At 39.3% G+C, this 72089-nt stretch overlaps 1 protein-coding gene across 1 annotated transcript; it reads right to left on the bottom strand.

The window, feature by feature from the left end:
• Positions 1–18153: 18153 nt before the first annotated feature.
• On the bottom strand, positions 18154–32776 carry PCDH18 (protocadherin 18). Its single transcript, XM_038565225.1, has 4 exons — positions 30314–32776; positions 29328–29416; positions 29070–29233; positions 18154–20129 (listed from the first exon to the last, which is right to left on the bottom strand). Exons 1-4 carry the CDS (start codon positions 32774–32776, stop codon positions 19462–19464), a joined length of 3384 nt encoding a protein of 1127 aa, XP_038421153.1. The 3' UTR covers positions 18154–19461.
• Between the last annotated feature and the right edge of the window lie 39313 nt (positions 32777–72089).

Raw genomic sequence — 72089 nt, 5'->3', positions numbered from 1 at the left:
GTGATCCTGGAGTCCCAGGATCCAGACCCATGTCGGGCTCCCTGCATGGAGCCTGCTTCCCCCTCTGCCTGTGTCTCTGCCCCTCTCTCTCTCTCTCTCTCTCTCTCTCATGAATAAATAAATGGAATCTTTAAAAGAAAAAAAAAGAAAGAAATTTAGTTGCAGAATATGGGGGGGGGAGTGTGGTAACTGGGGTAGTGTCTCTGTTCCAGAGGATTTAAGATGAAATACACAAGAGAATATATTAATAATATAGGATTTGACATGTGGAGAGCCAAAATATGGAGTCTATAAATACCAGAGGGAAAAAAGTGGCAATATTCCTGGGAAGAGAATGTTGTAGAAAAGTGGTGGTGACCCACCAATTTTCATTTATTCATTCTTAATACAAAGGGAATATAGATTATGGTTGCAGACAGAGATAGATTTGCACACAAAAAGTTAAAGTATGTCTATTCTATTGATTGCATTATTTCTGTAAAGTTTACAACTAATGTGTTTAAAAAAGGGAGACTAGGGGATCCCTGGGTGGCTCAGTGGTTTAGCCCTGCCTTTGGCCCAGGGTGCGATCCTGGAGTACTGGGATCAAGTCCCACGTCGGGCTCCCAGCATGGAGCATGCTTCTCCCTCCTCCTGTGTCTCTGCCTCTCTCTCTCTCTCTCTCTCTCTAATAAGTAAATAAATAAATATTAAATAAATAAATTAATTAATCAATTAATTAATAAGGGAGACTAGGAATTTTAAAATAGTGGCTTAGTGACAGAAGTCTCTCCTTTTTTTTTTTTTCTTATCACCTCAAACTTAACAGAGGTGCTAAGAGAAGTCATGATGTCATCAAGAGGGTGGAGTAGGAGACCCTGGCCTCCTTCCCCCCACAAAGAACAATTAGACAACAATCCACAACTGCACACAGCTCTGGGAGAGCTCAGGAGTCTATTTAAGAAGTTTCAGGGACACAGCAGAGCAAAAATCCCAAAAGGAGCTGCATCAAAAGGGTGGAAAGAACAGTTTCACTATGGCGGCAATGCCAACCCCAGGCCAGCACCGCTTAGAAGCAAGAGGGACCTCCTGGCACAAGAGACTTCTCCCAACCAGGAAAGTGAGAACGTGGTGAACAGCCAGCTTTCCCAGTTTTTCAGGGCACTGCACTAAAGCCTGGCTCACTTCTTCCTCACCCAGAGACTAGCAAAGCTGTGGAGAGATAGCTAGGAGTGAGGAAGATTGGGGGGGGGAACAGTAGTGGGAGCCATGGTGGGTCCCTCTGGCCCACTCAGCAGGAGATCCCAGCAGCCCACCCTGCTGAGGACCTGAATAGCTTTGGCCAATGTGCAGACCTCCCTCTTCCCTACCTTTCATCACCATCGCAGACTGCTCCACAGAGGACCCGGGCAGCTTCCACCACTCCTGAAACCAATGGCTGCCACAGCCACTCCAGATCTCTGCAGATTTCACCAATCAGATTTTTGCTCCAGAACTTTTCTTTTGCTTGCAGACACCACCTGCCTCTGTCCCTTCCTGTTCCCTCTGCCACCCTCACACTGGGGCCTGGAATCAGTACCAGTAGCTAGGCCAAGCTTCTGTGACTGTGCATGCAAGATGCCAACTCAGGCCCTTCCACTGACCCCCATGGCCTTGTGTATGCCACTGGCTAGCACTTGGGGTTGTGTGACTGCATGTCTGTGGCCCAGGGCCACCAAAGCTGCTATGGGCCTGGATCTGGCCCTACCTCTTATCCCTGGCCTCTGCAGCCATGTGCACACCCATGGCTAGTACCCACTGCTCTACCAGTACATGTCAACCACCCAGACCCACACAGCTGCTTGACAGCTGGAGATGGGCCCAACTCCCATCACTAGCCTGCATCAACGCATGTGCCAGCAACCAGCCCCTGCAGCTACATGCTTGCATGCTGCTTGCCCTGACTCCCATCACCAGCCACTACTCTCCTATCTGCACCTGCAGCTAGCTCCTGGAGTCATGCAAGTTGGTACTTATAGTGAAGGCTCCCACCGCTGCTCTCACACCCCCAGTTGCCCCCCTCCCTATTGTTGGCCCCATCCCTTGCTACTGCACCTGAGCCTGCAGCTGGCCTTGCCACCATCACACAGGCACCTTCAGCCAGTCCCTATGGTCAAATGTGTGCAGACCATCAGCTCCAGCCACTACCACTGCCTGTTCTGCCCCCACTGAGTACATCAACAGCCCTTGCAGCCAAGTTCATGAAGCTCATGTGTCCCCCAAACAAAGTCAATGCAAAGGAATTTTCCTCAAGATAGATTATAATAAAACTGTAAAAAATCAAAGATAAAGTGAAAATCTTGAAAACAGCAAGGAAAAAGTATCTAGTCACTTGTAAGGGAATCCCTATAAGGCTGGCAGTGATTTTCTCAGCAGAAATCTTGCTCATCAGGAGAGTCTATGGATATATTCAAAGTACTGAAAGAAAAGCCTGCCAACCATGAACACTCTCTCTGGCAAAGTAGTCCTTCAGAAATGAAGAAATAAAGACTTTCCCAGAGAAACAAAAACTCAGGACATTCATCACCATTAGACCTCCCTTATAAGAAATGCTGAAAAGAGATTTTCAAGCTGAAATGAAAGGAGGATAATTGGTAACATGAAAATAAATACATGCAAATACATGGTAGAGATAAGCATATAATGAAATTCAGAATACTCCAATACTATGTGCTAAGCACTTAACTCTAATATAAAGGATAAAGGACAAATGTATTAAATATAGCTCTAGATACAATAATATTAATGGATACACAATATAAAAGTATGCAAATTATGATATCAAAAGCTTAAAATGTGGGGGGGCGGATAAAAGGGTATAGCTTTTATATGTAATAGATTTAAGTTGCTATCAGCTTAAATAGTATTTCTATAAGATGTTTCCTGTAAGCCCTATGGTAATCACACAAACACACAAAATCTACAGTAGACACACAAAAGAAAAAGAGAAGGAAATTTAAGCACATCACTGTGGAAAATCATAAAGTCACAAAGAGAGATAGTCATAGAGGAAAGAAAAGAGCAAGGAACTATAAAATAGCTGGAAAACAATAAAGAAGATGACATTAGTAAACCCTTACCTATCAATAATTACTTTAATTGGCAGTCTAATGTACAGAATACTGATTATTGATAATCATACTATAGTGTATACCTGAATGTTCTGGAGAGAGAATATTAAGTGTTCTCACCTCAAAAAAGAAATGGTAATTATAAAATGGAATGGAAGTGTTCATTAGTGTTATGGTGGTAATAGTTTTGCCATATTTACTTGCAGCAAATCAACGCCTTGTACACCTTAAAATATATGCTGTTATATGTCAATTATATCTCAATAAATGCTTAAAAAGAGTAATAAGGAAGAAAAATAAAACTCATTTTTTGATAAAACAGACATATTTATCTCAAACCATAAATTATGAAGAGAGAATGACCATTTTGGCAAAGTCAGAAAGGCAGATAGAAACATACTAAGATCCTATAGTTGATTGAATAGTGGACCTCAAAACAATATGTTGGCTCAGAACCTGTGTATGTGACCTTATTTGGAAGTCTTTGAAGATATGATTAAATTAAGGATCTCAAGATTAAATCCAACTCCAATGACAGGAGTCCTTTGAAACCAAGGGAAAAAGACCAGAGGGAGAAGGTCATGAAGGCTAAGACTGGAGTCATGCTACTTGAGCCAAATGCCAGGACCCACCAGAGCTGAAAGAAGCAAAGAAGAATTCTCCTCAAGAGACATAAGAGAAATCATGGCTCTGCTGACATCTTGATTTCAGACTTCTGGTGCACAGTGCTCACAGATAATATATTTCAGTTGTTTTAAATCAACAAGTTTGTTGTAATTTGTTAGAGCAGGCTTAGGAAACTAATATAGATTCACTCAGTTGTAGAATTCAGAAAAAGAACCGAAGCACATTATACAAATAATTGCCTACTCTGTGAACAATTGACCAATCAAACAGCAGTTTAAAAACTTGGTTCAACAGCTAAACCTTAGCGGAACTACTTTGGGAATAAAGCCTTAGGATTCATACAATACAGGCCTGAAAGAAGAGTTACAAACACAAGCTATATTTGCAAAGAAGCATTCTCAAACTTAGTGAAGTGGTCACTTTAATTAAAAAAAAAAAAAAAAGTATAGTTAAGAAAGCTCAGGGACTTATGGTAAGAATTCAGAATAAAATAAAATATGAACAGGCAAAGCACAGGAAGAAAACCTAGGAACATAGAAGCATACATATACAAAACCATCAAGAAAATAAGCCCTTGGGATGCCTGGGTGGCTCAGTGGTTGAGCATTTGCCTTTGGCTCTGGTCATGACCCCGGGGTCCTGGGATTGATTCCCACACCAGGTTCCCCACAGGGAGCCGGCTTCTCCCTGGGCCTGTGTCTCTGTCTCTCTCTGTGTGTCTCTCGTGAATAAATAAATAAAATCTTAAAAAAAAATAATCCCCACTGGATTTAGCAATTAATGAATCATTCACTGCTGAAAACAATAACTGACATTGAAGATAGGATTGGAACAAAAAAATGTAGATGAATGATAAATGGCAATTATTATTTTTAAATGACAATTAAAAAATAGAGAACAATGAATGATAGGAAAGAAAGAAAAATGGTATTTCATTTTGCAAATCTGGTGTCCCAAAGAAATACAAAATAATAAATTACTAGACAAGAAAACAGTAAAATTATACTAAGATAAAATAAAGCAAAATCTTCCAAAATTAAAAAAAATCAGCTTTCCAAAAATAAAAGATGTGAATATATAAAGATAGACAACTATCATGAAAGAAACTGATACAGAACAATCATTAATATAAACACTGAAATATAGTTTAGTATATCTTACTACACTTTGAACAAATAGGAAAAAATAAATCTTCTGGAATCCAAGCACAAAAGATCTAGTCATATAAAAGAGGAACAAAATTATTCTGGGCTCCTGATTCCTTGTTGTATCATCCAACACTGGAAACAGGAAAGCAATGTGTACAAAGCCTTGAAAGTAGGAATATATAATTTAAATGTTCAATGTCAATTTATTTAAGCATTGAAGATACTATGGCAAAAGAACTAACAATGGGCATTAAATTAATATACCTAAATGGCCAGGATAAAAACAATTGTGGAGAACATGATTATACATAAAATAAAAATATTACGTGCTCTGAAAATGTAAGGATGATATGGCTAAGCTGATAGTAGAAGGAAAACAATGGAAATTATGGTGAACAGGATGACTCTTTGATCTCTCATAAATATAAGTTAAATGAAACCATTTAATGGTATAAATAAGGTTACATGTGTATTTTAATGCATAAAAATCAACAAAATAGGGAAACACAGAGAACAAAAAGAGAAAAGGAAATAGAAACACCAAATATGGGCAAACTTCCTACTTTGCCAATAGTGGGAAGTTAATAGGCATTGTCTAAAAAGGAGGTTAAATTAAAAAAAATTAAGAAAAAAATTAAATTAATATCAAAATCACAAAAGGAAATAAAAAAATAGGATAATCTAACATAGAATTTGAAGAGCCACAGCAAACACATATGTCAAACCACTAACTGTAAATAGACTACACTTCTTTATTAAAAGAATAACATTTTCAGGCAGCCCAGGTGGCTCAGTGGTTTAGCATCACCTTCAGCTCAGGGCCTGATCCTGGAGAACCTGGATCGAGTCCCACATCGAGCTTCCTGCATGGAGTCTGCTTCTCCCTCTGCCTGTGTCTCTGCCTCTCTCTCTCTCTCTCTCTCTCTCTCATGAATAAAAAAATAAAATCTTAAAAATATGTATTTAAAAAAAGAATAACATTTTCATGTTGGACTACAAAGCATAATTTTTTTAAGATTTTATTTATTTATTTATTCATGAGAGACACAGAGAGAGAGAGAGGGAGGCAGAGAACAGGTAGAGGGAGAAGCAGGCTTCCCACAAGGAACCTGATGTGGGACTTGATCCCAGATCCCTAGATCATGCCCTGAGCCTAAGGAAGATGCTCAACCGCTGAGACACCCAGGTGTCCCCAAAGCACAATATTTTATAGTGAACATTCTTAACACAAAGATATTTATATTGACCAAAAATTAATAAATGGTATATTAGTCAATTATCTATGCACCAAAACCAAAACAAAACAAGACAAAAACCATAATCAACAACAAAAACATAACCTCAGCATAATGGAGAAAAGTTTAGAGAGAAAAACAAGAAATAGATAGAAACACAACGTAACAAATCTTAAGAGTCACTTCTCAGTATTAGAAACATTATTATATCTATGTGTAAAAATGTCTGTGCATGTGTACATATTGGCAAAAGATAAGAATACATATTCTTTTCAAATTCCCAAATAATACTCAGAAGTTTATCATTTATTGGCCCCCTTACTAAATTCCAAAGAGTAAAGTTAACATAACCACATGCAATAAAACAGAAGTTAATGACAAAAAGGGAGGAATGATCTCTCTACCAGAAAATATAAAATTTTTCTTACTCATGACTTATATAAAATGGAAATCAAATTAAAATTGGAAATGATTCAGAAAATTATATCACTTAAGATTTACATTTCTCAACCCATGAAAAATACAGCTAAAATAGTGTACAAAGGAAACATAATATATAATATCAAAAGCAGCATGCAATCAGTTTTGAATATTTGAAAAAAGATAAAACAACTGTGGGGAAAGAAGTGGCAAACAAAAAAAAAATACAAAAAATAATTAAGTTTAAGCAGTTAAATATTAGAACCAATAAGTAAAGCCTGTTGCTCTTCTTCATGAATAAAATTGGTCATATGCATAAAAAGGGCAGTTTTCTAACTTTATCAATGACAATTTAAAAAATAACAAAAATCATAGAAATTAGAAGAATTCTAAATAACTAATCTTTTCAAATATTTTCAAATTACTTCAACAACATGAATGAAATGAATACTTTTCTTGGAAAATATAACCTACCAAAACTAACCTGAGAAAGTGGCCCTGGAAGACTACATACGTGATTCACCATTCAAGAAAATAAAGTTGCCAAATACCCATTACCCAGATGGTTTCACAAGGTAATTCTTCCAAAACTTCAAGTAATAAATAACTGCAATTAAACTTCAATTGCTCAGAGCACAAAAAAAGAATGGAAGAAAGGAGGAAAAGAAGGAAGGAAGGAAGGAAGGAAGGAAGGAAGGAAGGAAGGAAGGAAGGAAGGAAGGAGTAGCAAGAAGAACGAAATAACATAAGAAAGAAAGAACGAAATACGATAGAAAGAACGAAAGAAATAAAGAAAGAAAGAAAGAAAGAAAGAAGAAGAAGACTCCTCACCTGACAGCACCGCAGAACCTCACTCCCATCCATCCCTCACGCACCTCACGAAGCCTCCCTCCCTACCTTCCCTGCCCTCCCTCACTCCATAAAGCCCACCTCACTCCCTCCATCCCGCCTCCCATCCATCCAGCCTTCCGTCCTTCCAGTCCCTCCCTCCATCCGACTCCCATGCCATGGCAAAGAAAGAAAGAAGAAAGCAGCAATAAGCAATAAATGAAGACAGAAAGAAAGAAAGAAAGAAAGAAAGAAAAAGGAAATTTCCTCTTTTAGAATATGTGCATCACATTGGTACCAAAATCCTATTAAAGATACACACAAGCAAACCACAGAACTTTCGAACATATTAAAATAAAAACATTTAAAAAATAAGTTAGCAAAATTCAGCTTTATTTAATAAATAGTAAAGCAAGTGCAGGTTTATTCCTGGAATGTTCATGTGGTTAAATATTAGGATAACTATAAATCAACGTATTTAGTAAGTCAAAAGAGAAAATCACATAAATCTCATTAAAGGTAAAAACCTTTAGTAAAATCCAACATCTATTATTGATTTTAAAAATCATAATATGGGAGCCCCTGGGGGGCTCAGTGATTGAGCATCTGCCTTTGGCTCAGGACATGATCCTGGGGTCTGGGATCGAGTCCCACATCAGGCTCCCCACGAGGAGCCTGCTTCTCCCTCTGCCTATGTCTCTGCTTCTCTTTGTGTCTCTCATAAATAAATAAATAAAACCTAAGAAAAAAATCATAATATGGGATAATTTCTACATGATGATGTTTATATGTATATGCAAAAATAGTATACATGTGCTAATACAGGAAACAACAGCATTTTCTTTGAAATCAATAATAAAGCAACAGAATTCATTATCAATACTCTGGTTATAAATTTTTCTGGAGGTATTAGCCAATGATATTGGAAAATACATTGAGGAATGAATTTAGAAACAAAATTGGAGAGAAGAATTTCAAATTATCAGTACTTGAGAATAATATATTTTTTTCCTTGGAAAATCTAAAAGGATCAATAGGAAGACTCTTCTATGTAGTAATTGTCTTACACTATTAGAAATAATAAGACAAAGCAGTTATAGGGCTCGATATAAAATTGGTGTAAGGAATAAACGGGTTGCTCATGGACAATAGCCAGGTATGAGTAAAATTTCAAAAAATAACATATGAAACTTAACAAAAAACATATAAAATCTTGTTTGAAGAAAACTATTTATGCCACTGAGAAACATAAACAAGGGCTTTAGCAGAAGGAAAGACACATTCTTGGAGAAGAATATGTGACTCCATAAGAACGTAAGTCCTCCCTCAAATTAATCTATAATTTAATATTATCCTAGTAAAAATACCAACAGCATATTTTTGGAAACTAGACAAATTGATTCCAAAGCTAAATCAGGAATAAAATTGTCAGAAATGTTCTAAAAATAGAGAGGCAGAAAGAGAGAGATTATGTTTCTCTAGCTCTATCATTTTAAAGTTATAATAATTAAAACAGCATGATACAGAATAGAAAGGCAATTCATGTACTGCTAAACCCTACAAGCATCGATATTCTTATGTTATTGTTATTAGCTTTTCAAAATCCGAAACTAATCAATTGCTCACCATCATGTGTTTCATTTTTTATGAGTTTTTAGTCAAAAGATTGTTTGAATGAAAAATACAGCTGAGAGCCTGAGAGAAAAAAATATACTATACAAATTGAAGAACACTTATCAGCAGTAGCTTTTTGCCTGAACTGGAATCAAATACAATGAGGAAAGTGCAAAGAGTCAAGGAGAGATGGGATTTAATCAATTTTTCTTTTCATAGAAGGGGCGATATTCAGGATACGACGCCCTGAACAGTGGTTCACTTTCTGAAGGCATGTCAGCAGGAAAAGAAAATTGAAAAGCACTCAGGATAGAAACTGATGTAAGAAAAGTTGCTCTATCATGGACTCAACTGGATTATTCTGAGTTATATTCAGAATCACCACCCCCCAAAAAATCTGTGCAATTAGTGAATTTGGATACTGTCATTGAAATCCAGAGAATCCAGTATCAGTGGAGATTTTTCATGCTAAGGACAGGAACTATCCCTTCACATTAAAAGAAATTACATAGTTGAGAGATTCTTTCTATGGAAGGCCAGATATTCCGTGAATCTGTTGGAGTATATGTTCCTTCATCTGGGACATTAGTTGACTACAGGGCATGTCTGCGTTTATCGGACTGCGTGCATTCTACTAAAAATGAAGGCTCTGGAAGGGATGATGCTTTTGTTCTGGGTTGCCTGTGGTTTATTTGCTCATTTCTTGTCATAAAAGAGCTAATGCTGTAAATCACAGACCTTCAACCAATGACTTACTCAGTAGGGGAGGAAGGAGTCTGCAAATACTTTTCAGTGGTGAGTGGCATCGTCATTAACGTCATGTGTATCCCCTGACACTCTGTGGGCTGGATGCTTCATGCATGGTGTAAGCTCTAAACTGACAGGCTGGGTCTACCGCTCATTCTGGCAGCTTCTCTGGCTGTCTCATTGTTATAATTTTGGAGCAACAATCTTGTTGCTTGCTGCTCAAAGTCTTCATGTGATGGTTCTGGATAAGTCTCAGGTTTCTCTTGTATTACAGCTGACGGGAAAGGTTCCAAACGTACTTTCAGACAAGTTGGTAAGAACTCTACCTGTTAAACACATCATCATACGCACGCACAATATACTTTGGGGGAAAATACACTTACTTTTTCTCAATAGTTGCTACCCCGTGGATGCACATAGATTTCTATTGGTGTGACAATCTGGGTTTCTGTCAAAACAGAACAAAATCATAGTTTTGTTTTTGTTTTTGTTTTCCTAAATATGGGAAGGGTCCTTAAGTGAAGTTTCATCTTTGGTGTTCGTGTTGGTCGCTTTGGCACCGCTCTCCTTGTCACAGTCGAGGGTACAGGGATTAAGATGATTAGATCTAAGTGGATCCTCTGTACCCTAAGAAGTCTGAAGTCACAACAAGTAGGTAGGTCATGTTCTCATTCATGTGGGGAATATAAATAATAGTGAAAGGGAATACAAGGGAAGGGAGAAGAAATGTGTGGGAAATATCAGAAAGGGAGACAGAACGTAAAGACTGCTAACTCTGGGAAACGAACTAGGGGTGGTGGAAGGGGAGGAGGGCGGGGGGTGGGAGTGAATGGGTGACGGGCACTGGGGGTTATTCTCTATGTTAGTAAATTGAACACCAATAAAAAATAAATTTAAAAAAAATAAAAAAAAAAGTCAAAAAAAAAAAAAAGTAGGTAGGTCATGGAGGTGAGTCACTGCCAATGTCGCTGGGGACTTTCTCCAAACTGACTTGTTGAATTAGGAAAGATTTGACTGGCTTCGGTGAGAAGTTTCCATATTCTTAATTTTTGCTTCATAGCCGTATTTCTTTATTGTGAGTTTTTTTCAATTTTATTGTGGCGCAATTTGAAAACAAGAAAATACACAGGTATTAAATGCGCGTTTAGAGGAGTTTTGACGAATGTGATCTACTACCCCTATTCAGAAGAGAAAGCATTTCCTCTACCATAAAGATTTGCCTCACTTTGCTTTGCAGGCAGTCTCCACCGGCTCCACTCCCCACCTCCATCATCAGGGTAGTCTTTGGATATCTAACAGAATTTGAGAATGAGTCCATATTTATTTGGAAGAAAGGTTGATTCTGTTAATAACTATATCCACTAACCCTTCCCCATTACACTCCCTGCCTTGTCCCACCCCCAAGCCATTAAGGGCGATTGGGTGGCTCAGGCAATTAAGTGTCAGATTCTTAATAGTTTTGGTTTAGGTCATGAAATCATGGATTGTGAGATGGAGCTCCGGTCTGGGTTCCCTCTCAGTGGAGAGTCGGCTTGGGGATTTTCTCTCTCCCTCTCCTTCTGTCTCTCCCCCACTCTCCCCTCACACTCACACTCTCACACTCTCTCCCTCCCTAAAAATAATTAAACAAACAAACAAATCTTATAAAAAAGGGTTACTGTGGAAGATTGAAATGCTATTTTATTTTATTATTTTATTTTTTTACTTATTCCTAGATTATCTTTAACAGGCCAAAAACTGTACTTGTCTCTGGAGACACAAAAATAAGTGAAAAATAAAAATCTATGGGATGCCTGGGTGGCTCAGTGGTTGAGCATCTGCCTTTGGCTCAGGGTGTGATCTCAGGGTCCTGGCATCGAGTCCCACGTGCGGGTCCCTCCGGGGAACCTGCTTCTCCCTCTGCCTGTGTCTCTGCCTCTCTCCATGTGTCTCTTATGAATAAATACACACAAATAAAATCAATCAATCAATCAATCAATAAATAAATAAATAAATAAATTCCTTCTGTCAAGGTGTCCAGATTCTGGTGCAGGAATTGAAGGAAGAAACGGGAAATTACCAATAAAAATTACACAAATAACAAGGAGTGACATTCTGAGAGTGTAGGAATTCCTAAAGGTTGGTTGGTAGAGACTGTGCTGCTCACCACAAAACAGCAGGCGGCATTTAGTAGCCTCTCTGTGTAGCCATACGACTGTTTCTAGCCAATGAGTTATCAGGGGAAGTGACATATGACACTAATGGTCCCTAATGATCTCTTCGTTGTTATTACTCCATGGCTGGAAATCCATGTCTGGCTGGAAAGGCGATCCTTCCAAGGATCTCCTTATTTCAGGGTAACCCTGGAATGATGGGCTAATGCTGGTTGGGTCTCTATGAGACTGATCCTCAAACGAACTTCATTGAAGACTTTGATAAGAAGAAAGAAATTTCTGCTATGCTTGAAAAGTTGTTCTTTTTGAGTTTATTTTTGTGACTGTCAGCATTCCCCAACCAAAAGTAACAATACAAACTGTCGTTTCGCTTTTTCATATAAAATAATTTTTCCTTTCACTTCATCTGGTAAAATCACCAACAGGGGAAGAAACTTATTTAAATCTCCATATCTGCACCTGAGCTGCTGGAAAAATGACATAAGAAATGCACCGTTCCTGTTTTTAAATTCTTCTGTGTTTTCCTCATCTAATTTAGAGTTTGTTATTTGCTTCAGTTGAGGTGAATAGTGTTATTATTATCAACATTATAGTACAAGTGTGACAACCCAACCGCTCCCTTGTCATGTGACTTATTTCAAGTTATTCGGCTGGAAGGAAGTAGTGCTGGAACATCAACTCTGAGATTTTTGACTGCACCACCTAATCTAGAAAAAAAAAATGCTCAAGGAAAAGGGCAAAATATCCCCCAAAAGCTAATTTAAGTGGTTCTGAGAAAAGTGAAAAATAAATAGCCATATATAGTCATACCCAGTGTCAGTTTTTCTTGATTTCCAGTTCCTGCTACTGGCAGAAAACATTGGATTTGATTTGACTTTCTACTATTCAAGTTCTCTGAGGCTTAATACTTCAGCGTGTTTGGGTCATAATGCAGATCTTTATGGTCACATCGCAATATTTCCTCAGTCCTTCTCCCTGGGTAGTATTTGGGTTCAGAAGAAACATAGAATCAACCATGCATTCCACAGATATTTCTTGAGCATCTGTAATGGGCCAGGTAGTGTTTTAGGTGCCAGACATGTACAGGTAAACAAAGTAGGGCCTCTGGTCGTTTCATCCTCCTCCTCTTGCTCATTACACTGAGTAGGACGTATCTGACTTTGCTCTTCATCCCCACCCCCTCTCTTTAAGACTTGGTTATTTTAGAGCAATTTTATATGGACAGCAAAAATGTGAGAAGAGGGATCCCTGGGTGGTGTAGCGGTTTGGCGCCTGCCTTTGGCCCAGGGCGCGATCCTGGAGACCTGGGATCGAATCCCACATCGGGCTCCCAGTGCATGGGTGCATGGAGCCTGCTTCTCCCTCTGCCTGTGTCTCTGCCTCTCTCTCTCTCTCTCTCTCTCTCTCTCTCTGTGACTATCATAAATAAATAAATTGAAAAAAAATTTTTTTGAAAATGTGAGATTTCCTGTATACCCCCTGAACCCATACATGCAAAACCTCCCCCAGTAGCAACCTTCCTACAAGAGTAGTACATTTGTAACAGTTGATGAACCCACTTTGGCACATCATAATTACCCCAAATCCATTGTTTGCATTACTGTCCACCCTCTGTGCTTTACTTTCTAGGTAAAAATTCTAAAATTTTTACCTAAAAATTTACCTAAAAATTACCCTAAAAATTCTCTGTGCTCTGCTTCATCCCTCTTCCCATCCCTGCGTGATCCCTGACAACCATGGTACTTTTTATTTTCTCCATTATTTTGTCTTTTCCAGGATGTCTTACAGTTGGACTCATACAGTGAGAAGCCTTTCCAGATTGGGCCCTTTCGTGCAGTAATATGAATAAATTTAAGATTCCTCATGGCTTCCCATGGCATGGTAGGTCATTTCTTTTTAGCACTAAACACGATTCCATTATCTAGATGGGACCCGTTCTACATTTTATTCATTCGCTGACTGAAAGACATCTTAGTTGCTTCCAAGTATTGACAACTATGAATAAAGCTATCATGAACATCTTTGTGCACGACTTTGCGTGGACGTGTTTTTAAAGCCCTTGGCTAAATAAATACTCAGAAGCATGACTGCTGGATCATATGATACACTTCTGTTTACGTTTTCAAAGAAATCGCTAAGCTGTCTTCCAAAGTGGCTCTACCATTTTTGCATTCTCATCAGCAGTGTGTGAAGAGTTTCTGTATCTCCACGCCCTTACCAGCTTCTGGTATTGTCCGTGTTCTGGATTTTGGCCATTCTAAAGGTGAGCAGCAGTTGTTGTCGCCTTTTCTTGTCTTTTTTTATTTATCAATGTATTTCAAACACCTCAAACAGCCTCTGATACACAGTAAGGGCACAATGAACACTTGCCGAATAGAGAATGATTGATATGCTGGCCCTCTACTCGGTTGCCATCCAAGGAGAAAGTGAGGAGAAAGGGAGAAAATGCAGTGAAGAACAGTCAGTTGTAGCTGTTGGTCCTTTGTAGACTTTCCCTGCAATGACACTTTGGTTGTGGTCAGGTGATCTTCTTGTGTATTCACCACCCGACACCCAGCAATTATCAAAATTCTCTAGAGGAAGTTCATGCAACCCACACGGACAGCCTCCAGGCATGAGTTTGCAGAACAGATTCAAACTGCAAGGCAGGGACTGACAAAATGTTTTTCTGGTTAGAATTCATAACATATTCTTGCTTTTTTTTTTTTTTTTTTTTTTTTGGATGTTACATTTCACATAACAAGATTTCCTGCAAGTTGTGTAGATTATTTGGATCCTAAAGCTCTGGCTAACGCAGAGATCTATTTCCAAAGGAGTCAATGTCTCTTCTGTTCAGAATATTGTGTGGTCAGTTATTTTAAGCCACAGATTGTACCTTTTAATAAAACAAGAATGTACCTGGGCTCTTAAAAGCTTTCCTTCATTTAGGTAAAAGCACTTTGAAATGTTATCACAGTTTATGCCATCAGCCCCTCCCCTGTTTGGGCAAGAAAGAGCATCGGAATCTTCTGCAGGCCATCCCAAGGCAGTGAGGAGGAGAGACGCTACGTCAGAGGCACACACACCTTGGCACTATTTTTTATAATCTGCACTCGTGTGCAGGGAGAGTCAGGGAAAGGAGAAACGTCTTCCCCCAAAGCAGTGCTTCGTTCTACAGGTTCATCTAAAGATCATGGGAAGTGAGAATAAAGAAGATACTAACATCTGAGATTTTGCTTTTCTCCATTTATTATTCACCTTTAGGGCCCGATGCTCTCAACAATTGCTCGATTTGTCTTTCTTTTCTGTGGCTAATGGGTCTCTCTTACTTTCATACTTATTTCCTTGCACTTAACTTTGCCTTGTACTAAGATTCCAAGCTTACCTTTCCTAGCCCAATCCTTAATACATAAGAAGTGTTTTATATTTAAACCAAAAAAATTCCTCCCTTAATAAATTAAGTTTTCTACACTAATATCTCCCTAGGCACTCAAAAACACTTAATTTAAAACAGAACAGCAGAAATGACCCTTTCATTCTTAGCTGTATAAGTTTATCCTTCCATTAAAACAGTGAATTGGAGGAGCAAGCTTTACTGAGAATGAATAGATATTAGTTTCATATCTCAAAAATATGATCTCTATTGTATTAACAACAAAGAAAAGATGTTGAAAAAATTGATAAAATCTAAGTGGTTATATAAAGAGCTATATACATGCGAAAATTTGGAGATCGCTATAAAATGTGGACAGTAGGGTAAATTATCAAGGAAGAGCGTACCATAAAATAAATAAATTGAAAAGATAAAATCTGAAAAAGCAAACAAGAATGAGGAGCAACTTGCAGAAGTCATAAAAGGAAATAGAAAACTATTATTTTAAAGTGCCAGAGTAGGATGTTATTGCAATTTTAAAAGTCAAGAAGTATGTAAATTTTGGTAGCAATTTTTGCAATGCCAGCCCCTCATAAACTTCTTCTAACAGTTCCATAGGTTGTATAAGTTAGCGTATAATAAAAACATGAATTAGAGAGACACATACCTATCGTTTTCAGAACTGTCATACAGTGTTTACCTATTCTGTGTATACACATATATATATAAGTCTAGAGTATATCCGGTGCCCTATTATTTCTGGTACACAGATTGTATACACTTGACTATGACTCTGGTTACACAGATGAAGACTGAAGCACAACTTGGGCACTAAAGGGTTTTCAACTGCATTGTACTAATTCAGGTATTATTTATTATTTACTTATTTCAGAAAAGTGACTTTTTGTTCGTCCTGGGCACTAAACTGAATGGCAGGCATCTTCAATGGTTCAAATAGCTTAATTCATCAAATTAAAACTTTATGTGTCCACATAAAATTATTTCTAGCCTTCACAGAGACATCCTAATACATTAAAAGTGATGACACTCAGTAAGGCGACTCATACTTCCACAATATATAAAACAGCTTTTTTTTTTTTTTTTTTTACGTAAGATAGCTTTGTCTTATGAACCTAACTCGCAATTAAGGAAGTCAATACTCTGGGTCTTTTAAAATGCCTGTCCTGTTTTTATTCTTTTTAAAACTCAACATAAATCTTTAAGACTTTTGTACGGTTTGAATTTACATGTATATAGCAATATTTATTGCTTTTCAGAGTTCAGCGCATCCCCAGTCTTTGATACTGTGATGACGCATTCATTATATATTCGAAGGGAACATCGAAACCTTTTCAGTAGTTTGGCAAATTACCTGAACTGTGGTTGGACTAGTTCTAGGAGTTCATGCAGGGATGAAAGTTGCTATGTCAGGCAATACCTTTTTCACCCACACAACTAATTTTTAAATAGAGTCACATTTTTGAATTGTCATGTGTCAATGGTTCAAGCTCAGTTTTGAATATTTTCTGACATTAGCTGGTATCAAAAGAATGACGCAAGGATGCTGAGATGATTTTCACAAATGAGACTTCTTCAGTGACTCCAGTAAGGGTAATTTAACCATTTTTTTTTTTTTTTGGCCTGAACGGTTATTATCTATTGGTAAGCGGTAAATTTGGCAGCTGTATGACAGGAGGAGAAAGAGTTTAAATGATTAATACACTTATAAGTCTCATCTGCTAAACACCAAGGAAGAAAGAAATTATAAATGAATAACACTGTTAATAACCTGTAAGAATTTGAAGAAAGCCAATTCCAGATTCAGTGTTGAGTTTACATTTTTGGAAGATAATCCCATTAAGAGAAGATTTCCACTGGGTTGCCTGGGTGGCTCACTTGGTCAAGCATCTGACTTTGGCTCAGGTCATGATCTCTGGGTCCTGGGATCCAGCCCAGTGTCAGGCTCCCTGCTCCCCTGGTTGCCAGCTTCTCCCTCTCTCTCTGCATCACCCCCTCCCTCTTCTACTCCTCCTCCTGCTTGTGCTCTGTCTCATTCTCTCAAATACATAAATAAAATCTTCAAAAAAAAATGTATTATCACTGAAGACCATTTAAAGCAATCAAATGGAGCCAAAGGGATCAAGGAGTCTGAAAAATGGAATGTTTACTATACAGACAATTCACAAAGGTTGTGTTTAATATATTACATTTTATTTACTTCACATTATTTAAACATCAATTCCCAGCTTTGTTTCCTAATTACCAGTGGTGCTTTAAAGTAAGAACAGTGAAGAAATTTTCTTTTAATGATAATATGTACTGAAAAGAAGTGAATTTGAAAAAAAAAAAAAAGTTTTCAAATGTGGCTAGCATTTATGTGTGTAATCTACTGAAAAATAAACGGAAATTTCCCTTGGAACTCCAATCCCTCCTACAAAGGAAAATGTGCCTTTCGGAAGACATACACATCTGTTTGATGTGGTGCTCATTTGAGATTTAAAATATCTGAGTTTAGCCTCTTTTAGGCTCTTTAACTTTCTTTGTATTTCAATTCCCTACTAGTGAACCAAGGAGGATAATGTTTTCACCACTTGGAAACACTGTAAGGCACATTTTTTGGAACCAACTTAATACAAAATGTTCTGAGAAGGGATTTTTTTTAATTTGAAAAATGTTCAAGCAGTTACTATTTGATTATTCCTTTTTTTCTTTCTACTTCAAATGCATTTAAATTCTTTAATCTACTGGGAATATGGTAGGCTTCTTTCATTCCCATTACAGGTCTCAAAGTCATTTTTTTTTCCATTGTGTTTTTCTTGTTTGCCAAGCCAGCCGAGTGTTCCCTCTTTATCGTTCAAAACTCAACACGGAATTATCCTCTCATGAAGAATATGCTTCATGCAAAGCTTTTGAACATCTATGGAGGAAAAGGGACTCTGATTTATGGACAGTTCTTTAGCTTTACTTTTAATTTTCCTTTTATTTTCATTGACAGCAAAATTTTCTGGAGAGTACAATCAAGATAGTGTATTCATAGAAATAACGTTACTAGAAGCTTGGTCATAAATGAGAACAGTCATAATAACGATCTCCTTTACCAAGGCATTCCACACAGAGCGATAACAGCACAATAATTAAAGAATTTGTCGTCTGTCACACAACAAATACAACAGAACTGCAATAACAAAATCATAATTTTATAAATGTCCTTATACTAAAAATAAAAGCAAAAATATGAGGTCATGCACTGAGACAAAAGCTAAAAGTGAATAGTTATAGCAAAAACATTGCAGAAGATAAAAATGTTCAAGTATTGTGAGAGGAGAGGGGAAGAATCAAATAGAAGAGCTTCAGAATAAATCAATTATATTTACTACCCTAGGACGGACACGGACATAACAGTCTTGGTCCACGAGTACTTTTCGCTGTTGGGATACATACGGTTACCCATTCGAAGGACAGATTCCATTTCCTTGGAGCATCTCTACTGTTACGAGGATGGGGTGCAATCCATTGTTTACCATGATTACAAACAGACAATAATACTTCAGGAGAAATATGCTCAAGGACAGGCCAGCGTGATGCTCCACAACAGTAGGGCCCCGGGGGTTAGGAAGCATGGACTCCAGCCCTATTTTCATCATTGTCTGTGAAAGATATTTCCCAGTCCCAAAATGAAATTTCACTTCCTGCTCTGACTTTGCTGCAATCAGGACTAGCAGAGAGCAGTAAAAATAACGGCAATAATAAAATAATTGAACATTCTCACTGATGCTTCATTTCTTTTTCTTTTTCTTTTTAAGTATCGAGAAAAGAAACTGGATCACTTAATGAAACTAAGGACTGTATAACGTTTTAGTGGGGTTGTTCCGACAGCATGGCAACGTCTTCCCCGACGTCACTAATCTACACAGTGCCCTTACACTTTGTGGTTGACTGGCATGATCACATTTGAACAGTGGCTAGTTTCTACGTGATTAGGAAAGACATGTTTCTCATGGGAGTAAAAAAATAAAATTTGTCTGTTAAATTACACATAAATATAAGGTACAAATGTATTTTTAAAATACAGATTAAAATAATCACACTTGCATTGTGTACATACGAAAATACAGTATTTCATATTCAATATACACAGACACATTTATGATAAATGCAATTATTTGGCAATGCCAGTTCTTTCAGGGGCTTTCTCTGTCCCCTATTTCCACAGATATGGAAACAAAAATGCGTGGCCAGCATCATCTCCTAGCTCTGGCGGACGTCCTGGAGCAGTTTGTTAATCTCAGCCACCAACTCGCTGGCATCCATGAGTTCGTGCTTCCCATCGTTGAGATGATTGAGCACATTGTCAAAGTCATCTTCTTCATAATTCTCGGGGATCTCCTCCATGGCCGGCAGCCACTTCGAAGAAGGCTGCACGCTGGAGTGGGTCCCAAGCGGGGGACCAGAGCTGTTGGTAGGATTTTGGAAATGGGTACTGGCCGCCCAGGCGGCCACACCTTGGGGGTAACCCACCGTCTTGGCTGGCAGGGGTCCCTTCCGACGTTCCAGAGAGTTGGACCGGTCCACCTCGCCACCCTCGGGATAGGTGTCCAGGGAAGGGGGCAAGAGGCGCTGGAACACACTGCTCATCTCCGAGAGCAGAGAGGATGTGCTGGTGTCCCCGGAGTCCTCCTCGTTTGGGGAGTCCTTCCCAAAGGTGGAAAAACTCTTCTTCTTCTCACCAGAATCTGCAGGCGGGGTGTCCTCCTCCAGACTCGGGTGCGGATGCTGCTGCTGGGGCTGTGCTGGGAAGTCCTCCCCCGGAATGAACATGTTACTCCTATAGTCGGAGGATGGCGAGGGCAGTGGTGGCATCCAACACTGGTCAGAGTGTCCCAGGACCCTGCACTCCTCCGTGCAAAGCCTCATCGCTACACCAGGGAAAGCAAACGGGGATTCGTTATCAGACCCAACATGACTCAAAATGATACAGCAAATGTCATTATACTTCTCAAAAAAAAAAAAAAAATGGAACACTTTTAAACTACTACCATGACACTGGCCTGTTATGCTACACACTAAATGGACTACACTTCTGGGTTTCATTTGTATATCGGTTTTATGGACTGTCCTTTCTCCCCACCCTCTTTACCAAATAAGGAAAGGAGGGTTATGACTCACACACTTCTCAGGGATAAGATATCTGCTCCTCAAGTAATGAGAAAGTGGATTTATAACTTACACATGAGGATGACTGAAAAAGAGCAAAGATATGGGTGATGCAATATTTGCTGAACATAAATTCTAAAAAACTCAGGGCTATAAGGTGAAATCCACAATTTTAGAACACCACCAGATAATTTTTTTGAGTAATACTTATGCGTAGCTTTCTAGATATTGAGGTCTATCCGACCAACTTTACTTTTAATGGAGGCATATGGGAATATAAGCTATCAGGTTGTTCTCCTTATTAATCTCTCTCAGATGAATTCTAGATTATTTACTGATTTGTTACTTAATATAGCAGGTGTAAATTATCCCCAACTACCAGGCATCCATAGTTAGTCTGTTAAGAAGTCCTCTTTTAGAGGTCTGAAATGCAAATAGATGGAAAAGTCATCAAAAGCTGAAGAATATAAAAAAAAAAAAAAATCCATTGGTTAGTTCTTCCAGTTGTTATAAAGCCTTATTGGAATGTGAGTGGCCATACTCATAGAAAATGATAGATGATACTAGAAAAACAGGAAATAAAAGAGGAGAAAAATCTCTAAATTTGCCAAATATAATAACTAAAGTACGTAACAATGAGGGAAGGCAAAAAATGTAAAAAATACTCCACAAATCACCCATATCTTTTAGTGACAATTAGGTCTCTTTGGTATCACGATTTTGTTTTAGAGCAAGTGACAGGATGCAGAAAATGCAAACTAATTATCTTACATTTGAAGAAAAACTGGATCGATACCAAGCATACCTATCTATTGAGAGCTAATTCTCTAGATCTAGCTACTTAGGAAAGATTTCTCTTCTCCCCAAATGATCCTGGAAAAGGATGATTCTTGAACAATGCCAAATCCTTTGTTGGGGGAAGCAAGTAGTCCATTATGTTTATCGCTGTATCCCTAGCACCAGGTAAAATGTCTGCATAGAATAATCAGTTACTATACATTTTCTAATCATCAGAGAAATGTAAATCAAAACCACTTGAGATTGCATTTCAAATCTGTTAGGATGGCTGTTATAAAAAAAGTAATAACAAGTGTTGACAAAAACGTAAAGAAATTGGAATACTCGTACACTGTTGCTAAGAACACAAAATGGTGCAGCCACTATGGAAAACAATTTGGAAGTTCCTCAAAAAAATAAAACTATAACCACCATATTACCCAGCGATCCCACTTCTGGGTATTTAACCAAAAGAACTAAAATCAGGATCTCTAAGAGACATTATCACTTCCCTGTTCACTGCAGTACTATTCACAGTAACCAAGATGTGTAAAAACAAAAACAAAAACAAAAAACAAAAAACAAAAAAACAACCAACCTGAATGTCCACTATTGATAAATGGATAGAAACAATGTAGTAGACGCATACAATGGAATACTACTCAGCCTTAAAATAGGAAGAAGAGTCTGCAATATGTGACATTATACTCAGTGAAATAAGCCAGTCACAGGATAAACACTCTATGTGACTCTATGTATAGAAGGTATCTATCTAAAATGAACAAACTTGTGTAAAATCCAAGAGTGGAATGGTGGTTCCCAGGAGGTGTGTGCGTGTGGGAAGTTGAAGCAATGGGGCACTGTTAATCAATGGGTATCAAGTTTTGGTTAAGCAAGAGGAGCAAGTTCTGGAGATCTGCTATACAACACTGGGCTTGTAGTTAACAATACTGGATTGTACAATTTAAAAAGCGTTAAGAGGGTAGATCTTATGTAATCAAATAACATTTTAAAGATTTATATACAAAAGAAGGAAAGTGAAGAGTAAAAGTTGTCTCTCAGAAAAAGAGAAATAGGGCACCTGGGTGGCTCAGTCTGTTAAGTGTCCAACTCTTGATTTCATGATCTCAGGGTTGTGAGGTCAAGCCCCACATCAGGCTCCAAGGCCAGCTTAAGATTCTCACTCTCTCTCTCCCTCTACCATGCACCCTTCCTTCCTTCTCTCAAAAAAAAAAAAAAAAAAAAACAAAAAAAAAAAAGAAGGACTATGTTGAAAGGGATGGAAGTCACTGCCTTTCATCACTTAAACTTTTGGAGATGGTTCAGTTTTAAACCTACCAATTCTGGGCCTCAGTTCTTACAGAGAAGAGGTTAATCTGAGGAACAAAAATGAGAGCAGAATGTTGGACTGGTAGGAAAGCTAAAAATACAAAGAAAGCAGGGAAAATGCAGAGAGGGCGTGAGTGCTGTGGGTACAACAAAGGGCAAACCCCAAGAATCCTTGTGTACTTTTGCCATGAAGAAGGGCTAAGCTTAAATAAGGGTGGATGATTTAAGAACAAAAGCAGGTTTAGATGTACTGACTTCATGCATTATTACTGCCTGGAAATATTTGCTAACTATTGCTCATCATTTAATGTGGACAAAACCAAAAGGAGTTGAAAGTAACTGGAATGCCTTAATTAGCAATGAGGTTTTTCTCAGCAGCGAAATAATTCTCCAAGTGGTAATGAAATTTTTTTCCCTAATTCCCTGGGTCTCTGAAAATGGAAAGGAGATCTGTCTATCTTGTCTTACACACATCCTGTTTAGAGGGAAGGGAAACAGATCTGATGACACCTTTCATTTGTTTTCCGGCCTTTAACTCTGTGGGAAGGACTTAATTGTTGGATTGATTATTTGATTGGCTTTGTTTTTCTCTCAATATTTAATGACAGAGTGGGGAAAGAGGAAAAATCACACAGGCTTCTAAGGATCCTGCGTATGTTCAACTTTCGAAAGACCTGAACGTAATCAACATATAACCAAAAATACAATCTGGACGACTACAATGAAAGTTCAGGTTCACAAGTAATCTGGTTACAAGAAATTTTTAGACCAGGGAATGCTATTTCATAACTCTGCAAGACATAAGTGGAGCTTTAATTATACAACGGCAAATTAACATTCAAGTTCTGTAAATCCATGAAGTAGGAAACACTGATGAAGAAAAGCCAATGGAGAGAAGTTTGGGGAAAGTAATAGAGATGGGAGGGGGGCAGGGGCACAGAGTAGGGCATTGCTGTCTCATTGAGATTTTCCACCTTTCCTCTGGAGACTCAACTATTTAAAAACATTCTCAGTGCATATACATAATTCAGTGCCCCAGACGCCTCATACCGCATCCAGTAAGTTGGAGCTTATTGGCAAGTGGTGCACATGGCTAGTCTTTGTGTCTCCACTTGAAAGCTGCCAGGGGGTTAAATTTCCTCTGGGAAGGGACTGGGGTGAGGAAGCAGAGAGCTCTTCCTTCCCATCATATGACTGTCAATTTTGTGACTGTACAATACCTTCTAGGTAGGACCTGACATAAGGAGAAAAAGTAAAAAAAAAAAAAAAAAAAAAAAAAAAAAAAAAAAATATATATATATATATATATATATATATATATATATATATGCCTAATTTCTTGTAGGCCATTTGTTCTTAAGTAAACGATGGGTTGCGTAATCAGAGGCTGCCATATGTAAAGTGAGATGATCGCTCCCCCTGTCCTCAAATAGTTTGGGATCCAGTTCTGAGTCAAGTGTAACAAAGGTAGCCCTAAGCCCCCAGCTAGTGTGCCAGGCTACATGATGCTGAAGGCATGTCAAGGAAAGAAACACTAAGAAGGCAAGTGGAAGCTGCTGTAGTTAAAGAGACACCTGAAACAACTTTTGAGAGAGGAAGGGGACTCAGACATAGTGAAGAGAAACCAGTTTTTTTCAGGAAGAAAGGCCCCATGAGCAAAGGACTGGTGGAGACATGGCTCTGCCTATTGCAAAAGACACAAGAAAAGTTGGAACGGAGGAGAGTCAATAAGCTAGGACAGGATTTTATGGGCCTTGGAATGTCAAGGGAAGTCGTTTTATTAGGCGTTGCTGGGCAACAGAAGTCAATTACTGATTTCAAACCCCAAAAATGTAAATTAAAATGTCCTGAGAAAGTTATGCAAGCTGCGTAAGAGAAATATTTGACAAAGGGAGGAGGTGCTAGAGAATGACTATCAGGCTGTGCGCTGGTACAGTAAAGTGGCCGTGGAAGAGAGGCCACAACGGGGATATAGGCCATGACGATGGACAGAACACGGAATTAAAGAGAAATGTTGGAGTTAAGTAATTGCAGATGGCAGATTAATGAAAAGTGGAATGAGCCCAATAAAGGAGTAGCTCAAGACACAAAATCTGAAGCCTTGATAAATCATGCTGGCGCAGCTGATAGACTGGGAGAATGGAAATGTCGCAGGAGCATGCGTGGCCCTGGGGTTCAAAGCTGAATGAGTAAGGAAGAAAGTATGTTGACAAACATGAGCTAACAGACAAAAATGCTTGCTGGTCTCGCTGCTCAGAATGAAGGATGTTTCTGTGGGAATTAATAGAATGAATGACCAGAAATGACCTTGCTGGCAGGCAATGCAACGAAACATAATCTATATTTGATCACAGTTTGATGCAGGAAAAATAGTTGGAATAAGACACTCAAGTCCTAAAAATATACATGCTCTCGAAAACTGCACTGATTTCTGTTAATGGCATTCAGATGTGGACTTACATTTTTTTTTTCTTTTTGGAGTTGGGCTATTTCCTGGGAATATAAGTTTACAAAGCACAAGTTTTATGCCCTAATGTGCTGGCCAAAGCTGCCAGAATGAATAGCAAGCCAGAAAATGGTTGAAGTATCATCAGAATGATGGTCATAATTAAAGGATGATTATCTCTGTATAGATACTCAATATGCACATTTTTCCCCATACTAGCCAGACATGAATAAGGTTTAAAATATTTTATAAATCACTGGTAATATCCCAGTGCTCTATGCCACCAGAATGCCTTCCCCACATGGAGGCAGGCAGCTAGGAAGAAAGAAATGTGTCTACTATAAAACAACACCGTATACCAGCAATATAGCTCTCCCACTACACGCCTAGATTAAGATTGCGTAACTATGGAATTTTTTAAAGGACTATCTATATATTAAGTGGTGTTATTACTGATACCATAAAAGTGAACCTCTAACTTTGAAAAGAAATGTTCACTTCTAAGAAGTTAATTTAAAGCCACTCACCACGTAAGACTGTTACCCTAGACTTTACATCTACCTATTGTTGCCTCAATGACTTTATTAACACTTATTTTTATTTTATTTTATTTTTTTTAATGCAAGGGTTGGATAACTCTACTGCCGTCAACATGTCTGGCGTTGGTAGCTCTGAAAGAGGGAAAGAGAAGTCTTGCTTTTTTTCTAAACCAGGTGGGTGAGCTGTTATAATTACACAATTTCAGAATTAAAAAGGATTTTAGGGGACACCTGGGTGGCTCAGTGGTTGAGGGTCTGTCTGCCTTTGGCCCAGGGTGAAATCCCAGGGTCCTGGGATCGAGTCCCGGCACCAGGCTCCCCACAGGGACTTTGCTTCTCCCTCTGCCTGTGTCTCTGCCCCTCCTGTGTCTCTCATGAATAAGTAAATAAAACCTTTAAAAGTAAATAATAAATAAGTAAATAAGTAAGTAAGTAAGTAAATAAATAAATAAATAAATAAAAAGGATTCTAGGCATCATATAGGCCCCCAAATGGAAAGGTTATCGAAGTAGGGACAGTTACTTTCCTTTTAACTATGCCAATAAATTAAAATCTCAGTGAATAGACACCATTCAGTTTAACATATAACTTCTATAATAAAACACGGATGTTATGCCCATTATGCTACTTTTCTGTGTTACTGAAATAATGTAATTTGGGATATCTATCACCTGATTCAAAATTAGAGATCAATATTCAAAATCGAGTCCCATCAAGCATCACTGAGTCATAGAAATTCAGCCGGCTGGTTCTTTCATTTCATTGGTTTAAATAATAAAACTGGCTCTCTTTGAGTAAGCTTTCTGAGGCTAGATATAGTCCACTAGATTGTCAGAGATTTATTTCTTCCCTTAAATAGGAAGTCTATGGATCCCTTGGTGGCGCAACGGTTTGGCGCCTGCCTTTGGCCCAGGGTGCGATCCTGGAGACCCGGGATCGAATCCCACATCGGGCTCCCGGTGCATGGAGCCTGCTTCTCCCTCTGCCTGTATCTCTGCCTCTCTCTCTCTGTGTGACTATCATAAATTAAAAAAATTTTAAAAAAATTAAAAAAAAAAAAACAAAGAAACAAACAAAGACACTGCTGTGCAAATATTGGTTCTCATGTACCTTGGAGCCCTTGATGCTGTTAGAAGCCCTTCCCATGCATCCATCCTGCCAGAGATGCAGGACCTAGTACTGTGGTGACATAATGGAATCAGCAGCCTGCAATCGCTTCATAGACTCAATTAACTAGTGGGACTCAATCAAGAATTTAGAAACAAATACATTGCTACATTTATTTATTTAAAAAAAAAAAAAAAAAACCTGTTGCTTCATATTACTCTAGGTTGTTTTGTTTTTTTTTGTTTTTTTTTTTTTTTTTTTAGATTTTGTTTATTTATTCATGCAAGACACACAGAGAGAGAGGCAGAGACACAGGCAGAGGGGGAAGCAGGCTCCACACAGGGAGCCCAATGTGGGACTCGATCCCGGGTCTCCAGGATGACGCCAGGCGAAGGCAGGAGCCAAACCACTGAGCCACCCAGGGATCCCCAGGTTAGTGTTCAAGAGTATGAGGATTGGTCCAAATCTCGCCTCTACCACAACAAACTGCCTGATTTGGGAACACATGTTTTGACCTTTATAAGCTTCAGTTTTCAAACCTAAAAGAAGCAGAAGCAGAGGAAGAAGGAGGAGGAGGAGGAGGAGGAGAACACTACCTTTCCTACCACCCCACTCCCATTTTTTTTTTTTGTAAATTTATTGGTGTTCAATTTGCCAACATATAGCATAACACCCAGTGCTCATCCTGCCAAGTGCCCCCCTCAGTACCTGTCACCCAGTCACCCCCCCCCCCCGCCCATCTTCCCTTCCACCACCCCTAGTTCATATCCCAGAGTTAGGACTCTTCATGTTCTGTCTCCCTTTCTGATATTTCCCACTCATTTTTTCTCCTTTCCCCTTTACTCCCTGTCAATATTCTTTATATTCCCCAAATGAATGAGACCATATAATGTTTGTCCTTCTCCGATTGACTTATTTCACTCAGCATAATACCCTCCAGTTCCATCCATGTCGAAGCAAATGGTACCACCCCACTCCTGATTCCTAAGTCTGTTGAAGTGTTGGGAGACAGAAGGCAGGTACCCAAGTCCTCATGGACCCTAGGGAAGTGTAGGGACAAAGTGAGTTAATATGGGCGGCAACTATCACCATCAGCACTAGAACTTTCTTGGCAGTGCTTTCACCTGCATTTCCGTGGCTCTCTGAAGCTCCTTCACGACTCTTTCCTAAACTCCCTTTCTTATCCATATTTAGAAAATAGACGTCTGATGGACACATATGGGTAATTGTTTTGTTCTGCCTTTTTTGCATTTATCAAATGGCAGTCATTTTATCAACATTCAGTGGACTTTAGAAACGTTAAGTAGGGGATCCCTGGGTGGCTCAGCGGTTTAGGGCCTGCCTTTGGCTCGGGGCATAGTCCTGGAGTCCCGGGATCAAGTCCCATATTGGGCTCCCTGTGGGGCCTGCTTCTCCCTCTTCCTGTGTCTCTGCCTCTCTCTCTCTCTCTCTCTCTCTCTCTGTGTCTCTCATGAATAAATAAAATCTTTAAAAAAAAAAAAAAAAAAGAAAAGAAATGTTAAGTAGCCAAAGCAACACTGATGTGCCCCTAAGAGTCGATTTAATTTCCCCAACTCTGGCAACAGGGTTGCTCCAATGAGGTAGTCAGGATCTACCCAGTTGATTCAGAGAGTTTCTATTGCACAACTTGGGGGAAGGGGGGGCTCTAAGGAAAACGTGGCTCATAACTTCCTAGGATCGCCTCCACCTGGCTTATGTACCTCTAAACTCCCCTCTTAAACTCTTGTTCTTCTTCCACTACAGTGGAGATAGAAAATGAAAGGTGGCAAAAAATATTCTGTGCTCACCACCCACCAAGATGCATTCTTTGTCCTATTTTTGGTGATTGAGGTGGTACCATTTCCTAGCGTATTTTAATCTCTGATTCTGTGAGTTGGTTCCCATCACAGGAAATGTGTGTCCTCCAAATTATAGTCCAGTTCACCACCAGGCACCAAAACAGGCTGTTTGAATAACAACCACCACCCAGTAATTTCATAAAGAGTTGCCCAAGACTGTCCTGTGGCAGGCCTGGATGGAGGGGGCAGGAAGAGGAAAGAAGTGGTGTGGCTTTTTCTAGCCTCCTCCCCTCACTCCTTTCTTCTTGTTCTGCTAAGCTCTGATGGCTGCTCCTTCTCTACCAACAGTTTAACATGAATTTTAAAGGAAAAGATTCTGGGGCAGCCCGGGGGGCTCCGCGGTTGAGCGCTGCCTTCAGCTCAGGGTGTGACCCGAGGTCCTGGGATCGAGTCCCGCATCGGGCTCCCCGCATGGAGCCTGCTTCTCCCTTGGCCTGTCTCTCATGAATAAATAAGTAAAATCTTAAAAAGAAAAAAAAGAAAAAGATGCTGAAGTGTTCCAGGTCCTGTTCATTGTTAGCAGTGTACACACGACAGGTCCTTCAGGGCAAAGGACAAAGAAAAATACAAGCGTGGGAGAAACCGTTACTTCGTGGGTGTAGCAGGTCTGGAAATAAGGACCTAGCACCCCCGCCACCCTCTTACCTGCCGGAATTCTTCCATCAGTAAGAAACAGGTCACTGAATCCTTCACCCAGCAGCCTGTCAATTGGTGAATCTCGCCCCAAATCATAATCACTGTCTCCTGCTTCACTGTCACCACGGCCACTGTCTTTCAAGCTAAATTTGTCCATGTCTTGGAGGGCGTATCTAGAAAGATGAATCAGAGAAAGCTTGGGTTTTACTCTTCTGCATTCACGTTACTGGAGACTCAACAGGCAATAAACAGAAAGGTCATTCATACCTATAGCTCCTGGAATATTTGTTGCCTCGAAAACTTGGCCTTGGCTGATATTGCCCCTGGTGGAGCATTGAGAGAAGCTGGGAGACCTGCTGGAAACCAAACAGACAAGAACTGATTTCTTGGAAACAAACCCCACCCCACCCCCCATACTCAAAAGCTGCAAGCAAGGGAAAAACAGTTGCTCACTAGTTCGTCCCAACTGAACACGTCACCTGTGTGTTAAAGGGCTGCATTTGCTGGAAGGTGGCGGACCTATGCAGGCAGCCACCACGTGGAACTGAACACCCCCCAGAGAGCTTTCAATGACCTCATACACTGGCTTTTTCTTTTGGAAAGAGAACTCCTTGCTAAACAACAGCTTGTTTTCCTTTATCTTCTAGGGCAGATTAAAGTGACCAGCTATCAAAATATCTGGGAAATGTCATGAAATACAACAACTCGAACACATGCAGCTGAAATCATGCCAGAAAAATCACAAAAGTCGAACAAATGTGACATGCATTCAGATGGCATTCTGGAGGCCTCAGTTTTTTGTTTTTTGTTTTTTCTCCTTGTGGTTTTATTTTGGTTTGTTTTTTTTTGTTTTTGTTTTTGTTTTTTTTTCTTTTCTTTTTTTTTTTTTTTTTTTTTTTGGTTAGGAAGGAACCACAACTATGCAAATAAAACAAGTCCATTTATACTTGGCCCCCAGTACCTTAATCTGGGAAGTAACGGTAATTCTAATTAGGCAGTCACTGAGGACCTTCACATTTATTTTTCAGTATTAGACATAAACCCATGCAAGCAAATTCTTTAAGGAAAACCAAACAGCAGGCTGAGGTATGCATACCTGCTACGTACACACAACGCAACCTGTATCCAATGTGATTTGAATATTGTTAAGAGTTGCTGTCTACTTCTCAATGGAAACATGGTTAACCCATAAGGCAGCTCGTGAACCCTAGGAGCTGACTGGGTCGGTGAAGGGATGCAGAGAATGATCTTACCTCAACAGCCGGAGTGGCATGGGTGAGCTCTAGGGAGAAATTCTCTGGCACGTGGTTGGACGAGATGGTCACCAAACTGTTGAGGGACTGGTGACTGTGGTGACTCTGCCGGCTGCCCATCTGCCCTCTTTCCAAGGTTGGAGAGGAAGACGGAGATGACCTGTGATGAGACCTGATGGGCAGAGTGCCATTCATGGTAGGCACCAGCGTAATGTCCCCTTTGTGAATCTGCCTGGATGGCCTCTTCGGGTGGTGCTGGTAAGTGGATTCGGCCACCCTGCAGTTGTAGGATCTAGTGTCCTTCTTTTCTCGGTTACACCGAGTTGCAAACAGCACCATGATGACCAACAGCACGGCACAAATTGCTCCTAGGGAGATTATTATAATCATGGAGACATCCAGAGACGCCTGGCTTACTGAGGTCATTGCTGTACTGGTCACGGACTCGGCGTACTCAAAGATCACGCACTTCAGGAGGACTCTGGTGTGCAGCTGAGGACTGCCCTTGTCCTGGATGACAACGGCGAGCTCCCACTCCGTGTGGGGAACCGACTCCATGCTCATGTTGGTGTGGATGTCGCATGACCGTGGGTCAATTAGGAAGGTGTTCTCCTCGTTGCCCGCTACTATGGAGCAACTGAGCTCAGCATTCACCCCGGAGTCTCTGTCAATTGCCCTGATCCTTGTGACGTGGAAGCCGCTCTCGGCCCCCTTGGGTATGGAGATTTCCGCAGTGTTGTTGCGCAGCGCGGGCCCTATAACGACGGGGACGTTGTCATTCTCATCGATGACGGTGAGCACGACTGTGGTGTTGCTTGCCAGTTGCTTTGGGCTTCCTCCATCTCTTGCTTCGACCACGAAAGGGATCTGACTCACCTCCTCGTGATCGAAGATTCTGAGGGCGTAGATGGCTCCATTGGATGGGTCGATGGTCACGTAGGTCGTTATGGAGCTTCCCAGGATAAAACTCTCCAGGATGGTGTAGGTCACCTGCCCGTTTTCTCCCAGGTCGGGGTCTGTGGCTGTGACCGTGGTGATGTAGGCCCCTGGCGAGTTGTTCTCCGAGATGGCAAATTCGTACCGACTCCTCTGGAAGCGGGGTGGGTTGTCGTTTATGTCATTGATCTGAACGGTGAAATGCTTCACCGAGGACAGGCTGGGCGTCCCCTTGTCCTCGGCGATCACGGTCAAGCTGTACTCGGACCTCTTCTCCCGGTCCAGCGTGGCGTTGGTCAAGATCAGATAGTTGTTCTCGTAAGTCTTCTGAAGCTTAAAGTGGCCGTGACCGTGAAGCCTGCACACGATTTCCCCGTTCAGCCCGGAATCCTTGTCCTGAACCCTGACCAGGGCCACGAACGTGTCAACGGGGTCCCCTTCAAAGACGTAGGATATTTCCTCTTTCCCGGGGGACATGAGGTTGATGTTAATCTCCGGCCTGTTGTCATTGACGTCCACCACCTTGATGATGATCTTGCAGTGCGCCGGGATGGAATTGGGGCCCAGGTCTTGGGCCTGGACGTCGATCTCGTAGGATTTGGTGACTTCGTAGTCCACGTGCCTGAAGAGAGTCAGATGCCCCGTTTCTGAGTCGATCTTGAACGTCTCTAGGATTCTGGGGGGCACATGACTGCTGAAGGCGTAGACGACCTTCCCGTTGGCGCCCTCGTCTGGATCGGTGGCGTTGAGGTCCAGGAGCAGCGTGCCCAGCGGGGAGTCCTCGGGGAGCTGGATGACGTAAGAGGGCTGCTCGAAGGCCGGGCTGTTGTCGTTGGAGTCCGAGATGCTGATCTTGAGGACGGAGGAGCCGGACCTCTGGGGCACCCCCAGGTCGGAGGCCGTGAGCAGGAGCTCGTAGCTGGCGCGCAGCTCCCGGTCCAGCTCCCGCACCACGATGAGCTCCGCGTACTTGGCCCCATCCGTCCGGGTCCGCACCTCGATGGCGAAGAAGTCGTTGGCGGAGAGCGAGTAGGTGTGCAGGGCGTTGTCGCCCACGTCCGGGTCCGAGGCGCCGTCCAGCGGGATGCGCGTCCCCACGGCCGCGCTCTCCGAGATCTCGATGGGGATGACGGGCCGCGCGAACTGCGGGGCGTTGTCGTTGATGTCCAGCACCTCCACCTCGATGTGGAACAGCTGCAGGTGCTCGGTGGGGAGCGTGATCACGTCGAACTCGATGCAGCAGTTGAGGTTCCGCGCGCACAGCTGCTCGCGGTCGATGGGCGCGCCCACGCTGACCTCGCCCGTGTCCTCGTCCACCCGCAGCAGCGGCGCGCTGCCCCGCTGCATGGCCCGGAAGCGCACGGCCGCGCCGGGCAGCCCCCGCAGCGCCTCGGCCGCGTCCTCCGACAGCCGCGCGACCACCGAGCCCACCCGCTGCTCCTCGTAGATGCGGTACCGGAGGTTGCGGCCCAGGACGGCGCAGCCCAGCGACGCGGCGAGCAGGGCGCACAGCAGCCGGCAGCGCATGGTCGCCGCGGGGGCGCCTGGCCCGGGGGCCGCGGGGGGCCGCGGGGGGACCGCGGGGGGGGCCCGGCGCGCTCGGCTCCCGCTCAGCTCCCGGCCCCGCCGCCTCCCGCACGCCCCCCGCCCCGGCTCGCGCCCCCGAGCCGCATACGCACCGCGACTCCCTCCCGGCCGGCGCGGTCCGCGGGTGTAGCCGGGTCGGCGGGTGTAGCCGGGTCGGCGGGCCCTGCTCCTGCTGCTCCTGCTGCTCCTGCTGCTCCTGCTGCTCCTGCTCCCTCCTCCCCGCCCCGCTGCGGACCAGCCCGCGGCCGCCGACTCCGGGCTCCGAGCGGCACAACTTCACTTCAACTCACACAAAGCTCCGCTGCCCGGCGTGTGCGGAATCGCCGCCAGCCAATCAGCGGGGCCCCGAATCCCGGGCGGCCCGAGGCCCCGGCGCGGGGGCGGGGGGGAGGGGGCCGGACCCGCCGGGAGGGGAGGGGAGGGGCGGGGCGAGGCGGGGCCGGGGGAGCGGGGAGCAGGGGCCGGGGGAGGAGGGCTGCGGGAGGGAGGAACAAGTGGGGAGCTGCAGGGGGAGCGGGGAGCAGGGGCCGGGGGACGGAGGAGCTGCAGCGGGAGCCAGGGGGAGCGGGGAGCAGGGTCCGGGGGAGGGGAGTTGCGGGGGGAGCAGGGGGGCAGGGTCCGGAGGAGGGAGGCTGTGGGGGGAGAGGTGGAGCAGGGTCCGGGAGGATGAGGAGATGCAGGGGGAGCGGGGGAGGAGGGTCCGGGGCAGAGAGGAGCTGCAGGGGGAGCGCGGGGGAGCGGGGAGCAGGGTCCGGCGTAGCGGGGAGCTGCAGGGGGAGCGCGGGGGAGCGGGGAGCCCGGTCCGAGGGAACGGGGAGATGCGGGGAGAGCCGGGAGCAGAGTCTGGGAGAAGGAGGCTGTGGGGGGAGGGAGGAGCAGGGTCCGGGGGAGGGGAGCTGCGGGGGGAGCAGGGGGGGGAAGGGTCCAGGGGTGGGGAATTGCGGGGGGGAGCAGGGGGGCAGGGTCCGGAGGAGGGAGGCTGTGGGGGAAGAGGTGGAGCAGGGTCCGGGGGAAATGCGGAGCTGCAGGGGGAGCGGGGGACGAGGGTCCGGGGCAGAGAGGAGCTGCAGGGGGAGCGCGGAGGGAGCAGGGAGCAGGGTCCGGGGGAGAGGGGCTGCGGGAGGAACAAGTGGGGAGCTGCAGGGGGAGCTGGGAGCGGGGCCCTGGGGCCGCGGGGAGCAGGGCCGGGGGGAGCGGGTAGCGGGGCCCGTGGGGAGGGGCTTGGGGGGCCGCCCCTTCCCTGCTCCTCCCTCCTCCCTCCGCCTCCGCCTCCCCGCCCCCCTGCGTCCGGTCCGCCGCGTTCACCGTCTCCGAGCGCGCCGCGACAAAGGGGCGACAAATTGCAGAAGAAAAACTTTAAATCAACTTCGGGTCGCCCTGATTTCTGTGGCGTTTGACATCGGGCCGGTTTCCTGAGGGGCCCTTTCTGCTTCCGCAGGCACCTCCTCCCGGGGCTCCTCCGGGTCCGCCCGCGGGTTTGACGGGAGATGCCCCCGGGGCCTCCGGTAGGGGAGGGACTGGCCGGGCTCCTCCGGCCCCGCGCCCCGCGCCCCCCGCCCCCCGCCCGGCGCAGGCTCGGGCCCCCGCCCGGAGCGCCTGCAGGTTTTCTTGGGGCTCTTGTTTTCAGGAGCAGAGCCAGTAAGGAGCTTTCACGTTCTGGGTTTCTTTCATCTTTACTCTTTGAGGAGAAGAAAAGGGCTATTTTCCACTCTTGATTTCTCTTAATGAGCGAGATTTTAAGGGAACACCTTAGGATTTGAAACTAATTACCAAGGTAGTTCCTCCCATAGAATATGCACTTCTTCCTGGAGTTGGGGCAAAACTGGCTATGATATTTCTTTGCCTTGGACCTCAAAAAAAAATTAAAAAAACAAAACACCTATTTACCTTGAGTAAAAGACATTTCATGCTTTAGCATGCCAGTTCCTACCAAAAGGCATTGTCTGTACATGGTGAGTCCTCATGGAGAATACTGGGGGGACAGGGACTCAATCGTTTACAAGTCAAATTTGTATGATGTATTATTTATGAAAGCGCTCTTCAGATATGTATTTTAAGAACCCAAAGCTTGTTTACATTGAAGCATAAAAATGCCTGAGCTGAAAATTGCATTTTGTGTGCATCAAAATGCTAGGAAATACCATGGGAGGCTGGTGCTCTATCCAGGTCACAGAAACTGATATGGTATTCTTATTTGAAAATATGATTATTTATGATGTTCTTTCTTCTCTGCAATTCCTTTTAAGTTTATCATCACGGCTCTACCGCTGCGTGTGTGTGTGTGTGTGTGTGTGTGTGTGCGCGCGCGCGCGCGCGCGCGTCTGTGTGCAGGCGCCTCTTGCATTATTCCTCAGCTGTCTTCATCCACTTGCAGATTTGCTGTTTCACATAATCTCGCTGTCACTTTTTCCCATTTAGTTTCTCCCACTCTCTCTTTTGCCCCCCAGAAACATATAAAAAAAGGTAATTTTCTGATTTTTCCACTTTGCTTACTCTCAGCAGAGTTCAGCTAAAGTCAATAAGAAGGTTCCTTCCAAGAAAGAAAGCAGAGGAGTCGCAGCGTGAACTCTCCTTCTTTTTAGACATTCAAAGGCATTTTATAAGCCATTGTCTTTTTTCCCCCTCCAGAAACCAGCGCTGTGTGGCAAATTGTGCAGAATAGAAATGCCCATAATGAATGTATTTAGCGCTGGGTCACGCTGATGAACACTGTGCCCCCATGAATAACACTGTGCTACAAGGTTGTAGCCCTTTCAAATTGCTGATCCCCAAACCCTATAGGCAAACTGGTAAGACTACCACAAGCAACTGGGACTTTAGAAATCCATAGCCATCTGGCCTAGATCTCTAACAATCTGAGCCAATAATTCTATCAATTCAGGCTTTAGCGAACCCCTCTGCAAACACCAAAAGAGCAAAGAAAGGAATTAGTGACTATTCAAAGGTGGGGTGAGAATTCAAAGGTAATCTAATTCCATGAGTTCTGGGAGAACTTTCTTTATGGATTTGATAAGTCTACCCCCAAAATCCCTGAGGGCCATGGACTTGATTACCTGAAGGTAGAAGGCATGTTTTTCCCTAACGCTTCACAAAATGAAAACCTAAATTTAAGGATTTTCCTTTGATTTCTGACAATGCGTGTGAATAGACTTAACCATTGTCAAAAGAGCTTCAGACTGCCTTACAGAAATACGTTGAACAGGTTGCAAATCCATATATGCTCATGAAGCCTGTGTTTCTGTGTGTACATCTTTACGTAGTCGGGAATTCTTTCGTGGAGAAAGAATTGACTTGTTTTCCCTAGTGGGGTCATCCTTAACAAATACCACTTCAAGTTCAGCTGGTCAGTCCCTCCCTGAGAAATTACACGTACCTGCTTCATAGTATTGGGCTTTTGATTTCTCCTTAGTGTACTCTGCTGTTTTTCAAACTTGTTTTCAGAAAGTACAAAATAGGAAATAAAATCTTTCCTTTGCACTTTTAATTAGCTCCAGCAATTCCAAATGTCCTTATCTGGTAGCCCTGCAAAGAAAATACCAAAAACAAAAACAAAACAAAACAAAACAAAAAACCCAAACCTCTCTCATATCATTTGCTATGTGTGGAAGCAAATTAGAGGACAAATACTGATAAGTGTCTGTCAATTGTCATCTCGTGGTGATTCAAGGGAACTTTCTCGGTCTTCTAAAATTTTACAAAGCTATGGGTAAGCAGTCATGAAGAAGTTTAGACTCTCCAGAATTGCTTTCAGATACCCAGTGAAGGAGGATTGAATGCCCCTTAAAGCCCATCCACCTTCGGGATGGCAGGCTTTGTTGACAAAGACAAGAGATGGCTGCACCTCTTGACGCATTCTAGGTGACATTAGGCATGACAGCAACGTGCTCCCAACCTCCTGGAAGAGAATCTTGGTTATTTCCATCCTGTAGTGTATATTTTAGCCACCAAGTTCCTCTTACACCGGGTCAGCCTCAGTTGGCTGAAAATCGCTAAACTAGGGAAAAGATACTAGTTGACAATACATCCTGTCACCTCTAATCACAGCTTTATGATGCCATTTATTTTTATTACTTTTGTTTTAAAGAAAAAGAAGCTTTATAATTCTAAATCTTTACTGTTTTCCTTGCTTTTGAAGAGGAAGGGGAATGCAAGGCTGAACTCTAAAATTCAAATGTTATTCCATTGCATGAAGAGTGTCTTTTTTGGTGAAATACAAAATTAAAGTCACTAAAATTTCTTTTTAAAGATTCTTGGTTATAGGGCAGCCCTGGTGGCTCAGTGGTTTAGCGCCTGCCTTCAGCCCAGGGCCTGATCCTGGGGAGACCCGGGATCGAGTCCCACGTCGGGCTCCCTGCATGGAGCCTGCTCCTCCCTCTGCCTGTGTCTCTATCTCTGTCTCTCTCTTTCTCTCTCTCCGTGTCTCTAATAAATCAATAAAATCTTTAAAAAAAAATCTTAGTTATTTTTATTTCATTAGAGCATATGAAATGCAAAGAAAAGGGTAGATGAATAAGCAAATACATAAATAAAGGGTAATTTCTGTCTGACCATATCATATCTTTCCCACCATCAAAAGGATGATAGGAATCTCACAATCTGCTTGTAGATTAAGGTAACATTACAATCCTTCCTCTTAGTATTGGCAGTGAAATGCTTTGTAGGAGGAATTCCTGGTCCTGCTTGATACCACATGTCCCTAACAAGCCTAAATAATTACTCTACTGTGTGTCTTGGGAAATTAGATATGAGCAAAAGTTACCAGATGAAAGTTGGCCTCCTGGTACTTTGGAACTATTTAGGATAAAGAGTTTGACTTTTATATAAGCCTAATATATGTGCGAAGGCGGGTACCACCACTAATTGGTAGCTGTGTAATCCTGAACAAATTATTATTATTTTTTAAAGATGTTATTTATTTATTCATGAGAAACACACAGAGAGAGGCAGAGACACAGGCAGAGGGAGAAGCAGGCTCCATGCAGAGAGCCCGACGTGGGACTCGATCCCGGGTCTCCAGGATCAGGACCTGGGCTGAAGAAGGCACCAAACCGCTGGGCCACCAGGGCTGTCCCTGAACAAATTATTTAAGTCCTCTGAGTCTGTCTCATCCCCTGGGAACAATAATAACATACCATAAAGAATTCTTGTAAGAATTAAATAATCAGAGCTTCCCACAGAGGCTGGCCAAGAGTAAATATACAACCAAGATTAACTTCTTTTCCTTAGACTATGTGGGTCTGTTTTCTTCCTAACTTGCAGTGATGAAAAAAAGAAGTGGATCGTATTCACAGTCCTTTTTTTGCTTTTCAAACTTTTGGTTTAGATGCTTATATAATTTTATGTTGGAAAGATGAAGCTCTCTCCATTTCTGATTTATGAATGTCACCTTTGAAACGTAATCGACAAAACTAATAGTACTGATCTACAATGTTTTTGAAGACTTGCCGGCTCACTGAAGAAAATTTTGAAAAATCTATCAAATACACCTAAAAGTACCTCCAGACCCCGACTATAGAAATATATCTAATAATACAGTTGAAAGATGGTAGGATACACATCTAGTATTTGCCTGTTCTCAAATAGTTTGAAATGAACTTTTTTTTTTTTTTTTAAATCATGTCACACTATACTGGGAAGGCAAAAGAATGTAATTTGATGTGATATCTTGGCAATGACAAGGAAAGAGAAAACTTATCAAGTAAGATTTTCATTTAGAAAGCACCGTTAGACCTTCTACCCATCATATTACATCTCTTTATGTTGTATTCCATTTACTAATCTATTCAATAATAAAAAAAAGTCTCTGAACAATATAAGCTCTTTATTGGAACAAAGTTATCAACATGCGATCAAGGGTTGGGATATGAGAATGGGCCGTAAACTCACATTAGACTTGTAGAATAGAAATAGACTTCGTACAATTCTGATCAATTGGATTGAATGCCCGTGGGAGGGCCACACACCTGGAGGCATAACTATGCAAGTGCCAAGAGTGGGCCACCAGCGTAGGGCCGGGAAGAGTTGGAGCCCTTGAAATGCAGTGACAGATGCTAGGTCAATTTTGTCTGAGTAGGCAATCAGTATTTGGGATGTCCTGCCAAAGATAGCACGCCAAGTTCCAGCAAGCGACGTAGGGTCTGGCAACAGGTAATCAACTAAGTGTGCACGTGAGCCATATAGGTGAGCTACTGTTTATCTTCGGACTTCAGGCCTTCCCAGCCAAACAGGTTAGAAAAGTAGAGATTAAAATGAAAGGATAGAAGAGAGGCACCTAAGATCCAGTGTTCTGGAAACGGATACTTTCTGGGAGCCAAGTCAGGATTTGAGACCAGGTCACAGAATTAAACTAGATGGCAGCAAAGCTGATTTGAGAATGAATAGTGTGAGCTATCATAGACTCTTAAATTCCTCTCCTCCAGGCAGGATCCTGAGGCAGAAAACTAAGCCTATAAATTGTGTTCTGAAACCTGCTGCTGAGGAGACCTGAGGGGCTTCGCAGGGAGGTTGGGTAAGCCCTTAAGTGAGCTGAGTCTCCGTTCTTAGTTTCAAGCATTGCTACACAGGGTAGGGTCCATAGAGCAGCAGCATGGGCATTCTCTGGAAGTTTCTTAGAAATACAGAATCTCAGACAGCACCCCAGACCTACTCAAACAGATCCTGCATAGCAATAAGATCCTCCGCTGATTGCTATGCACATTAACGTTGGAGACACGTCGTTACAAAGAGTAGTTTATTGTCTGAAGTGATAGAAATTGTGAAGTAGGAGACGGTACTCACATCCCATGTGCTGTGAGGTTTTGCTGCTCCGGGGAGTTGAAGCGATTGGCATGTGGCGAAGATTACCACAGAAAAGGCCAGGGTTTAAATACCGTTTATTCAAGAATATAAGTGGAAGTGATAAAAGAAAACTTCTAAAAAAAAAAAAAAAAAGAAAACTTCCTTATCGGCTGAATTCATAGAGAAGGGAAATTAAGCTTTCCTTTGGAGCCACTGTTTTATATCACTTACCACCCCGTCCTCAACCATTTAGGCAGTACAGATTGCATTAGAAATGGAAATAGTTAGAAAAAGAGATCTAGTTCTTTTGGAAGAGTTATTCCTGGAAGCAAAAATATTTCCAATGTCATTACATTCCTGTGCATTCGTATACCTGTGAATGCGTAGGAATCTCCTTTTGTGTGTTTTTGCATCGAGCAAGTGTATATGAACGAAAAGTTCACCTTATGTTTTCTTCATGTCGGTATTCCTTCACCATTCAGTGGTGTGGGAAAGCAAATCTTGGTACCCTGTTTATTTACCCTTAAGTATTCCTAGCTCAGGATTAAGAAGAGAGGTTGAAGCGTGACAAAAAGATTCTTTTCAATGCTTCCATTTCATGTACAATATTTCTGGATGCCTCCAATAAATATTTAATATATCCAACCTGTTTTTCAACTAGCAGCATCCCATACATAAACTGGGGTCTATTCTTACAATGAAATTTCCAAAAGTATAAAGGAGAACTAATGGGACTTAGAGCTATAAGCATCTATTTAAGTGATGCAAATCAAATGAATGCCATTTGGGTTATATAGATGAGATTAAAACTTTTTGAAAGGAGGCTTTAACAGAGTATATTAAGCTTAAATAAATATCTATTGAATATTAGCTTCAATTATGTACAAAAACGGGATCCCTGGGTGGCTCAGCGGTTTAGCGCCTGCCTTTGGCCCAGGGCACAATCCTGGAGTCCCGGGATCAAGTCCCACCTTGGGCTCCTGGCATGGAACCTGCTTTTCCTTCCTCTTGTCTCTCTGCCTCTCTCTCTATGTCTACAATAAATAAATAGATAAATAAATAAATAAATAAATAAATAAATAATAAATCTTTAAAAAATTATGTACAAAAATGTACTGTTAATAAGTTCAGCTAGGTTAAGTGTGACTTCAAAGTCCAACTTCTTATTTACTGAGAAGTTGTGGGAAATTATTTAGTTTACGGTTACTATCCACCAGTTGAACCACATTCAGTGAGGAGCAATCTAGGATTTGTAGTCCACTAGGAGGAATGTTTATCACGTCGTGGGATGCCTAATTTTACAAGGAAAAGAGAAGGTTCAAGGTAGTCTCTCGAAGAGCAACTGTTTATCAGGAATAGTTAAAATTTTACAAAATTAAAGAAATACTTGATTTATAGATTTAGAACATAGATGCCTAGTTTTATGGCTGGTCTCTGAAATGTGTGTACTTTTTATTCCTTTACCAACCTACGAAGAGAAGGAACAATTTGCACACACTTTTTCCATAATAAATGTCTGAATGTATTTTAATTATGCTACAGAAAATGTTTCAGTTGGAATAAAACTGAGGAGAGTCATGAGGCCTTCTTTGAAAATGCTGCCTTTTTCCTGCAAGGCACATAGCAGGCTACCATTTGTGACAACACGGTGCCTCTTTATTATCATCTAGTATCTATTTTGAATGTGGATAACTCAATTTAGTTATAATAAGCTAATCAGTTATGGTCGCTGTACTCTATTTACAGGAATTTAGTTTCCAAAGAACATTCTCATTTAAACAGTAAGGCATTTAAGGAAATATCTGCCTCCAAAGCAGTAAAACATGTTAGAAAAGATCTACTCCAAAATGTAATTAAGAGCACAAATTTAAGAGTTTACATTTAGATTGATAAAAAATGCCATCTAAAATAGTAACATTTCACATAGCAGTTAAATGTCAGGGTCTTGGAACACAATAAAAGCACAGGCAACAGTTATTTCCAAGTGCTTTATTTATATTTCCTTATTTAATTTTCCCTATCATCTCAATAATGAAATGTTTATAATTGCTAGAAATGTACGCAATACGAGTACTGGAACCTAAAGCGTCAACAAGGAGTTTGTTTTTGTTTTTAAGATTTTATTTATTTATTCATGAGAGACACAGAGAGAGAGAGAAAGAGAGAGAGAGAGAGGCAGAGACACAGGCAGAGGGAGAAGCAGGCTCCACGCAGGAAGCCCGACGTAGGACTGGATCCCGGGACTCCAGGATCACGCCCTGAGGTGAAGGCAGGCCCTAAACCTCTGAGCCACCCTGGCTGCCAACAAGGAGTTTGTTATCTCAAAACACTAATCCATAGAGACAGGACATATCTGACATAGAATAATTAAGCAGCTCAGTGATGCCATCATGATCCTGGTTTCTCTCATTCTCTGCTCTTTCATCTTAAATGTGATGTCTTATCCTTCTTGCATGGGTTCCTTCACCTTCCCAGGATGGTTGTTAACAGTTCTAGGAACTATCTCCCCACTCAGCTGAAGAGAGTTACAAAAAGGCAGTACTTCCTTTCTAGATCTTCTTTCACAAAGAAAACATTACAGACCAAGAAAGTATTATGTTAAGTGAAACAAATCAGACTGAGAAAGACAAATACCATAGGATTCCACTCTCAAATGAAATCTTAAAAAATAATAATAATAATAAAAATAAACAGAATAAACAAAAAAATAGAATCAGACCTATAAATACAGAGAACAAACTGATGGGTTCCAGAGGGGAGGCAGGTGGGTGGTTGGGCAAAATGTGTGAAGGGGAGTGGGAGATACAGCCTTCCAGCGATGGAATGCATAAGTCACCTGAATAAAAGGCACAGCTTAAAGACTACAGTCAATGATACAGTAACAGCGATGGAATGGGACAGATGGTAGCTCCACTTGTGTACACAGCATAATGTATAGACTTGTCACGTTGTTAAGTTGTACACCTGAAACTAATGTACCATGGTGTGTCACCTGTAAATTTAAAAAAAAAAAAAAGAAAGAAAGAAAGAAAAAAAAATGTTCTAGGAGTTTTCTAATGACACTCTCTTAACGCTCATTGGTCAGATTTGTGTCACAGGACCATTCTTTAATCTCCAACAAGGAGAGTGGAATTGTTGTGATTGGTCTAGATTAATAGGGTTTTAGGCCTGGATTATAGGAATAGCTCCTTCACTTCACACAAAATGTTACAATATTGGGGTTCAGTTAACAAAGTCCAGTGGGAAGTGGACACTTGAGTGAGGAGCAGAGGAAGTCTTTTCTGCCACGTTAGTCCTAGAACAATTTTATGGTAAAGAAATTAAGACACACAAGTTTAATTAAATTTTTCACAGCTCGAATATCGTTGATATTGAATTACATATCTCTATCTGCCTCCAAAATCTTCCTGTACAGTAATGACTACATGTTTTTTAGGTATTAAATGCAAAAGGCTGTCCCGTTTTAGAATTCTTTCTTTTTTTCAAAACTATGGAGCTTTGGGAAAAGATATCAGTACACATCAAAGTGAACTGCCTCATGGAAAAATATTGTTACCCATGCAACAACAACCAAAAATTACACCGCTTTGTCCTTTGGATATTGTCCTTGAAAATCATCAATGCTACAAGATTAATTGAAGTGATTCTTAGGCAGAGCTAGGGAAAACAGAAGAGGCAAAAGGTGAGGTGATATTTTTCTGACTCTCAAAATCTCAGATCTCTTAGAGCATCTTGACCTACCAGGTGATATTTCTTTTAGGCCAGGATCCTCTCGAAGGAAACACGATTGAATTATCTGTAGAGTAAAAGATACAAATAGAAAATCTGGAAAAAAAATAAAAAATAAAATAAAAAGAAAACCTGGGAAACTGAGAAAAGGAGAGTAGACGTTCAGATTCACATGTAGGTTATAATCAGAAACATAACAGTATTTGAGCAAAGGCTAACCAGGGGATTGACACAGGAGAGTAGCATAATGCAGAACAAGAGATACTGACCTGAGATGAAAGAAACCCACTTCCCACTCAACAGCTCTTTGATGTTTCATCATTGTCCATGCTATCATCAGTCTTCCCAGTGATAAGTCTCTCTCCACAATTTTTTTTTGTATGAAGTAATGAATCCTAAATTTGGGAGGAAGACATAAAAGTGCACCTGGATATCCTGCTTACACTGAGTACTCAAGAGTATATTATTTATTTTGACAAACTTTTCTAGAAACTCTGCTTTCTGTTGTGAAGCTAAATGAAAGACACTAACATTCCTGGCAAAGAGAATAACACGATTTAAGGCAAGCAAATGTGCTTCATTTTGCTCTGACATAAGTATTGAATTTAACCATCCAAATAAATAACTATAAAAATATTTCTTTAAATTTTAAGAAGCATATATGGTTTGCACACCAATGCTGCACATCAAATTTCTGAATTTCTAACATTAACTCGATGAAATGAGACAATAATATTCACTTTCTTCACGATCCCAGGGCAAACTTTCCTAAACAAAATGGCTGTATGTTTCTTTTTAATGGATTCTTCTAGTTAATAGGAATATGGAAAAGCAAATCTCATCCCTCTCCATATTTATCCACTGTAGTTTTACCAAAACACAATGAAATTGTCTGAAAGCGATTTTTCTGGATACTGGTAAACTTCTAGAAATCCCTCGTGTGCAAAATAAGTAAACGTATTTGAGCTTTTTCACAAATAATCAGCAACTCCAACATTTGCTGTGGTTCTGTTTTGCTGTAACTCTACAATGTTTTAAATTCAAGAGGTTTCTGCTAGAATTGGATTATGATTATTATGCAGGAGCATATCCCAGTATAAACAGCTTGCTTGGCATTTACATATTGCTCCCACATGCTTCCATATCTGACTTCTCAGTAAGTCAGAAGCACATATTTTATTGTTATGAAAAGAACACTGTTTTTTTTTATTATTATTTACTATAGAATCTTGGGTTTTTACAAACAGAATAATCCAGCACCATAGAGTTTACACAGCCAAAGCCTGAACCAATAGTAATGATACACTAGATTGTAAATATTTCAATCTAGAATCTGTATTGTTAATGCAAGATCAACAAAGGTTATCCACGATAGATGCAGAAATTCCAGCCTAACTGACTGCTTTTATAGGAATGAGGGTCAACCAGCTGAACAAAAAGTGAGAATCTAAGCAGCTTTTGTGTAACCTCCACAGAGACGTTGAGCCTCTGTCTTCCGGCAGTATAAACATGACAAATCTACCAGATTTGTGGTCACCGTTGAAACAAACCCTATATCCCAATACTAGAAACAAGTTCACTTTTTTGCTACAAGGAATATAATACCACTATTTTTGCCGAGCAGGTATATACATCTTCAAAAGTGAAAGCAAGGAGTACATAAGAGAGTTTCCTACTGTTTCCTACAGTTCTGCTGTCCTCAAGGAGAATTCTAAACTGCCATATGGAAAATACTGCCACACAAACCTAAAATGCCCAGTGTGTGACAGTCACTTCGAATTTTGCTTGCCTCCATTCTGATCATTTATTTTTCTAAGACAGGGGCATGCTGGCCTTCCTGGTCCTAGATATCTGACAAATAAAAATTGCTAAACGAATTGATGAGCGACAACTCTTCACTCCATAAAAGCAGAAGGTTTTGGCTAAGGCTATTCAAAAGGTCAAGCACTTTTATTTTTATTAAAGAAATGAATATTAATAGCAATCTTACATCCTAACCTTTTTTTCTCTTTTTGATTTTTCTGGAGGGACAAAACTGGCTTCTTTTGCTTAATGTCATCAAAAACCCTGCAGCCTTGCAAAGCTGCTGTAGAATAAACAGCCTAAGGGGGAGTTACAAGAGGACAAGGCGGGCATGGCTTATCAGAAGAATATGCATCATACACCGAACATCAGTCTTTCCATGTAAGTCGCTGTTTTGGGTGCAAATGTGCCTCCCTACAGAATCAGATGTTCCTTTTCCTTCCATTCCTCCGGCATGGTGAAACCAGTGCCATAAAGTCATTGCAAAAGACAGCAAACAACTTTGTTATTGTAATGGGCCTTTTTTTTTTTTTTTTTAACAATAGGTCTAGCAGGTGGCATGTGGCTATGGCTGGGTCTATCTCCATCTCCAGGGTGCCAAGATGTCCCTCAAAGTTTCTGTGGGAGGAATTTGTTGGTGGGATTTGGATTGTAAAGGCACGCGAGCATCTGCTGCCTCCCTGGTCTCATTACCATTCACACAATTAACTCCTGTGGCTCTCGGCTCAGCAGCCAGAACCAAGGACTCAATTTTACTGCCTCTTTGACAATGCTCATTATCATTCATCTGAACTTAAGAGTTCTCAGGCTTTGAGCTCACTGCAAAGTTTTCTCAGGGAAATAGATCACTCACAGGAAAGCAATAGGAACGGAAGAGGGAAGGAGCAGAGAAATGGCTAAGGACCCAAAGAAACCCCTTGAAAGGAACTGAGGCTCTGGAATGTGGAATTTTAGTTCACTTCATAACAGCATGTCACATCTTTCAAGACTGTATCGTATTTCAAAGGCCTAGCTTTGGTGGCCTCATATTTTCAGTTAAGGACCTATGATGGGTCAACAACAGTTTTTTCAACTGTTCTCATTGAGGCCAAGCTCCAATTGTGCATCTGGTAGCAGCTTTGGTCACGACTAAAACTCTGTTCCTAGGAGGGTTTTGAGTAATTTTCAGTAGAGATTAAACAGAGTATTTTGAAATGCAAGGAGGGAAAGATGCACGAGCGATATGACAAAATCAGGCATGCCCATATTGTTAAAGCCTCAGCCCATCTGATTTATCAGTGTTAAGTTGCGTAATTATCAGGAATGCTACGTGAAAATTAAAACTGTACTGTCTCTTTAACCACTTGTCTCACAGTAAATATTCATAAACTGCAGTTATTAACAAGTTTATGTTGGGCCAGATCAAGGTGATAATGTATGACTTTTTTTCTAGCTTAAATAGCAGAAATCTGTCATTTATTGACACACAGACGACAAAGAGGTTAAAAGAAAATCTCCTTCCTTATTACTAAACAAGCCATATAAAAACTGCACCTTCTCTTAAAGATAAAACTTAATTCTGAAGAAGCAGCATTAAAACAATCTGGCTCAGATGGAATAAGGCTTCTTTGTTTGAAACAACAAAAGAATGATTAGGCTGTTAAAAGTGAGGGAAGCTGTGTTATGTGGTGAAAGCTGTGAAGCTTTATTTGTACTTTTATGAAAAAATTAGGTTTTGAAAGAAAAAGCCTACAAAGCTATATTTCTGCAGTAAGAACAACTATATTCCAGTGACTCCCATTGGGAAGAACTTATAACATGCGTGATATCCCTATTAAAAATTTTGCATTTAGGGAGGTGGGCAGGGGGTTGGGGTGACTGGGTGACGGGCACTGAGGGGGGCACATGGTGGGATGAGCACTGGCTGTTACGCTATATGTTGGCAAATTGAACTCTAATCAATTTTTTTTAATGGCACTAAAAAGGCAAAAAAAGATCTGCATTTATTGAGCTTTATATTGTTTTAAAAATGGGAAACCATCTTATTGATCCTGATTTTAGTGTTTTTCCTTTGCATTTCACAAGTCAAAACATACAATTTCATCTCTCCCTCTCTTTCTGTCTCTCTCTGAATATATATTTAATTTGGTATTAGGGATAAAGATATTTTCTTGATATATCATTTTGTGTTGTCTGCCAAATACCCTTTTTTTTCCAAGTAAAACACAGGAGAAAATACATGTGTAGGATGTGCTATAATTCACAGTCACCATCGTGTGAATGGAGATTAAAAAAAAAAACACTCACATTAGGTATTTTAATGCTTATCGTTTGTAATAATTCAATCAATGTTTGGGGGATGGGTAGTATGTAGTGGAATTTGCAGAAAATGCACTGCCCCCAGGCTGCTTGGACAAAATAAAAGTATCTGAATTCCTTATATCTTGTCTTGATGTAATTGAGAACATTCCACTAAGAAACTTTATTCAGCTAGAATTTCTTCACAGCTTAGAATAAAATGCTTGAAGTTATTTCTGTAGGCTAGGGGTCAAGTGTAAATCTCTGGTACCTGCAGACTCCACATAGGCTCTCACAGTAAGGCTGTGGATTCAAATCCTGTCTCTGTTCTGTAGAAGCGTGGTGGCAGATTGTTCTAAAACATGCCGGTACCCATATGAAATGTTGTTCGGTTCACAACGTTGGCATTTCCCTTCGTCCCCTCCGCCACCACTTGAATCCTGCCCTTGTACCTCCCAGAGCTTTGCCCCAGTATATCTGGAACCAATCTTGTCCTGAGTCAGAAAGAGTGTATGCGAGTTGGTGGCCACCAACAACTGATGCTCTCTTGGGTCTGACCCTAAGCCTGCTCTCTGGCTCTAACTCAACTTTTTTCTTGTACCTGATGTGTCCTCTACACTTACTGTCCTGATTCTGAAGTTGACCCTCAGATGCTCCTTAGTTTTGCTAGTTTTATCCTCATGTCATTCCAAATCCAAATTACTCATTCCTGCTCCAGACTTTTTTGGTTGTTGACTTTTCATCAGCTGGTGAAATTCCGTGATGCTGATATTCCTTTGGGAGTTTGCCCTGGAATCCTCATGGTTTGCACCACCTACTCAAGAAAGTACTAATGGTCTCATGTCATGCAGCCAAATGCTCGTGGAATGGCAGTTTGTGGTCCACTGCTAGACCCACTCATGTTCTTTTGCCCACTGCCCTGGATCTTTGTGTTCTGGATGGGACTCCTAGAACTTGCTATGCTCTAGTAAGAGGTTGTTTTTCTTTTCTTTCTTTCTTTCTTTCTTTCTTTCTTTCTTTCTTTCTTTCTTTCTTTCTTTCTTTCTTTTTTTTTTTTTTTTAACGATTTATGTATTTATTTATGAGAGAGAGAGGCAGAGACACAGGCAGAGGGAGAAGCAGGCTCCATGCAGGGAGCCGAGGCAGGACTCGATCCCAGGACCTCAGGGTCATGCCCTGAGCTTAAGGCAGGTGCTCAACCACTGAGCCACCCAGACATCCCAAGTAAGAGGTTTTGTTTATAGATTTCCCCCTCCTCATTGTCCTGTGCTGTGTGGTTAACCAAGCCTTACTTGTCATGCTTGCCTATGTCCATTACATAAATGAGATTTTAGACATATTTCTATTTGTTAATGAATTACAGAAAATGTGAACTTTATAGAAACTGAACACATGCCAACCACTTATATTCTATTTTAGGTATTTCAGAAGTCTATAGTATGGAATATCGTTAAAATTATGGGACACAAGCATGTGTTGATTGAAAATTAGATCTTCAAAAGCAACAAATTCTATCTTATCTTTGTGAATCATGTTAGTGAATTTCAGGTATCATTTTTCTCTTTGTAACTAAAGTGAAGCAAACATATATCCATAAGCCAGGGTATGTCAATTAAGTAAATTTCAGTAGTTGGTTAAATTATTATGCTAAAGGAAATAAGAATCAGGTGTCATCATTTGAACAAAAATACTATATTTTCTCTCAGGATTTTAATATAAGTGTAAATGTACACATATAGATATGCATATATACACATATTTTTTATGATTTCTTTAATTATATATATCATATATCAGTATAACTCTTAAATATAATGACATACAGCCACATGCTAACATATAATTAAAATAATAGAGTGCACTTTCTCTACAGAGTTATAAGTATGACAACATCCAAATGTTTATGAAAATGTTTTCTAAAAAGCATATGCTCCCAGGCACATGAGTTAAATCCCTAAGCAGATACAGTGCATAATGAAGCAGCTGGTAACACCTCTCACAAATTAAAAATATACAAATTTTAAAAGTTTCATGATGAGAATTGGAAGTAACCAAATTTTCAAACTCTAGCATATATGCAAATATAAACAAATGTTACCTTATTCTTTATGTGTGAAAAAAAAAGCTTTCCTTATAAAAAAACCAAAATATTAACATTTACGTGGGAAAAATTTGTGTCTGCCACTAACAAAATTGATGTGCTGAGTTTAGTTTTCACATGGAATATCTACATTATACTCATGTTGCTAATCAATGTTGAAATGTCATATTCACATTTTGCCTTTGAGTGCCCTTTTAAAACCATCATGTTATTAAGATATTGCTTGACTGTTTTGCCCTTACAAAAGTCCCCTTAAATCATGGAATATGGCTGTTAAGCAAATGTAAAATAAGTCAACCATGCATTGTATGGCATATGGGCAATTTCCATTAAAGAAGTTTGTATGTGGATAAAAGCAAAACTCTATAAAATGGGATATCTGGGTATAAACGGATTTGGAGGATGACTATGATAAATGCTACACAAGTCAAATTCCTTGAGTATAAGCTGCCTCTAATTCCTAAAGTTTGCATCCTGTATCTTGAAGAGATAGTTTACATATTAGCACTCAACCCTTTAAAAAAAATCATAACATAGAGGCATTTTATAGTTTACTCTTCAAAATAGTATTTTATCTTTGCTGTTTTTAGATTATACATAGAATATTGGTCAATGAGGTTTTCGAAGGATGGTTATTTTTAGAATGGACGACACTGATTCACACACCTGTTTCTGCTCAGGGTGATGATAACCTTCCTTATTAACCACGGCTCCTCAACTGCTAGTGTATGAGCCTTGGAGAGGGCATTTAGTGAGTGGCTCTCTCCTTGGTTGGACACTGGAATCACCTGAAGAGATTTACAAGTCACTGGTGCCTGGATCTCACCCTTAGAGATTTTGACTTAATTGGTTTGCCTGGCTTCCTTGGTGTCTTGAAAAACTCCCCCAGCTAATAATAGTAATATGCAAAGTTGAGAACTACTTCCTTTGACTTCTAATGACAAGCAATTGGACTATAACGAAGATTATGTTTGTATTATGTGTGGAATATTGAAACAAGTAAACATTTCTGATTCGATGGCAAAATTTGTGCTACTTATCTCTCTGTAGTTTTGAGTACAGCACAGAAAGGATGCTGGTCCTGGTGCGGAAACAGAGGGGGAGGGGCATGAGCATCTTCTGGAGCAGAAAGTGAAAATGAGCAGGTGTTTAATGCATGGAGACGAAGATATGGGGGAGGGAAAGCATTTCTCTCCAACTTTTTAAAAAAGATTTTGTTTATTCACTCAGGAGAGACACAGAGATACAGGCAGAGGGAGAAGCAGGCTCCATGCAAGGAGCCTGATGTGGGACTTGATCCCGGGCCTCCAGGATCATATCCTGAGCCAAAGGCAGACACTCAACCACTGAGCCACCCATGCGTCTTTCTCTTTCTACTTTACAATCCTCTGCCTTCTTATGATTCACATAAGAGTACAAATTATGTATAATTATGATCATATACTGGAAGGAGAAAAACAACAAAATGCCAGCACTAAATGACAGGTATTTGCTTCCCTGCTCTTAAAAAAAGAGAGAGAGAGAGAAAGAGAGAGAAAAAGAGAGAGACTAAATTGGAAACAGATCCTGGGTTTAGTGATTCTCTAGAAATCAGTCGCTTTTTGGTTGAGGAGAAGTCAGGACTCATAGATTCATAGCTGATGTTGCACATTTCCATGCAAGCATTCTAGCAGTATGAAAATCAGATCCTTGAGTCTGGCTTAAGAGTCACCTTCAGTCTCCCTGAAAAATGAACTGTCAATTCAGAGCCAATCCTGCAGAGGAATGATGATAGATGTGTTACAATACAAATGTTACACTTTAAATAATTTAAAATGTTATGAAATGGAGACAAATACTCTCTGAGACAAATTGGGAAGCCACATGTCCCTATCAAACATGTATTTAAGTGCAGTGGTTTTCTGAGGAAACCAAATTAGGCAGTGCGTGTGAGGGAGATGGGATCTCTAGCTAGGCCAGGTGAACTTGGCAGAGGGTAGAGTTTTAAGTAGTTAAAGAGATTTTTTTTCCCCATCATTATGGGGGAGTGCCTGGAAGACTATTTAATACCTTTAATGTATGCCAAATTGCTTGAGTAGTGTGAAATTGATATTTCACTCTATAGCCCAAGTACTAAAATTATTAAACACTAATTTTTCTCTTAAATGATGTATTATAAACAACGATTGACAGAAAAGTAAAAGGGCAAGTGTTAAAAAAAAAAAAGAAAAAACATAGATGAACGCAATGGAAGTAGAGGCATGGTGTTTTGGAGAACTAGAAATGAGTCTGAGTAGGGAAGACTTCCGATAGACACCGTGCTGGGGGTGGTCGGTCTGAGTTCCTAAAGGCTTTGCCACTGATTGGAGATTGGATCTTCTAGTGAATTAAATGTGAAGAGATCTTTCTTTCTGTCCTAATTTCTTTCACCAGTATGTGTTACCATTTTTTCATCTAGATCAATCAATTGATCAATCAATTCTTAGAATTTCGTTTTCTGGCCAGTAGTTCTCTTTCTTCATTAAATGAAGTGATTACCTACCTTAAAATGATTTTTATAAAAAACAAGTTATTAAATGACAATAATACAAAATAAACCATTTGGACAAAGCCGTTTATTGCAGCACTATTATAATCACACACACACACACAATATCAATTTAAAGTAGAAATAATACAAAGACCTACCAATAGTGTGCTGTTTGAGTAAACTGTGAAAAAAAAATCCATCTCATGTAAGACTTCATAGCTGGAATGAGCAGCCATTCTATGAAGAGACCATCAGGATAGAAATTGAGGCAGACTATGTTGCAGGTCATTTCAGAGGTAAAATTCACAAAACTTAGAAAGTTTATGATGGAAGAGGGAGAGAAGATGGTGGAGGTGAGAAGGATATCAGCTGCATTTCTTTGTATTCCACCTATTTATTTATTTATTCAACTTTAAAATCATGTAAATATACTTTATCATTATAAAATAGAAGTAAAATTTTAAAGTATTTTCAAATAAAAATAAGATGAAACAGGTGACAGATAATTTCTACAAATTAAATATGTATTCAATATTTTCAAAATCACACACACTCATTCATACATATATTTCCTATTTCTTGTCACTAAAAAGACCCAGAATCAATAACCAATCCAGGAGGGATGAGTTCCTTTAGTGCCCTGTGATTTTGCATTAGTGTTTTCTATTGAAACAACCTAAATTTCCTTGGTCTGAGGTAGGAAATGTGTAAGATGAGCCTGGACCATCTTGTCATTACAGAAAGCAAAAGTATCAGCAAAGCCTTGATGGATAATGTCTTTACGACTCAGGAGCAAACTGGAATAGACCCCCACTAGCCAAAGATGGAATCATTTGAACACTAATTTTGATGTATTGAAATACATAAAAAATGTTTAAATCCATGAATTCATAATGACAATTAAAAAAATAAAAACCTTCACTGGTCACCTTTTAAACATGCTAAGCAACCAAATAGCTATACTTAAAAAGGAAAAATTGGGATTTTTTTACCCTCCTTTTTCTAAATAACCTCTACTTCTTATTAATCAGAGTTGATATGGGAACTGTTTGAAGGAGCCATTCTATCTGATAAGAGAAGTTAAATGTCAAAAATAGAATATCATTTTCTTTTGATCTATAATGAAATAAGGGATCTAGGCAATAATCATCAATGACCAATAATAGTACAAAGGGACAACCAGAGCCATTACATGCCTCTTGATGGGACTATACACCACCACTTAGAAAACCAACTTGCCAAAAACACCTAAAAGGAATCTGATCATGCCTCTAGATTACCAAATATAAGAATACAGGAAAAGATACTGCTAAAGGCACTGTTGGAATGCAATCAACAAATCCTATGGTGTGGAGACCATAGGGGAAAAGTAACTTGGATCTTCAAGGAAAAATTTGTCAAAATTATATAGATGAAGTGGTGAACTTCATATTAAAAGGCATTTCAATTAATTATAAATTATGGCCCAGCTTTTTATTCACATTTCAAGGAAACAGTAAACCTTAAAAAAGAGAAAACAATTGGAAAATTTTTATATTAAAGAATTTTTTTTTTTTTTAACACGCGATAGTAGCATTGTGGCTAGGTTTGATTGAAAGATCCTCACAACAGAAAACAATTCAGTAAAAAAGCATCACTTCATATCTTGGAGGGTTTTTTTTTTTTATATATATATATAATCACCCTAAAAGATAATTTCTACAAAGTTAATTAAATATGTGGTAATAATTTTATATTTAAAAAAACTATTTGCACAATTAGTAGCACAAAAAAATCACTATTTCAGATGCCACTTAAGCTTGTAGATTATTGTTGTTGTTTTAATCAATAAATCAATATGGCAATATGCAGTGCCAGTAATTCAGAATTTGTTCCAAGCAATGTGGCTTTCTGGCAACTGTCCTTCCTGAATCTGACATACAATCTGAAAGTACTAGGAATTTATAATCTCTTATTGATTTTTATGCCAACAAGTAATTTTTAGGCTGTTGGTACCAGCATTTGTGTTTTGGTTGGTACAAGTACAAACATCTGATATTGTGTAATTAATAGGTGGGAAATAGATCCCAGAGTAACTGGAATACAAGAGAGTAAAATGGTAAATGATAGCTGAAGCATATTCATTATCAATTAAGCTCCTCCTTTAAGTCATTGATTGAATAACCAAGCTCATGAGTTTATAAGGTCTTTTTATGTTATCTCAAGGTATTTATATTTTTGTAAATACCTATATGAGTATGCTTATACATATTTATATATGTATGTGTGTACATGAGTTTGTAGAAATATGTGTGTGTAAGAGACAGAGAGAGAGAGGAGAGGCATCTCACAATGATAAAGAGCACAAATACTATATATAAAGTTAGATTTTCCTGGGTTTCATGCCAGTTCTGGCTCTGGCCCTCAACTAATCATGTAGACTTGACCAAATTACTAATATTCATTGATTCTTAACAATTTCGTTTTGAGATAAGAGTGCTAAAATCCCAACCTCAAGGTTTTGTAGTGAGTATCAAGTAAGATAATGAATTTATATAATTTAGCACTGTTTCTGGCACCGGGTCAGCACTCAGCAAGTGATGAACTAGGTAAACTAGGATGAGTACTTTTTCTTAGTAAGTTACTTTTAAATAAATTATTATAAAATATGGAGAGAAACTAAGAATACATGGAGGACAGGGTTAAATTCAGTAGAGACTCTTCTCAATATTGCTACTTTCTGTACTCAGATTTTCTTTATTAAGCCTAAAAAATTCTATTTCAAACCAGTAGTCCTGAAATTAGAGTCTAGAAGTCTGTGAACATCCCCCCATCCCCAACTAACAGTAGCTATTTAATGATGAAACTTGCTCTTTAGGTTTGTCCTAAGCCAGAACCCTCAGATTAGAACTCCTTCAAATATTTCCATTGGAATATATTTGTGGGATTTTAAATAATTTTATTTTTTATTTTAATTATTTTAGGATTTTATTTATTTATTCATGAGAAGCAGAGATATAGGCAGAGGGTGAAACAGGCTCTCTGAGGGAAGTCCTATGTGGGACTCGATCCCAGGACCCCAGGATCACTCCCTGAGCCAAAGGCAGATGCTCAACCACTGAGCCACCAGGTATCCCAGGAATTTATTTGTCATGCAACAAAGTGTCTCTGGGAACACAAAGATCAATATCTGGTCCTATATCTCATATGTCATAAGATAAAATTTTTAGAAATATAGACAATGTATTTTCTAATGATTTAAAAAGTATTTTAAAATGGTATTGGCATTACTGCTATTATCTTTCTTGTTTTCCTTCAGCAAATTTGATTGATTATAATGAAAATTCCAAATCTAATGATAAACAATCTCTGAAAAGCTTAATCTTTCCTTAAAAAAATGTATTATACTTAAACAATGTTTCATAGATTGTAGTCTTCTTGCATCACCTGTATGGTTTTAATCATATCTGAGCACTGCTTATTTTATTTTCACAAAATTAAATTTTCACTTAAAAATTTTAAAAAGGAAAATGTATACTATTACTCTAAAGAGTGATAGAAGAAAACAAATGGAAAACCAAATCAAATTATTTGCTGCATGAAAAAAAAACCCCAATGAAAATAATCCATTATTTTAAAATAAAAGATAATGATTCAATCAATATCCCTTCATTATGGACTTTTATAAAGCCTTGTATACTTCCATACCTTAGTTATCATAGCTTCTCTTACAATACTTCCCTTCTCTCTCCTTTGAAGGACACTAAATGTCATTCAATCCATTGTACTCTTTATGATTCCTAGTCATAGAGCCTTTGCACTTGTCATTACCTCTACCCAATACTCTTTCCTTTTCTTTATATCTAGTTAATGATGGTTTATTCTTTATACTTCAGCTAGAGCCTTGCTTTTCCAAAGTCTTTTTTGACCTCTCTGATCAAGCCAAATCACCCTATTGTAGCTTCTCATCCTATTTTAGCTCTTGTCAAAATCGTGATGTTTTTGTTTTTGTAACTATTTGGCTCATCTCTATCCTATTAGCTTCTAAATGTTAACGGGTCTGTGATTATGAACAGCTTTGCATCTCATCTTGTCTCTAGCAAAAATACCATCTCCAGCCCACATGAAATGCAGAATTTTTAAATTTATGTATTTATTTATTTATTTTTAAAGACTTTATTTATTTATTCATGAGAGACACATAGAGAGAGAGAGAGAGAAAGAAAGAGGCAGAGACACAGGCAGAGGGAGAAGCAGGCTCCATGCAGGGAGCCTGATGTGGGACTTGATCCCGGGACTCCAGGATCACACCCTGGGCCAAAGGCAGGTGCTAAACCACTGAGTCACCCAGGGATTCCCTTTTATTTTGTTAAATAAATGTATTTCTACCATATTTTTGAAAACAGAAGGAAGCAAAATTATATATATTCAAAATTATATATACTATATAATACATATATTTAAAAATAAGCATCCCATGTCTGCATTTCTGTTCTTTTTTTTTTGCATTTCTGTTCTTAAATTAAAATAAAAATAATTAAAAACTGAAAAAAACACCCCTTTATTCCTCTTACTCTGTATTTTTTTTCACTCCTAGCCATATTGAGTTTGGATTTGATAACCAGCCAAATGGCAATTAGATATGGCCTTTGAGATATAGCTATATTTTTCCAGAGAAAGGCTGTGTTTGCTGTGTCAGATAAGAGAGGGATTGTCAAGGTGGTTTTGTTATTCAGCATTTTGATGTTCAGAATTCTCCAGTCTGCAAAATCCTCCCAAATAGTACCATTTCAATGCTAGTGCACTATTATTTTCAGATTAGACTTCTAAGTTTGACATAAAAGGTCTATTCAACACATAAATCACATAGTCTTTGATATAAAAATCAAAGTTTCTCCATGGACCACCTAAAATCATGTACTTTCACGATAGTGACTATTAAACTAAAGAATAGTTTTCAAAGTCAAATTACTTTATATTCATGAAGATTTCATGATGTACAAGGTATTGTCACATGTTATATGTTCTGATCGTCCCACAAGTACTAAAAGTTGAGAAGAGCAAGTATCAATATTCCCATTTAGTAAGTGCAAAGCTTTAGTGAAATGGCTAAGATCTTACTGATATTTTATGGTAGGTGGTCTGGTTCTAAGAATTATAATTATCTTAGAGTTAGAAGGGACTGCTTATTAAAGTAGAATAGTCATTAATGAAAGTCAAGGAACTTTGAGGTTGGTATTGGGAAGATCTCCATATAGAAAAAATTTTGTGTAGTAGTGGAAGGCGTTTGGTTACAAAAGAAACCAAAGTTCAGTGTACTAAAGTTTTCAGTGAATGATGGAGAGTGACTGGAATATTTGTAGTAGAAACAAAGAAGAGAGACAGTAATATAATAATTTATTATATAATCAACTGAAGTAAGCTTCAAAGTAGAAAGTTTCCCGGAAGAGGAAGATTAGTGGTGAGGAAGTGTTAGTAGGATTTAAGAGAACATTGAGGTTACATCCTTATCAGATGTTCCTGAGATACAGGAAAAATATGATTCTAGACTCAAGGGATTTATTTTAAAAATCAACAATTTTAAGGGAAAAGCCAGTATTAGTTATGCCAAGTGAGTTCAAGGATCATCCAATGAAATATCTGAGGCTATCTCCCCATGAGATGGGAAAAGACTAGAATAAAGAAGGTCACAGAGAAAACAACTTCCTGCGGTTGGAAAGCAATGGAAGAATGTGTGAAGGATGAGGATGTCCACAATATAAAGTGATGAGATTGAGAAAGAGCTAGTTTGGGAGACAAGCATCATGGGGAGAAAAGGATACTACTGACTTGGTTAGGAATCTGTAGGTATGCGGAATCATCTTAAAATCTGTAAAGAGGGGCACCTGTGTGGCTCAGTAGTTGAGTGTCTGCCTTAGACTCAGATCATGATCCCAGGGTCCTGGAATCGAGTCCTGCATCAGCCTTCTTGGAGGGAGCCTACTTCTCCTTCTGCCTATGTCCCTGCCTCTCACTCTGTGTCTTTCATGAATAAATAAATAAAATCTTTAAAAAAACTGTAGAGAATGAAAAATCTAGAAATTTGGAGATAGCAGATGCAGAAATACATAGAAGAAGACCTTTTGTGTTATCTTTGTGGCCATGAAAATGATAGGAAAGTAACAAGTGGGCAAGAACCTCCGTACTTTTTTTTATTGCATTTTCACGTTTATTGAGATTCTGAAATAAAATCAACAAAGGCATACAATAGCATGTTCAATTTTGCAATTATGTATTTGAATTCAAGGAATAAAAACACACATTGCCACATGTTAAAGTTCTATGAAATAAATTATTGTATTGTTCTATACAAAATACTAGAAGATGGCAGAAAGTAATGCAATTCAACCAAATTTGCCCTCCAATACTATCGCTGAAAGGAATAAGTAGCAGAAGGAAAAAAAAAGATAAAAGAAAAGGGATGCCTGGGTGGCTCAGTGGTTGAGCATCTTCCTTCACCTCATGGTGTGATCCCCGGGTCCTGGGATCGAGTCCCATGTCGGGCTCCCTGCATGGAGCCTGCTTCTCCCTCTGTCTGTGTCTCTGCCTCTGTGTGTCTCTCATGAATAAATAAAATCTTAAAAAAAAAAAGAAAACATTCCCAGATGAAACAGAAAAAAATAAAAATAAAAAGAAAGTACGGGAAACAAGGATTGCTCAAGTTAGATGGTCATTTCCCTCTTTTACTCCCCTTCATCATAGAATGCATGGAGAGTAGATGGTTTGAAATAAACTGCAAACACAACTTGATTCCTCTCGATATGTGTGACTTATGCAAGGCTCAGGACCAAACTTTTAAAGATAACAAAATAAGCAAGGTTCCATAAGCGGTCAGTATACAGCACAGGGGGACAAGATGTGCATAAGGCAGAAACACAGATCAAAAGTGCTGAATTGGGCCACAGTTGGGAAGTGAGGCCATGGGAGCACTGAGGCTTAATTTTTCCTAGAAATGTCACAGACTAATGGGTGAGATTGTACGTACATTGGACCAGGAGAATTGTGTAGAATATGTATAGTTGGAGATGGAGCAGAAGGGAATCAGCAGAAGCCCAGGAATATTAAGCTAAGGGACAAATCCCAGGGAAGGTGCCTTTTGTAGAGGAGAAAACTGGCAATTCAGGCCAAAGAGAAAATATGCAAAGTCTTAAAACTTTCTAAAGATCCAATTAAAAGATATTTGCTTTATATTGGTTGCAAATGCTTTGCAGATCCACTGAAAACTTTGCTTCTCAGGTGTATGTGCCCATTCAGGTGACGTTCTGCACACCTTTCAGGGTTTCACAGCAAGCCTTGAGCCATCAGTAAGTTCCGACTGCAGGCGATGGGAGCTAAATGAGAATGTGAAAGGGAGATGATAAAATGCAATTTCTGTATTCCATGTGAATCTCATCATCCCCGGCTAGAACTCTGAACACAACGTGGACTTAAGATTCTGATGGTACTTCCTAAGTGTGGAAGGATTAAAACCTTTCTCTGAACAGGGCTATTTAACTCCCAGGGTAGATGCTTTCAGGAGGCAAATGTCACCTATGTGAGCATTTATCTTTGTGTGTCTGTAAAAATAGCCCCCGCCCCCCCAAGTGCGGTGCTTAAAACAAAAGAATAGATCTATTTTGAAAGCTGAGAGAAATGACTGGGTTTTGTTCCTCCCATGTTATTTGCATAAAGGGATTTTTATCACTCAGACGTTTCTTGAATTAGAAAACAGCTTTCACAGATTTTACCCTTTGAAAATGACAATATCTAATCTCTGCTTTCGTGAGCCAGGCCTGCATTGCCAGGTACCTCAAAAGGGGAATAGTAAACTATTTTTCACAGATCCTCCATAATAGATGAGATATGAAATGAACTTCATGGAAGTTGAGCACCCTGGAGGTTATTAGTTTGCCATAATATATAACATTATTCTGGCATTGTATCATTATCATTATTATTTTTCTTGTGCAACCAACCTAAAGCATTTGAAAAATTTATCAGTGGTATCATTTATGGATCTTAATAAAAAATGTGTGTCCTCTTACAGTCATGAAGCTATGAAAGACATGTAGATTTTTATTTTAAGTTATACATACATGCACTGAATATTTAACATACCAACTTAACTTATATTGGGAAGCTAATTTACCAATATTTAGTTACAGCAAGATACAATTTTCTTAGAGGATAATGTGTATTTCATTAAGACACTGATACACAAAAATACTTAATAACATATACTGTGGTATCAAGGGTTTATTTATTTATTTATTTATTTATTTATTGTTTGGTATCAAGCGTTTAAAAAACAAGTAGAGCTTTGAAGTCAAATGTAAAAATAACTAATGATCATTTTCTAAGCATTAGGCTGTAGTGCCACTAACATATATATGTACTTTTAAGATTTTATTTATTTATTCATGAAAGACACAGACATAGGCAGAAGGAGGAGAAGCAGGCTCCATGCAGGGATCCCGATGTGGGACTCGATCCTGGGTCTCCAGGATCACACCCTGAGCGAAAGGCAGACACTCAACCACTGAGCCCTCCAGGCGTCTTTTTTTTTTTTTTTAAGATTTATTTGCCATATATCTTAATGTTAGTATGCATATATGCATTTTTCTTCACCTCAGCTCTATGAGACAACTGCATATGTGTATTCAGTCTCTAAAGGTTCAGTTTTGAAATTCTCTTAAACACTTTTTTTGCAAGCTTCAGTCAATTTCTAGGTGTTGGGAATTTAAGATGTCCTCTTTTATTGACAATTTGCTCCCCAGAGACTCTAGAAATCAGCATTAAAATGTTAATAAAATGCAACTGCACACGCTTGTTAAAACTAATAGAACTATGCACCTAAACGGGTGAAGGTGATATTAATTAAACAATAAATCTGACTTTACAAAATACCATGCATAAGAAAAGGGCTAATGTGAAACTTTTCAGGTATTTTATTAAAAAAAATAGATAATAAGATTGTTTATGATTGACAGTATAACTCTGGATTTAAGACATTTTTCTTAATTAAAAAGCATCTTCCCTGGAGAGTACCATTAGACAAACCTCAGAAAATTCTCCATTGTTCTATAATATTTTTCTTATTCTTTTTTAATATGTGAGCTTAGCATTAATCTCACTACAAAAACAAAACCCCCCAGCACATTAAAAATTAAACAAATACCTCTTCTTAGGTTTCTGGTAGGAGATGTCAGAGAGTTTTCTTGATATATGTACTACATTTTCTTGTTTTTATCATTTAAAAGATTGATGGTTATTTATCTATTTAGCTAGCAGATGGGAAGTGATTTTGTGATGTTCTATATTCATCACGGAGTGACTGCTCATTCCTATTTTCCTTCTATTTCAGAGGAAACCAAAAGAAAAATAACTCCCATTATCTTGGTGCTAGTTTCATTACTGTGCCAATGTCAGAACTTTTACACTAATCCTAGATATGAGTCTAAGTACTAGGTAGCCACTAAAATAAAATGCATGGCCTTGTATGGTCTCCAATAGTCTGGTTGTGTGATCCTATCCTCTTATTCCAGAGAACTGGCTACAAAAATTCCTTGTCCTTGCTGACCCAATCTTCCCTCTCAGAACTTTCAACTGTCTGCTTTTTCTACCAATCTCCTGTTGTTCTTGCTGTTAGCCTCTTCTTGTCTTTGAGTTTTTATTTTTTAAAATATTTTATTTATTTATTCATGGGAGAGAGAGAGAGACAGAGACAGAGACAGAGACAGAGACACAGAGACACAAAGACACAGAGGGAGAAGCAGGCTCCCTGTGGGGCTGAGACAGTACTCGATCCCAGGACCCCATGATCATGACCTGACTGAAGGGACACTCTCAACCACTGAGCCACCCACATGCCCCTGTTTTTGAGTTTTTAGAGAAGACCTTACTCTCCAGTTATCAGTGGCAAAACCAAGACCAAAGAGTCATCGCTCTGTAATGGGTCCAAGGAGTGCTGTCCTTTCAAAAGGAAAATAATGAATTTTCTCCTTTTCTCCAACCATGTCATAAAAAGGATGTGCATGACCCAGGCATCTAAATCTGATGTGAGATGTTCACAAACATTCCAAGCCCCTCTTTAACTATGGAGAGAATAAGAGAGATAATATCAGTATTCAAGTAACTAAATATCCAATTTCCCCAATCCAGCTGGGAATAGAAGGAGATTGCTCCCAAACTCAAGAATAGACATGAGAGCCTGATTTCCTCCATCTCATGTGTTTCTTGGCTTTAGCTCCAGGAGACAACCATCCCACAATCTCTTTACCCCGATCCAAAGCATAGTCTGGCCCCCCTGTAAGTGAAGAAGGTCCTATTTCTTTCCAAAAAGTATCTCATGTAATATTATCATTACTTGGACAAATTCATGTCCTCTATTCAAAGAAGGACTCTTCACAGTGTAGCACAGTCTACAAAGGAAGAGTCCATATTACAGTGTGCCATTGTTCAGTTTTGCCTGTTACATCTTTTTTTTTTTTTTTTTTTAAGGAACATAGATGGATTTCAAACTAGTTGAGACTCCACTACCTGTGATCGTGAAAGTAATGTTTATATTAGTTCCAGAACAAGTATTTAATGGTATTCTGTTCTGTCTCCTGTGTTAGAAAATATTTTCCAGTTACGCTGTTAATAATTATGTTGTTGGGATCCCTGGGTGGCGCAGCGGTTTGGCGCCTGCCTTTGGCCCAGGGCACGATCCTGGAGACCCAGGATCGAATCCCACATCGGGCTCCTGGTGCATGGAGCCTGCTTCTCCCTCTGCCTGTGTCTCTGCCTCTCTCTCCCTCTCTCTGTATGACTATCATAAATAAATAAAAATTAAAAAAAAATTTAAAAAAAAATAATTATGTTGTTAAATCCCTGCAGATTCTGTTTAGCTATTCTTTTTTTTTAAAGATGTTATTTATTTATTCATGAGAGACAGAGAGAGACAGAGACAAGCAGAGGGAGAAGCAGGCTCCATGCAAGGATCCTGATGTGGGACTCGATCCTGGAACTTCAGGATCATGCCCTGAGCGGAAGGCAGATGCTCAACCACTGAGCCACTCAGGCATCCCTAGCTATTCTTTTTAAAAATATTTTATTTATTTATCTATTTGAGAGAGAGAGCAAGCAAGCAGGCATTGGGTGGGGGAGAAGGGCAGAGAGAGAAGGAAAAGCAGACTCCCTGCTGAGCAGTGAGCAAGGAGCCTGGCACGGGGCTCAATCCCAGGACCCTGAGATCATCACCTGAGCCAAAGGCAGAAGCTTGACAAGACTAAGCCACCCAGGCACCCCTCTGTTTGGCTATTCTTAAAATAACATATGCAATAGCTTTAATTTGAATTTAATTTGAATCCATATGAAGAGACATGTTTGGGGCATGTGATCTTACAATGGAATAAATCACAATATACCAGTTTTTCATTAGCTCACCATTCATTTCTATGTAAAGATAATGCAAAAATATGTTAGACCTTCATCTAGTAACTCTGCATGAATTATATGGGCTTGTTCCTTACCAAAACTTTCATGAAGTAAGTACTATCGTTCATGTCTATTTTAGAGTTCAGGAGAATGAGGTGGAGTTCTATTAAGTTAATTGCTCAAGGACAAGAAGATAGTAAAAGTCTGCATTTGGACTTGAATCCAGAGCTCCTGCTCTTAACCATGCTCAACTTCACTTTAGCACATGTCCGTTTTAACTGAGGCTCTACTTTCCGTCAGACACCTGAGTAGATGTAGGAGTGGGAATGGCTCTGCAAAAAGTGGGTGCAATGGCCAAACCAGATAGTATCATCTCTTCTGACGGCAAAAAACGCACCATAAAAACTGAGAGCACTTTGAGTTTTCATGTAATCAGGGAGAGAAGTTTGAAGAAACTACAGCTGATGGCAGAAAACCTCAGACTGTCTGCAACGTCAGAGACGGCGCATTGGTTCAACATCAGGAATGGAATGGGAAGGAAAGCACAATAACAAGAAAGTTGGAAGACGGGAAATTGGTGGTGGAATGCATCATGAACAATGTCACCTGTACGTGGATCTATGAAAAAGTAGAGTAAAAATTCCATCATCATTTTGGACAGGAATTAGCTGTGAGGATGAACAAGCTCAGTTCAATGAGCAAATCTCCATACTGCTTTTATTTTTTTCATTACTGTGTTTAATTATCTTTACCACAAACATTTTACATGCAACTATTTCAAAGTGTTGATTTAATTAGGATCATTCCTTTGGTTAGTAAATAAATGTGTTTGTGCTAAAAAAAAAAAAAAAAAAAAAAAAAGGTCATGACCCACAGTTTTAGTGGAACCAACCAGCTCTTGCTACCCCTCCCATTGTCATCTTACTCACCCATGAGATTTGAAATAGATCCCACCAAAAGATTTCCTGCCAAGGTGTAAGGGCATAGGAGAACTATCGATTACTGGGTGGCCAAAATCCTGACAAAGAGCCCACTGCAGGATAGCAACAGGATTTTGAGTTATTAAATTTTGCAAATTCCCAATCAGAAGCATGTACATCAGTAAGATTTAATATAGGCCTTCTGAATTTTTGTCCCTCATTCCCGAAAGAGAGCTCATTGATCTTTCATCTACTTGTCATCACATCCTTCAAAAATCATACATAAAGACTGTGAGTTTGCAAAATAGCCAGGTTTTAAAACTTATTATCTTCCTCCATATTACAACTTCTGAAAAGCAATATCGTATTTCCAAGGGTGAGTTACATCAAAAAGCAGTTATTTATAGAGGCCATCCCTCATGCCATTCTTATAGATTACAGCTTCCAGAGAAAGTAAAAACTTTTATCCCCTGTGGTTTAGGAAACTACTTTCTGTATATTCCTGAGTCTTTTTATCTTATCCCTTTCAGAATACTTGTAATTTGTTGTTGTCGTCGTCGTGGTTGTTGTTTTGTACACCGCCTCTTCCATCGTCAATAGGATATGAATCTCTTTATTATCTTAACCCTGAATTTCTCACCCTAGCACAGTGCCATATTGAACAGGATAATTCTTTGTCCTAGGAGGCTGTCCTAAGTATTATAGGATGTTCAGCAGTATCTCTAGTCTCCTCTACCACTGGATGCTAAGAGCAACTCTTTCCTTACCCGTGTTGTGACAACGAAGCACGTTTCTGCATATTGCCAAGTGGACCCCTCCATGCTCCTTTCCTAGTTTGTAAACTTCTGTCTCAAAGCATCAAAACCTTTCTTAAGTTTCCTACCTGAATACAGGTTCATCTACGTAATTTTCAGTTTTCAATGTCATACAAGGGGAATTTAACGTATGAAGATACACAGGCAAAGGGGGCTAGTCACATAATCTATCGTGGACCTCGAATCCAGAATCTACCCCTAGTCCTCAGTAATTATATGAAATCTCTTATCATAGTGTCCTCATCTATAAACCTGAGGCAATGACCCTGTACTGATTATTTTCTTCTGTCCCTCAAGATTGTCTCTGCCCTTGTCTTCCCTGCTTGGGAAGCTGACCTCCCAGGACTGATCCCATTTTTCAGAAGAGGAATCTGAGATTCTATGACCTTAACGAGCAATTTGCCTGAAATTATAAAGCTCATGCATAAATGACGTGGGCTTCACAACTAAAATTAAACCATTGCCCATAGCACTAATGCAATACTAACTTCCCATTTTAACAATTCTAGTGATTAGGAGAGTTTTATAGCCTGTATTTAATGTTTACTATGCCTCTAGAAGTATACTTAGTCTTGCCTAGGCTTTCACTTAATTCTCAAAAATGTTTGTATAAAGCTTACCATCATCCCCCTTTAATAGATGGAGAAATTCAAGTCAGACAGCTTTTTGTATGTCATTCTAACCCTCGAATATTCTTATCTCAACCTCTGTTTAATTTGTTTCCTCCCAACGGTGGGATCCCAGCATAGATGTCACTTCATCTGAGAGGATTCTTGTGGATACCATATCGTCTAAAGCCAGTCCCCTTTATTTCTACTTATTTCATGGGTAGCATTTATCTATCGTTTCTAATTATTTTGTCTCTCTATCTGTTTAGTTGGCATTTGCCTGCCTCTCCTCTACAATTAGAGGTTATAGCTGCCTTGTTCACCTTTGTCTCTCCAATACCTAACACGTCAACAGACATCCGTTTCCCGAACAAGTGTTGAATGAATAAATAAAGAGTTGCAAGTCTAAGAAGTGGTAGAGTTAAGAATTGAACTGAGACATTTCTAAATTAAAAGCAAAACTTTAAATCACTGTGACTGTTTCTCTTTGGAGTCCAGGGTAATCTTTAATCCCGAGACCAGAAGAGTAGCCTAGGAATACAAGGAATACAGAACACTTTTCGTCCTTGAAATTTCTCTTAGTATTGATCATCCCTTCCCCTGCATCCCCAAAGATTTATCAGTTTCATTATGCAATTTCCAAAACATATAGTTAATCCTGTTACCTAGAATACCATTACTACCTTATTCCATGTAACGTCTTTCTTTCCCATGTCACAACACAGTATCCTTGTTGATCTTCTTGTTCCAGTCTTTCTTTCTTGACATATTCTCCATAGAACAGTTAGTAGGAATAAAAAGAAAATATTACAACATTGTATTATTGGAAACGTTCCAACCATTTTCCTTCAAAATTAGAATACGAACTCATGAGAATAGCCAATAACACCCTAGCCCCCGACGTTATTGCCTACTGCTCTCTACCTCACTCACTGCATCTCTTGAGCAATACTTGAATCTGGGTGGTGATATAATTGGTCCAGGCTCTAGAACATCTGTTCACTTGGGTGAACTTAGACAGAAAACAAAAAAGAATGGGAACTTTCTCTCTTGATACATTCTTCATAAAACAGTCATGTTCTATTTCTCAATGATGCTAAATCAAAGGTGAAAGATAATGTGTTTATTTCTTCATTTAAACCATTGCAACCATTGCTACTTTTGACTTATATAGGCTATAGGGAATAAATGTACGTGAATCTATGTATGTGAATACTTGCATATTGTTTCTGACATTTGCATGGCATAATTAAATATCCCCAATAGTGATGGTACATTTCTTCATTTTAAAAATATCAATCAAAATATAAATAAATAAGTAAATAAAAATAAAAAATAAAAAAATAAAGATATCACTTATTTATGTACCTTGAGTCAACACCAAGTTTGCCAACATTTACTGGAGTTTTGTTTTGTTTTTTTTCTGGAGTTATTCTTAAATAATTCTAATTACCTGGGAACAAGTACAACTGAAAATATATTCCTAATAAACCAAAGGATTATAGTTCAAATAACTTAATTTTACAAAATGCTTAGCTAAAAGATGTATTTCTCTAAACTGCTTATCTGACCTATCCCGCAAGTGTTGATTACACAGTGTAACAAGTTAAAAGCAATAACTTCCTGAAAGAAACCATGTTTGGGGGACTCTTTTGGAAGATTTGGTTGTTTTGTTTTCCTTTTGTAATATTTGTAAAACTTAAGTATCATGAGAAAAAAAATCCTCCCAAGCAACTGAAGCAACAGAGTAGAATGAAATAATTTTAATAATTGCCCAAATTTATATAAACCTTGAGTCTTTACAGCAACAACAGGAAAAAAAAAAAAAAAAAAGCTTACATTGGATGCCTGGTTAGCTATGAGGAGGTGTATTAAATGTTCAAGTGACTTGTTTTCACAATGACTAATACTATAATTTTAACTGTTTTTCCTGATTTTGAGCTATCTTATTACTCTTTTTTTTCTATCTTAAGATATCAAGTTGGAAAAACTGTCATACAAATAGGATTCAATTCATAATAAATTCATATAAAAACACCAGTCGATTCACACTGACAAAGTTATTATTTTATGTACGTGAAATATCCTTCTCCTCGAGGTTTTCCTAAAGTTCCTGGAAGTTAGGTTAATGAAAGTAAGTAGGATGTAATAATCCCCTCTACTTAGAAAATATATATTTAAAAGCCTCTAATAAAGATGATTATTTACTTTTTGCTATTTGCAAACATCACTAAATCTCTGTCATATTGATATGGTTAATAATTCAAACCGTATGAGGTAAGTAGTATTGAGTACTGTATAATGACTAAAAAATATGTTGCCAAGTCCAATGGTGCTTTTTTACTTTTTAGCTTCTTAGAATTCTCTAGTCTTTAATTAACTATAATAACAATATTTTCTTTCTGATCCTTCCTTCCTTTCCTCCTTCTTCTTTCTTTCTTTTCTTTTTACTCCTCTCTCTTTTGCTGGCTTCTCCTTAGGCTTCTTCAAAGTACAAATATTCCTCCAGTTTGGGTTCTATCTTTAGTTTTTAAAATCTGTCAACTTATTTATTATTGATATATATATATATATATATATATAAATTATCTATTTCTCCTATGGGACTTTTATTTAGCACTTAACCATTTTCAAACAACATTAAAATTTGTATTTCTAGATTAAATTCCAGATAGGCTGGTTGTACAATTGATATTATTTATCTCATATGGATAGTCCAATATGCACAGAACTAAGCTCAGCATCCTCCCTAAAACTGCTCATCTTCTCAGTTCCCTCTCTACATTAATGATTCCACCATTTTTCCTATTCTCAGGTGTAAAACCTCTGTCATATTTAATTCCTTATTCTTTCAAATCAACCACAATGTATTAGTGTTTAAATTATGTAATTCTAAATTCCAAAATATTTTCCCTTCCTTCCCTTATCATTTATTTTCAGTGATATCAAATATCAATTATTGATATCAATATCAATTCTCTTCAATACCCTAGTATTACACACCCCTACTAGATTATAAGTGTACTGAGAGATTTATGTTTGGGGGCATCTGGTACAGTGTTCTATACCAATTAGGCATGACATGTGTTAGTTGGTGAATAAATGGTAGATAGAGGCTGTGTAGTTTGTAATTTGTATCCTTTGTTTTCCAAAGAAATGTAAGCTAAAATTGGAGCTTCTCTTCAAATAAATCACATAACTATAAATCAATATTAAAGTTAAATTTTACATGGTATAAAAGAAGCAACTCTACATGATGTATTTGTATACAAATTTAGACTTTATATCAGTGATGACATATAGGTTGGAGAAACCGGATTTTCAGGTTGACATAACAAAATAGTAGCAACTCAAGAAAAGTAATAGTAATTTTGATTTTTTCAATTCAAAAGTCGGGCAAGAGAAAGGATACTAGCATCCACTGATGCTCAGTATTGGCAAGTACTGTGATAGAGACCATACAGAGGTGATTCAATTTAAATCTTACAATAAGCTGGAGGAGAGATATTTTATGGCATTTTTCATAAAATACTTTCATAAAATATGAAAACTTTCATATTTTTATTTCTCCATGATCACACATCGAGTAAATGTCTCCCCTGAAGCCCAAAACTAACTTTTTACTTTTAAATCACATTTGCAGGGAGATATTGAATAATACGTAACAGGCTTCTGTCTTCCCTGCTCTGTAGATAAAATTTAAGAGGGAAAGATGTGTTGTATTACATTTGGGAATTTTTAAATAGGAAATAAAAGTTTTGGTTAAGCTGAAGCACTTTTAGATCTCTAAAAGCATCAATCATGCTTTACCTAGCCTCCAGGCTTTTATATAAACTGTTTTTTCTGCCTACTAAAATAAAAGCATAATATAGCAATAAATGAATGACATTGGAATCATTCATGCATTAATTAATTTGACAATCAAAAGTTGTGTGCATACTGTTTATGGTGGTTCCCTTGTTTCTAGAAATTATAATCCAACGAAGGATAAAGATATGCATCAGATGGATAATCTACTTATTCACTGTGGAGATCATGGATAATCTGCTTATGTCTCTGAGCCTTGGTTTCCTTACCTGTAAACAATAAGAATTCTTACTATATCGGGGTATTATGATGAATAAATGCAGAAACATTGTCATTTTCTTAGTACACTTAGAGAACAGTCATGTTAGATTTGAGTTTCGGTCATGTTTTTGGCTCTTTTTCGGGATACCACTTCACTTTCCTAATCCTTGATCATCACCTAGTGATATGATTATGTATCATCCTTTCCAGGAAAGCTTCCCAGAAACTCCAACACACAATGAGCTATCATTTTCATATATATCAACATATCCATCTGTATATATCATTATCATATCCCATTATTTTGTAATAACCCTCATAGATTTTGCATCCCAAATTAGACGACGACAAGGTTCGTAAAGGTAAGGTAAGCTCTCTGTAGCTCACTGGTGTGTTCCTAGCACCACATTCTGGGACCACTGTGGACTTCTAATGTTTCAGAGTGAGGAGTACAGGGGACAGTGGGGAAGTCGGATGGGGGAAACTTCACAACAATGTTTCAGTTTTTCCACATGAACCATGTCTATAATGGATATTACGCAAAGGCCATTATCAACCCAGTAGCTACTGGAATGTTTTAACCATGCTGCCTTTCAGTTGGGTAGTGCTCTACCAAAACAGACTACAAGTCTTCCCATGTTATTAGTCTTCCCATGTTATTAGTCTTTCCATGTTATTAGTCCTTCCACTGTCCTTCCATGTAATTATTGAGAAACAGTCCACATATTAGGGTGACTGTTGGGCTCAAGAAAATTCATAGACGCCAAATGGAAATTTATTACCTAGTTTGATCTTGCTTAGGGAAATTTCATACCTGGTAAGTAAAACCTGAGAACACACCATGTATTGTGTCATTATATATAAAACTCAAATAACCCTGATGCTTGGACAGAACTTGTGAGCTCAGATAATACTAGTTACAATGTGTCATGAGTCACTGAGTCACGTTATTGCATTAATCTGGCTGTAAAAACTAACAATGTAACATAAAGCTACTGTACTTATTTTCATATCCTCCAAGCAACTGAAAAAGTTCATTTGGGGAATGATTTTTTTTTCAAAGCATTTTTATTCTAGCAGTGGCCCTTTATGATAAACTGAGAGAGCTTTGTCCTTCATTGATGGATGTGGGCTGCTCTGCTGATGTGACAGATTATTTATTATTTATTTATTTATTTATTTATTTATTTATTTATTTATAAACTTTTCCTTTAAGAAATAGGTGCTGCTCCTGTTTTAACAATTAGGCATAGAATGTAAGAGGAGAGACTATCACTTATAATCCTCTTCCCAACACGGCAATCTAGAAAGGGTGTTCCTTATTCAGAGGAAATACAAACAAAACATGGAAAAGTGAAAAAGAACAACAGCCACAAAAACAACAAAAGAAAGAGGTAGAGAAAGCTTTCAAAACTTGTAAAGCTTTAATACAGTGTATTTGACATATCTCGGTGGAGTGTGCATCAGAGGGGAAAAAAAGCATGTCATTGCTCTGAAACTGTCTTTTCTAATTCAGTGCATCCATGTATTGTTATAAATCTGTTTCCCAATCTTGCTTTTTCACTGAAAGATGTAGACACTAGGGAACAAGCTTCACTGCTATCTATCAGCTCAGATAAGGAAAAGTTCCTTTCAGCCTGACACTGACAGCTTAATGAAATGGAGGCCAAGATGCATGCAAATGAGAGAAAGATTGGTAAGATAATGGCCACACATGGTACTTAAAATGTCCAAGGGGTACAATGGCTTGTACCTATGCTTTTATTCCCGTAGGCAAGGGCAATGAGACTAAGATAAAAAGTCTGCTTTCTAGGGGAGGTCTATGGAAAGTACTTCCTGGACTTTATATACACAACTTACATATAGCTCACTAAAGGAATTGAAGCAATAGAATTTTTTTTAAGTAAAAAAAAAAAAAAAAGCTACAGTTATTTTTTTCCATTTTGATAAATGAAGAAGATAATAGAATCTCAGGTCCCATCATGTAAACTTGCACTGTGTATTGTGAATCAATATCATTCCTTGCAGTGGAATTATTTAAATCTGAGGATCACTGGGACTTATGTAGAATGAACTGAAAAACTGATCCAATTCTTTACTCAGAACGTAGCGATTATTTATTAGCATTCGTTTCCCCATAAGTTCTGTTTTATTTTGTTTTGTTTCCCACAAGTTTTGTTGTTTTTGCATGCCTCCACCCTTCCTTAGCTTTTATAGGAGAAGGAGAATAA

Source organism: Canis lupus, chromosome 19 (assembly GCF_011100685.1).
Source record: "Canis lupus familiaris isolate Mischka breed German Shepherd chromosome 19, alternate assembly UU_Cfam_GSD_1.0, whole genome shotgun sequence".
Classification (NCBI taxonomy): domain Eukaryota; kingdom Metazoa; phylum Chordata; class Mammalia; order Carnivora; family Canidae; genus Canis; species Canis lupus.
Note: the sequence above shows the minus strand (reverse complement) of the source record. Positions and strands in the feature narration are given on the sequence as shown.

What these genes read in the sequence shown, in the direction of transcription:
- PCDH18 (XM_038565225.1), bottom strand. Translation starts at nt 32,776, where the DNA reads ATGCGCTGCCGGCTGCTGTGCGCCCTGCTCGCCGCGTCGCTGGGCTGC. An exon ending in ATGCCACTCCGGCTGTTGAG is followed by an intron (nt 29,417 to 30,313) that starts GTAAGATCATTC and finishes TTTGGTTTCCAG; the next exon opens with CAGGTCTCCCAGCTTCTCTC. An exon ending in AAATATTCCAGGAGCTATAG is followed by an intron (nt 29,234 to 29,327) that starts GTATGAATGACC and finishes TCATCTTTCTAG; the next exon opens with ATACGCCCTCCAAGACATGG.